At 41.2% G+C, this 60,948-nt stretch overlaps 6 protein-coding genes across 15 annotated transcripts; 4 read left to right on the top strand and 2 right to left on the bottom strand.

Annotated features, from left to right (window-relative positions):
* The first annotated feature begins 3,825 nt into the window (after positions 1-3,825).
* LOC4337535 (protein MEI2-like 3) lies at positions 3,826-11,018 on the top strand. Of its 4 annotated transcripts, none has more exons than NM_001402463.1 (15): positions 3,826-3,937; positions 4,933-5,156; positions 5,264-5,309; positions 5,936-6,253; positions 6,413-6,813; positions 6,909-7,067; positions 7,450-7,566; positions 7,645-7,796; positions 8,209-8,288; positions 8,364-8,756; positions 8,932-9,526; positions 9,631-9,715; positions 9,800-9,868; positions 10,102-10,281; positions 10,428-11,018. In NM_001402463.1, the coding sequence occupies exons 2-15, from the start codon at positions 5,049-5,051 to the stop codon at positions 10,590-10,592; spliced, it is 2,868 nt and encodes a 955-aa protein (NP_001389392.1). In that variant the 5' UTR covers positions 3,826-3,937; positions 4,933-5,048; the 3' UTR covers positions 10,593-11,018. The 4 variants fall into 4 exon arrangements, with proteins under 4 accessions (NP_001389392.1, NP_001389393.1, XP_015640247.1 ...); NM_001402464.1 differs by having other exon boundaries at positions 3,934-4,035; XM_015784761.3 differs by lacking the exon at positions 3,826-3,937 and adding an exon at positions 4,162-4,515 and having other exon boundaries at positions 6,563-6,813; positions 10,428-10,948.
* A 492-nt stretch (positions 11,019-11,510) lies between these two features.
* LOC4337533 (E3 ubiquitin-protein ligase ORTHRUS 2) lies at positions 11,511-16,396 on the bottom strand. Its single transcript, XM_015781973.3, has 9 exons — positions 15,848-16,396; positions 14,229-14,761; positions 14,003-14,128; positions 13,534-13,633; positions 13,345-13,409; positions 13,139-13,241; positions 12,890-13,028; positions 12,568-12,782; positions 11,511-12,486 (listed from the first exon to the last, which is right to left on the bottom strand). Exons 1-9 carry the CDS (start codon positions 16,283-16,285, stop codon positions 11,836-11,838), a joined length of 2,370 nt encoding a protein of 789 aa, XP_015637459.1. The 5' UTR covers positions 16,286-16,396; the 3' UTR covers positions 11,511-11,835.
* A 3,068-nt stretch (positions 16,397-19,464) lies between these two features.
* Positions 19,465-21,740, top strand: LOC4337532 (uncharacterized). 3 transcript variants are annotated; one of them, XM_015784622.3, is made up of 5 exons: positions 19,559-19,758; positions 20,321-20,527; positions 20,614-20,684; positions 20,936-20,991; positions 21,115-21,740. In XM_015784622.3, the coding sequence occupies exons 1-5, from the start codon at positions 19,574-19,576 to the stop codon at positions 21,382-21,384; spliced, it is 789 nt and encodes a 262-aa protein (XP_015640108.2). In that variant the 5' UTR covers positions 19,559-19,573; the 3' UTR covers positions 21,385-21,740. The 3 variants fall into 3 exon arrangements, with proteins under 3 accessions (XP_015640110.2, XP_015640108.2, XP_015640109.1); XM_015784624.3 differs by lacking the exon at positions 20,614-20,684 and having other exon boundaries at positions 19,465-19,758; positions 20,936-20,996; XM_015784623.2 differs by lacking the exon at positions 20,614-20,684 and having other exon boundaries at positions 19,634-19,901; positions 20,936-20,996.
* A 418-nt stretch (positions 21,741-22,158) lies between these two features.
* LOC4337531 (protein NEN4) lies at positions 22,159-35,773 on the bottom strand. Of its 5 annotated transcripts, XR_010741402.1 has the most exons (7): positions 27,647-27,932; positions 26,089-27,417; positions 24,698-25,947; positions 24,537-24,601; positions 24,339-24,433; positions 23,295-23,376; positions 22,949-23,183 (listed from the first exon to the last, which is right to left on the bottom strand). XR_010741402.1 is itself a non-coding variant. In XM_066310561.1 (5 exons), exons 2-5 carry the CDS (start codon positions 26,757-26,759, stop codon positions 24,428-24,430), a joined length of 1,992 nt encoding a protein of 663 aa, XP_066166658.1. In that variant the 5' UTR covers positions 26,760-26,774; positions 35,125-35,773; the 3' UTR covers positions 24,217-24,427. The 5 variants fall into 5 exon arrangements, 4 of the variants coding, with proteins under 4 accessions (XP_066166659.1, XP_066166658.1, XP_066166657.1 ...); XM_066310561.1 differs by lacking the exons at positions 22,949-23,183; positions 23,295-23,376; positions 27,647-27,932 and adding an exon at positions 35,125-35,773 and having other exon boundaries at positions 24,217-24,433; positions 26,089-26,774; XM_066310560.1 differs by lacking the exons at positions 22,949-23,183; positions 23,295-23,376 and having other exon boundaries at positions 24,217-24,433.
* On the top strand, positions 28,606-30,940 carry LOC9270597 (uncharacterized). Its single transcript, XM_015784712.2, has one exon. It carries the CDS (start codon positions 28,987-28,989, stop codon positions 30,070-30,072), a length of 1,086 nt encoding a protein of 361 aa, XP_015640198.1. The 5' UTR covers positions 28,606-28,986; the 3' UTR covers positions 30,073-30,940.
* A 17,150-nt stretch (positions 35,774-52,923) lies between the features above and the next one.
* Positions 52,924-55,381, top strand: LOC4337529 (probable jasmonic acid carboxyl methyltransferase 2). The gene has a single exon (XM_015784026.3). It carries the CDS (start codon positions 53,614-53,616, stop codon positions 54,733-54,735), a length of 1,122 nt encoding a protein of 373 aa, XP_015639512.1. The 5' UTR covers positions 52,924-53,613; the 3' UTR covers positions 54,736-55,381.
* The last annotated feature ends 5,567 nt before the right edge of the window (positions 55,382-60,948 follow it).

Below are 60,948 nucleotides of genomic sequence, written 5' to 3'. Positions count from 1 at the left end.
TTTACCGTATTATAAAAACAACAATTTTTGTGAAAATATGGTAAACCAAACAAACAGTCGGTGGGGCAGAAAAATCATTTGTGTTTCTATTTGCTTTCTTTTTTTTTTACTATTTTCACCTGTTTTTGTTGATAACCATTGTCAGATGGTTCAATTGGAAAAAAGAAAAGGTACTCCTAAATGAAATCAGAACGGTACGTAGCCGGTTGGTCCGGAATTACCAACACCAATTTCACCATTAATAAAAGCCATGTCTTATTGTTATTATTGCTTTAGTCCCGTGTCAAGGTTTATAAGTCATAGTAAATAAAAAAAATCCCAGCCGAATATATTCAAATTAACAACGTGGAGAGGATGCTTAATGGAAAATAGATAAAATAAAATAATTAGTAATAACGGTAGGAGTACTAATCTATGTACTTTGTGGCTTTCCTAGGTAGTCCGGTGTCGTCTTAGGACAAATCTATGTGTGACCTACATTTTATGGCCTTTCACAGTGGACCACGCGGGGCGAGTTGCTTCATGCCTCCACCCCACTTGCGTGATGCCGTGGAGGAGGGAGGGTGTGGGCCCTATTACCTTTGCATAGGCTCTCGTCCCTCAGGTAAGACGCGAGTTCCTTGCCTCGAAAAAACTAGAAAAGCAGCATAGCATCCAAAGCATCGATCCTGGAAAGCTCACCCCACCCCCGCCATGCCTGGTCCCTCACGTACCACACGCAGTCGCTGTTGTCGAGGACACCGCATCAGCACATCCGCTACCAATGCCACCGAATCTGCAGAGGAGGTGAGGAGGAGATCGGGAATGGAGCCGCCAGACCCGAGCGATGGAGGAGGCCTCCTTGACCTCTTTTTTTCTCTCTTTTACTGTCTCGTCAACAAACCGTGTGAAAGGAGAAAGAAGACTGCATGTGTCATGAGGTGGTGTGGCTCTAACATAGTGAGCCGAAGCCACTTCTACGCCGTTAAGCCGTCACATGTATGTATGTATGTATTGTTACGTGCCATACGCAGATCATGTTGTGTTGTATGTATTATTGTTGCTGCTTCTACCATACTATCCCCTCCATCTCAATATGTAGCAATCTAGCATGGGATTAGATCTATTTCTCATTCTAGATTGATACATATTGGAACGGATGGAGTACTACCTAGGAGGAAGGAAAAACAACAAAGCTTCTGTTGGAAGACTGTAGTACGAACAAACATGCACGCGTCGCGTCGCAGGATGTTACTAGTTAGCTACAGCAGCAATTACTATCTTACATTTTCGGATTTTTCCTTTAATGATAGAATTTGGATCCAAAATCTCAAGATACTACTGGTCTCTCTCTCTATATATATATCCATATACACGCTCAAGACAGTAGACAAAATCCATAGCATCTAGTACGTGCCAACCATGAATCAATCAGTAAGTACATGACATCAACATTACTCTATCATGCAAGTCAGCTATAGCTAGCTCGAGAACACAGAGAGAAAGATACTGTATCGTATCAATCATCATAAGAAGTTTTGATTTTGGTCAAACTTAAACTACTTTAAATTTAACTAAGTTTATGTATAAATATAGTAATATTTATAATACCAAATTAATTTTATTAAATCAACAATCGAACATATTTTCATAATAAATTTGTGTTGAGTTGAAAATATTATTATTATGTTCTATAAATTTAATCAAATTTGAAGTAGTCTGATTTTACCAAAGTCAAAACATCTTACAAACTGAAACGGAAGGAGTAGTAGTTATTATTATTATTATTATTATTATTATTATTATTATTATTATTATTATTATAAGGTAATAGTAGTGGTTTAGTTGTTTGCGGAAGCATAAGATACACGTGATGTGGACACGTGATTTTCGAAGAGATTATTTCTTTTGGAGTAATCAATGGCCAATATCCACATGTTTAAGATAAAGATATGTTCGCCATCAATATGCTGCTGCTGCCTCCTATACTCCTCCATCTAACCTTCAATGGATGTGACACGGCCGTTGCACCATCTCAAAATATAACAAAATTTAACTTTCGATGTGGATATTAAAGAGTTAAATATAACAAAATTTTACTTTCGACGCGGATATAAAAGAGGGGATCATATATTTTATGCACAAAAACCTCCCGTACACACTTCATACACACTAACTAGCAAATATCACGAAAAATTCTATAAAAAAGGCATTTACTACTAATAGTATTACACATATATGCAAAGTCTCATATTCAAATTCATTATATTTTAGCCGTAACAAAAAAAGTGAAAAATCTAACAGTTTTACAGGTAAAAATCTGTCAGGATTTTGTCTTTTTTATTACGGCTAAAATATAATGAATTTAAAGATAAGATTTCACATGTAAGTGTAATACTATTGGAAGTATGTGTCCAATTTTTTGTAGAATTTTCTGTGACAATTGCTAGTTGGTGTACATGGGAGGCTAGTATACATAGGATATGTTTTTTTAAAAAAAAACAATGTGAGTAGGATATGTTTCCATTAAAGAGAGGGTTAAATAAAATTATCTTCTCAGGATGGATTATATATAGACCTAAATAGTTAGGGTTTAAATAATACCAAAAGTACTATAGGTAGTTTAGTGTTAAATGTCACTTCATACAAATATTAGGTTGTTATATTTTGAACAAAATTAAAAATGCAGAAGTTGTATTTTGGGATCGAGGAAATACCATATTATATCAACTACCACTAATAAAGTAGGAGTTATATACCATGAAGATAAGTGTATAACGCCAACTTAGAGAGCGTTTGAAAAGAGAGGAAATGAGAAAATCGATAAGATACACTAAACAAGGTGATAAATTAGCGTGTTAAATATTAATTATTTTGAAATTGAAAATAGATTAATATGATTTTTTAAAATAACTTTTCTATAGATTTTTAAAGAGTATTTTCAAATTTATATTAATATCACTATTAGGCAGGACACGGGAGGTGATGACAACCGTCTCGCGTGAACGGGAGAGGTTACGCCTCCTGCATTGCACTTTGCTCTCCCAATTCCTTATTCAATTCCCTCCGCCCTAAAATAAATTTATCTTTACCTTATTTTATTTATTTAATAAGTTCACTTTTAATCATCACTACATCAAAATGTGTGTAAAGGTAAGGAATAATTGTCTTAGAGCAAGTTTTATAGTAGATGTGACTACCACCTCTAATCTTAACCATGTCATCTACTTAATAATTAAGAGGCAACATGTATAATACATTACCTCTAATACACAACCCTAATAATTATTTTGTTGGTTCACTATGACATATCTCACTATCTCTTTATACATCTCATCTTCTCAACCAATCATAATACTCCCCATTTAATTCCATTAACTTTCTTTCAATCTTAAAACTCCTGACATTTTGAGACGACCACGTAGAGCTAGCCGGGTGCATTCGTCACTACACTTTTCTAATTTCTACTCCTCATTTTTCACGCTAACGTTTTCCAAACAACTAATAATGTGTTTTCTTAATATATATATATATATATATATATATATATATATATATATATATATATATATATATAGTAAAGCTTCTTTAAAAACTATTAATCTATTTTCAAGTTTTTTAATATAATAATTATTTAATTAATTATGTGCTAATATATCACTCTATTTTAGATGCACAAGAAGTTTCCAAAAATTCTACAAGAGCATACGGTATGGGGAATCCAGGTCCAACAATTGTTTTCTCCTCTCGCCTCCCTCTAGCTCTTGTGTACGTTGTGTGTTGTCATTGTGTGTCTGTCTTACGGACAGTGGTACTCAAGAGAGCATCTAGTACTCTCGTGTCGTTGTGTTGGTATGTGGTCTTCCTCCTCGTGTCTGTCGCTCTGCTCTCCCCTCTTCCTATTCTATGATATGGCATGGCTCTATTATTGATTGCTCTACGGATGGCATGGATGGAGGTTGGTCTCTTCTTCTTCTTCTTCTTCTTCCTCTTTCCTCTCCCGCGTGCCCGACCCGAACAAGGGAAGAAGAGAAGAGGAGAGTAGTGGCAAACTAGGCTAGTACTCCTGCTGCTCGCCTTGTTGTTTGCGTTATTGTTTGTTTGCGTGCGGCGGCAAGGCAACGCGAAAAAAGATTTGTTTTTTTCTATTAATATTATTTTGGAGGGCCAGGGGCGGTTCTCGTCTCTTGTTTGCTTGCAGTGCGGGGGAAGAAGGAGATGAAGCCCCTGGCCAGGGTTCCCCGCCTCTCTCTCTCTTCTCCAACTAGTTAAGCTAAGCTAATGTCCATTTCCATCTCCATGTCCTTGCTTCTTTTCTTTGGAATCGCTGCCTTACGCTCACCGAGAAGCAACTTGCATTTTCAGCAAGCAACCATTTCTTTCATATAAGCAAACCCCAATCCAATCCAATCCCAACCCCAACCACCTCTGCTCTGCTTCCTTTCCCTCCCTGTTACTACTGCATTTTGCCATTAATCTTCTCTCTCCCTTTCCACCTCCTGCAACCTCTTCATTTCTTTGCTGCTGCTGCTTCAGGTGAGCTGAGTCGTCCTTTCCTCCCCTCATGCCAAAATTTCTAGAGGCTTCAGCTTAATCGTCACATCTTTTTCTTACACAAGTTTTATTATGAGATCACCACCACCTCTTCTTGCCTCACCACCTGCTGGTTTCTCTTTTTTTTTTCGAATAAGAGGGCAGGAGGGCTGCCTCTTTTTCATTAATAAAGAAGGAGCTGGTTTCTCATTTTTACCCTGCCTTTTTTTTTCCTTCTCTTTTGGCTCGATTCAGTTTATCCTCTGCTGGTTTAAGAGAAATATATTTTCTCCTTGTTGGAATGGGCCATCTTTTTGTACATGTGTAGTTGCTCTCCTCTAATCCCTAACCCTTGAGGGGCACACATCTTCTCTCTTTCTTTTGGGTGTCCTGTTGCTAATCTCTCCTGTCCTTGTGCAGGAAGTTGATGAAAGGGGCCAAAAGTTTGAGAGATTGAGGCGGTGAAGAAACCACAAAAACAGGAATCCCAAAGTGACCCAAGGCAGGAAAAAAAAAAGGGCTCTTCCATTGCACCTATGGTGATAGCTTCTGGAGCCATTGACAGGAGGCACCTGTCGCCATTCACCCCAACTTCAGACGACTCCTCATCTTCATTCTTCTCTCAGGACCTTGTCCCTACAGAGGTACTAGTAATAAACAAACCAGAAAACCATCCTGCCTGCCACTGATTTCTTTTTATTCTGCAAGACTGTAGCACCTCAATTATTTTCCCTTCCATGCTTCATTGCAGAGGCAAGTTGGATTTTGGAATTCAGAGTCAATGGTGGATCACAAAGGTGTGGATCATGCTTCATTTGAAAATTATTATCTCATGGTTGTTGCTTCTTACATGATGGAAATTATTCAGATTGGTGCTCTCTTCTGTATTCTTGTTAATAGTAATCTCCTAAATAGATCATACCTGACTTGCCTTACCCAACTTATGCTTGAAAGAACAGTTCGGGAACTCATCTTTCATGTTTATGGGAGATATTGGTGATTGCTTGTTATTGTGGTCACTTCCCGCCCGTTCTTTGCCACCAATTTAACTAACTAACTATAACCTATAAAACCAGAATTTTTAGGCTGTTGTATCATTTTATTAGTTCAGATTATTTACTGCCAGGGATTTCCTGTTTAGACTAGATACTGCACTGGTTGGCTAAAAGTGATCAAGTATCCAATTTTGGTAGGTAAAGATATCCCTGAAACAGTTCAGCAGGGAATGAGTAGGAACTTTACTTGTGGGAGAATGCTTACGGAATTTTGTCCCAAGACAGTTTGGTAGGAACTAGTTGGACAGTTAATTTAGCACAGTTCGATATTAAATGATCAATTTATCATATGATACATGTATTGAAGGTTGTAATATGGTGATAGGTTAAATAGTTCTTCAGGAACTGACTGTGATCATTAATGGCAGGGAGCAAGTCAGTTTTTGCTTCTCCACTTGAAAAGATCCAACCCAATGGAGCAAATCATGCAGGAGATCCGGAAACTCCAGGAGGTCAAGCCTTCAAGGGCCTGGACATCCTTAGCCTCAGCAATTTGATGCGGCAAGAAAATGCTTCAGGTTCACCGTCACTTTCTTGGGGTGAGATCCTCACAAACCCCATATCGAGGCTTGGCTTGTCTACAAGAGAAACAGCTTTTGTTGAACCAACTACTGCTGATCAACATGTGCCTGGTTATGGGAAGGGACTTTCATCCAGCTCCCTCTCTGAAGTATTCAGTGGCAAATGTGAGTTCCCTTTGCCTTCTTTTTTTCCCCTACAAGCCATGTTGATAGTAGAATTTTATCATCTTAGTTGCACTACAACCAAAAGTACTGTTTTTGAAAGAAACCACAATATTGTTCATTGAAGATTAATCTTTTCTAAGAGTTCATGATGTTCTGCAGCGAGAGAAATAGTAAGTGGTGTTCTTTGTCAATCTACTGGGACACATACCTCCATCTACGACAGTGATGAACCTCTAGAGTCCATGGAAGCGATAGAAGCTCAAACTATTGGAGATCTCCTTCCTGATGATGATGATGATTTAATATCAGGTATTGCCGATGGATTTGAATTTACTGGCATGTCGACCAACCAGGATGATGCCGATGAAGATATATTCTGCACTGGAGGAGGAATGGAACTTGAAAACAATGATTCCGTAAAAGGTGACAAAGTTCAGGATGGATCCTTCAAGAGCCAAATTTCTTCAGGACACTCCATCAATAAACAACCTTCCCGAACTCTTGTAGTCAGAAATATTACTGCTAACATCGAGGATTCTGATCTGACGGTTCTGTTTCAGGTATTGAACCTTTTCCTTATTTCATTTCAAATTTTGGTTTTAGTTTAGTAAACAATATCCTTTTGAACCTATATACACACATATATATCTTTCAGCAATACGGGGACATTCGCATGCTCTATACCTCCTTCAAGCACCATGGGTTTGTAACTGTTTCTTATTATGACATAAGAGCAGCCCAAAATGCAATGAGAGCGCTGCATAGCAAGCCTCTGGGGCTGATGAAACTTGATGTGCAATTTTCTTTTCCTAAGGTATGCATAATAATATCAGTAGTTTTGAATTAGGCATGCTACCTAATCTATATATCTTCCTTATCATGCCATTTGTTACTTGGGCAATGTTGTTCTGTTTCATTTTTCATTCTAACTTGCTACAAAATCATGCTATTACTTTTACTGGTGCCCCTTGTTTATTTATTGGTTTTTGTTCCTTTTAGCATGCAATAATCATTTATATTCTATGTTTTGAAAATTAAATGCTGTTGTTACATAGTACTGAGACACGCAGTCGTTCCGGTAATTGCGCTACTTCTAACATGCTATATATTTGCTCTAAATCTGTCTGCATGCCACTTTATGAGTTCAATAGATAAACACTTAATATCTGATGCTGTCATGTCGCGTACTTTGCTAGGAAAATGTTCCAGGCAAGGATATTGATAAGGGAATGTTGGTGGTATCTAACATTGATTCTTCCATCTCCAATGATGATCTTCTCCAAATGCTCAGTGTTTATGGTGATGTAAAGGAGGTAGCTATACTGCCATAATTGAGTAATTGACTACAAAACTGAAATCCACACACTATGGTAATCATTTGTTGTTTATAGATTTCCAGCTCTCCTATAAGCTGCACCAAGAAGTTTGTAGAGTTCTATGATGTTAGAGCAGCAGAAGAAGCACTACATGACCTTAATAAGGGTGGAATTTCAGGCCCAAAGTTCAAGGTTGAACTTAGCCAACATGGAGAGGCAGGATCTTGGTAATTTGCTTGGCTGAATTTTTTTCTACCCGTTTTTGGTATTATCTTTTCATACTCGTGCTAGCTATCGTTGCCTTCCTTCATACTATAGGTTTAGTATGTTAGTTACCTTTGGGAGATGGGATAATATCATAATAAAATATGTTCACTGTTTTCTTAGGTAAAATTATGCAAATACTCCTAGATGCAAGGAATGTATCTCAAGTTCTCATTCACGGTTTTTCTCATAGCTTTGCAGCCACTAACACACCTATTGGTCGTTCTTTCATTTTGTGGAACAGCCAAATATCAACTCTATGTCAATCACTTGAACCTTTTAAATTTTCATTAGGGACAAACCAACTGGGCGTGTAACTTTTTTTTAAGCGTTATTTGATTAGTGTGGTGAAGATTTTATTTATGTACTTAACAGCTTGAGGCAGCAACATTCTAGAGAATGGAAGCAAGACAGTTTGCCTCACCAACCTAAAAACTCTTCACCTGGGACCATTGGTACAATATATTACTTGGATATATTTTGGAAATTGTTGATCATTACTTATTTTGCCCTTTTTCATGCCAAAACAGGAAAGTTGGGCACCAAATGTCAGGACAACAGCACTGTTCATAATTTATTTTCTCCAGTTAACCAACAATTGGAGAGCCCAACCCAGTGCATCTCTACGACTGGTCCTCAAATTTTATCTTCACCTATCAGAATTAAATCTACACTTCAGCACAATAATCAAGCCTCTGTTGGCGATCTTAGTGGACCTCTTGGTCAAGGAAACTTTGGACGTGGAATACAAACCCTCCACCCACGCTCATTGCCAGAGCATCACAACCGCATTTGTAATAACTCTAAGTCCATGACAGTAAGTGGTAGGAATGCTAGCTCTAGACAAGACGGAGTGGATCACAATATCCAAAAAGTGGGCCCTGCTGGTTTTTGCGGTCATTCTTTTGATCAAAATAATGAAGGTAACAGTTCTCAGCTTCAACTGCTCATTGTTGGCTTTACTAACCTATGTTTTTATTATCATAACAACATAATGGTGAACCTTTTTGGAAATATTGGATGATGTAGTTGATGAATTGACCAGCTTAATGATTTTTTTTGTTAGAATTTCATCAGCACAGAAATTGTTTTTTGCAGCATTTGGCTTTACTGAAATTGGAAGTTGCCCCCTTCATGGATATCACTACACCTGGAACCACACAAATGTTTTTCCACAAAGTCCCTCAGCTCCAATACTGTGGTCGAACTTGCAGCACCCAATGCACGTGCATAGTTATCCTGGTGTGCCGCCTCACATGCTGAACACAGGTTCTTATCCCATGGACCAGCATCACTTGGGTTCAGCTCCTGACAATGGAGGCAGTTTTGGAAATGTGCACTCTTTTCATCCAGGATCTCTCGGAAGCATAGGTTTGCATGGTAGCCCTCAGTTATATCCATCAGAATTATCTGCCTTTGCATCCAGCAGAGGAAATTTTAGGGAGGCCTTGTTCTCCCCAGTTGGCGGTGGATTTCAATCCCTTCAGCAAATGTGCAATGCAATCAATGGTCGGAATCCTATGATCCATGTTTCCACTTCATACGATGCTACTAATGATCGGATGAGGAGTCGCAGACATGATGGAAATCCTGCACAGTCTGAAAACAAACGGCAATTTGAGCTTGACATTGATCGCATAGCAAAGGGTGAAGATTCACGCACCACCCTGATGATCAAGAACATACCAAACAAGTAGGTTCTGCACATCTTGCCACCGGTTGCCAGCTGTCTTGCACATTACTCAGGTATCTTTTTTTTCTTCTGTTGACTCAAGTCATACTTGATGTGATCCACAGGTACAACTGTAAGCTGCTTTTGGCTGTCATTGATGAGAACCACCGTGGAACCTACGATTTCATCTATCTCCCAATTGATTTTAAGGTCTACTTTTTTTTTCTTAGTGTAAAAGATTGCAACTGTGAGTACAATTTCAGGACTGACTTTTGCAATGTTCACTTTTCTCAGAACAAATGTAATGTGGGGTATGCTTTTATCAATATGACTGATCCGCAGCACATAATCCCATTCTATAAGGTATACATATCATGCATGCATTACTAGTTAAGCTTCTCCGTTTTTAATGTACCTTCCAAGATCTAAGCATAGCATATGATATAACAGTATTTTTATTATTGTGTTGCATTCTTTTTTGTGGGAGGAAGATTTTTTAAAAAGTATTTCTGCCCTGTAGAGTACTGCCAGTTTTCCCCTGGCATTTTCTAATTGAAAGTATGCATAGGATTAATTGGACTTGACATTTGCTGCAGACATTTAATGGCAAGAAATGGGAGAAATTCAATAGTGAAAAGGTGGCGTCGCTCGCATACGCCCGGATTCAAGGAAGGAGTGCTTTGATTGCTCATTTTCAGAATTCTAGCCTGATGAATGAAGACAAATGGTGTCGACCTATGCTTTTCCACAAAGATGGTCCAAATGCAGGAGATCAGGTGTGAATATCTCTAGTGCTTATTGTATACACTAAATATACCATATGAGTGACCACTTCTGACTGACCCTATTCGCACAAAATGATTGACATGGCGGTTTTATACATATTATTATTTTCTGATAAAGATACATATTATTATTGCAGGAGCCTTTTCCTGTGGGGAACAATGTCCGGTCTAGGGCTGGGAGAAATAGGTCGCTCATCAGCTTGGACACTAAAGATGCAAGTCCATCAAGCTCCCCAGACCAAGAAAGCAATTCTGTCGGCACCGCGAACTCAACTTGCCGTACGACCTTGGAGCAAACCTAATCACTAACTGGAGGGCACAAGAAGCTGTAATGATAAACTAGGGAATTCCCAGTTTTGCTAAGTATTTATTTGACTATCAGGGAGCCAAAGTTTGTGACCTGTGAGTGTAATGATGAATGAAAGGCTCTGCCAGGCAAGGCATCACCTCCACTAAAATTATGAGAGGGATCATCAGTTTTGCCCTGTGTATGGATGGAGCTGTGAACTGGTTGGTATTGTAACGGTACTACTACTTCAGTAGAGCAACAAGTGTGTGCGTGTGAATGTGATTGACTCTCTGAGAGATGAGAACTGGAAGCTGTACAGTTGATGAGTTGAGTAGTCGAGTCTTTGGTTGAGATTGACCACCGAAAGTACATTCATTCTCTTCTCAGATTGACTGCGCCTTGATTCATTCATTTCATGTACTACTAGTACATGTGTCTCTGACTCTTGTGCCCCTTCTTCACCCCTTGCACATCACACAACTGCATGGGGAAATAGTACACGAGCTGTTGGAGTTCATTGCACATCAATCTCAAAACCTGCAAAAAAGAGTGCTGTGCAGACCTAGCTAGGCAAACTTACAAGTCTAAGGGCAAGTTTTATAGTAGTGGTGAATACAACCTCTAATTTAAATATATCATCTACTCATTAATTAAAAGGTAACAAGTGCAATATATCACATATAATACACAACCTCTAATATTAATTCACTCTCACACCATCTTACACTTGTTTTGAAAATTGTGGAGATTACCCAATGCTCATTCTCTCCTAACTTCTCTCATTCACCTCATCCCATCCCTTAATCTTATGTGGCAAATTTAAGAGCTAACATATAGGAGCTCTAAGCAGCAGATTAGATGAGATGGTTTACAAGACATTGCAGCAAGAAACAAGGCAAACAATGATAGTGCTAGGAAAAGGAGTAGCATGAGAATCCAAGGCAAACCATGCCAGTAATTGGAATTGGAAAGTTGTATGAGGAACATCCATCATACATCCATACAGGTAAAGGTAAAGCAACCACTGTATATAAGTATATATTCCTTCAACTAACAACCCAACCCAAGCCATCCCAAAAGCACACCGCGGCAGTTCCAGTTCACCCCTTGTGGATCAAAAGAGCTAGAGCAACAGCACAAGGCAAACGGCCTAAATTACTAAATAGATAGAATATACGAATACGACCCCAAAATGGCTCCAGTCTCCGTCTTCTTCCCCTCTACAGCCAGCCAACCAGCCATTCATCCATCTTCATTCAGGCTTCAGCGCGGGTAGCCCTCCTGGTCCTTGTCGCAGGGCTACCATCAGCTTCACCGCTAGCCTTGGCATTGCTCCTCGTCACCCTGCGAGGGCTGCTCACAACAGGACTACCGCCACCGCCTTTGGCATCAACCTCACTACTCTTCCTGCTGTTGCGCTTCACAGGAGTTCCGCCGCTCAGGGGAGCATCCTCTTCCGCTGCTGTCTCCATAGCATCACCACCTGTTTTCATCCTTTTACCATCATTTGTGGCAACAGCATCCCCCTTGCGCTTCCTTGCCTGCTTCTTCTCAGCCTTCTCAGAAGCCCGCTTCGTCGCCTGTTTCTTTTCAACTGCAATGTCCACCACATCAGCACTGTCCATCTTCTTGTCACCTTGTTCTTTCTCATCTTCTCCTTTGCTCTTCTTAGGCTGCAGGTCCTCTTCCTTGATTACAACCACAGCCTTGACCACTTTGCCATCATCCTTCAAGCTGCCATCATCCTTCAAGCTGCTATCATCCTCTCCCTTCTCTAAAGCTTCGTTGTTTCCATCATCTCCAGATGACTCAGCACCATTGCTAACATCTGAGCTTGTCTTGGTATCTCCTTCTTCAACAGCCTTTCTTTGCAAGGACTCAATCAAATCCATCATCTCTCGATTGATCTGAAAGAAGCAAACAAAGCCAAGCATGAGCAAGAAAATTACATGTAATAGCATGCTTCAACAAACATAAACTTGTTGTACCTGTGGATTCTCTAGGAAGTCACAAATATCAGTTGGACATGAAGGGCACTTCTTCACAATCTTCTGTGCCCTTAGAGTCCGCCCACCCCGGCTTCTCTCCCTCATAGACGATTGACTACCATATGTCCCAACCAAACACAACTTGCAGAAGTTATGAGCACATGGAGTAGTGAGTGGTTCCTTCATCACTTGCTTGCAAATGGAACATCCAAACTCTGCAGGAAACATAAACCAATATAGAGTGAGCAATTTAGTGCTTCGAAGCTACGAACACAAGTTGTAATAGTACATATCTAAATAACAAGCATGCAACAGAAAGAACCTTTCAGCAGCCTTTCAGTCACAGACATCTGGGCACGCCTTGCAACCCTCCGGATTTCCTTGTCAGTTGCAGGATCCCCTGATAGGTTAGGCTTTCTGCTGATTGGTGGAGGCTTCACCCACTTCCAGCCTTCTTTCTCCTGTTATGAACCAATAGAAATCAGAGGTTAGCGGTAGCATAGTATGGTGACATGGAGCCAAAATAAAGCATTATATGATGATATTGCATCACATAGAAACAGGCACATACATCAAAGTCCCATGAAGGAGTTCCTTTCCTCTCTGATATGTCTGTTGCACCTTTCAGCTCATCAACTTTGGGGAGTGGCCTCGGACGGTCACCATAAATATCACTTAAAACCAAATAACATAATGTCAGTATGAACAAAATGTGTTGCTCAAATGAATAATGAACAATATGCATGTCTCAAGTCAAAAGTAAGCATTTCAACGAACCTAGTCCAAGGAGCTGGTTCATTGTCACAACGTACAAAGAGATACCTGCAAACCTTGAATTTACCCTAAGAGACAAGACAGCAAAATATCCATTATGTTTCCAATAAAAAGAATTATCAACTGATGAACTGCAGAGCACAAAACTACAAAGCAACATTCACAAAGCTGTGTACAAGAGAATGGCGTTACCTGAACACTAATCTTCCTCCAACATTTTTCAATCCTGTAAACTCCATCATACCTCACACCAGCTTCAGGAGCATATGAAGAACGCTTCTCTTTGTGGGACCTTTTTTTAAGGGAATGTAATGAGTTAGGGGGGCATGACAAACTATAAATCATTTGAATAGTGAAAAGGATATATATTTGGATCATCAATAACAGACAGACAAACAAAAGAGAACAAATATATACACTAAACAGTAGTACTCCATAGAGCGACAGTAGTAGTCCTACAAAAATTATCTGTTTCAAGAGCCAACAAATATCTACATAACTATAACAGCGGCAGATCAGAATTATCTTTCTACAGCAAGATTTTACCAATTATAATAATAATGGAAAGGCACAGATTACAAAGGTATGACAATTTACTCAGGCATAACATTATCTCCTTAAGATTAAACTGCTAAGTGTAATCATGGCAGAAAGAACATACCGCACAACCCTGACAGGGTAACCCTTGAGGCAACTAATACGAAGAGCAGCATTCAGCTTCTCAAATTTCTGGTCTGAGGACTGCTCCTTGTTTGTACGCTTGTTCCCACTTAGATCTCTTCCACCACTGTACAAGTATAAATTATATTATAGAGTGTATTAGCAATTGCTCATATCAGAGATCACTGAGAAAAACTGAATGATGGCAAATGGTCAAGTTTGCTAACCTTCCAGTATATAGAAACCATTCCCCATGGTCCTCATCATCGACATACCCACCCGAGAGGGCTACCGACTGAGCACCATGTGTGGATTGGCCAGCAATACCAGCCACGTGAGGAAAATGGGCACCCCATTGCCTGCACTCAAGTCTGTCTTCCCATGTATCCCCAACTAGAACACCAATGCTTCTCTTGGGGTCATTCTCTGCAAGAATGGGGCCAAAATGGTCGGGTGGGATAGTAACAAAGATCTGGCCACTTGAAGCATTAGCTTTTCCAGCCCTCTTAGCCCTTTCAGTTGTAAAAGCCTTGTCAGGTCTATCATCATTTCGTATGTAATGATACGCAGCTGCAGAGACAGCTGAGTTGGCATTCTTTGAAACCTTAGCCATACGGATAACAGAAACTAATGCTGAGTTGATTCTTGGCTGCTCTGCCATTTTTGCTGGTATTTGTGCCCGGCATTTACCACATGTCCTTTTTCCGCTGTGGATCCATTTCTGGAAGCACTTCAAGCAAAAGTTATGGCCACATGGTGTCTGCCCAAGACAAAAGTAGAATCTGATGGTTAGAAACGCTACCCAAAAAAAAAAGGGTCCAATGAATTGACAGAATAGCAAGAACTTTTACCTACCTACAATGCATGGATCAAAATAAGAATTATGTGCAGAAACTGGAAGGTTAAACCAATACCCCAAAAGAACAAGACAGCACTTTTAACAATGCAAGGTATTGCATCAATCCAGAAGAACAAGCATGTGATGGCAATAGAAGCTAGCTGTACCACATACAAATGTCTAGTGACTGATTAGGCAGCCGCTTGGGTGATGTAATGAGCTAGGCTGGCAAGGCAGGACGGTGTAAGCCTAATCCTAGAGCCTAGGCAGGTTACGTGGATTGCCTTTTTAGAATACTGTTTGCATTATCAGAATTGTACGGTGGATTTGGTATGAGCTAAAACAAACATATCTAGGCATAGTAAATGTGTGCATGTGGTGAAAATTAGGAGTGACATACCAGTTGGCATTACCAAAGCAAACAATTATCATCTAGAAAGGGCATGCAATCGATGTGTTCAACAAGTTAAACTTGAATTGTAACAAGCATTGCAGTCTCAATTAATAGAAATAAAGAAATGTAAGCATCACTCTACGAGGTGCGTAACATCGATGATCTGGTTCATGATAATCAGTTAAGAGTGGTCTGGTGGGAGGATGTAAGCCTAGCACCTAAGCAGGTTATGTGGGTGCCTTTTTAGAAGACTTGTTCCGTTATTGGAATTCAAATGGTAGCGTAAATAAGAAATATAAGAAATGAGTAGCAAAAGCAAACAATATCATGTAGAAATGGTACATGGTCATTTCAACTAGTTAGAAACCTTAAACGATAACAGGAAATGCAAATTGAACCAACAGAAAAGAATAAATGGCAGCGTCAACTCAAAATAAGATTGACGGATAATCAGGGATGATACAACTCTAATGTAAGTAATGAATATAAATGTGTGAAGAGAGGGGATAGGATAGCCCCCATCATCACCCTAGCGTTAAGATAAATCATCGTACATATAAGCAAAGCAAGTAGTAAGAGGAAGAATGGGGGAAAGGCCCCGCAAGAGTACTGACGGTGACGGGGCGTTCGGGCAGCTTCATGCAGAAGGCGCAGCTGAAGTTCTTGCCGATGACCTCGAGGACGTCGTCCCCCTCGTCATCATCGGCGTCGGCACCGGCGGGCGCGGCGCCGCCGAGAAGCTCCTGGCGGCGGCGTGCCTTTTCCTGGTCGGAGAGGGTGGCGTCGCACTCGATGGCGCGGATGGCGGCGACGAGTTGGCCGGCACTCCCAGGGGCGAGCGGTGCCGGGGCCGGGGGCGGGGCGTCGGTGGAGTCCCCGGAGCAGTCGGGGCAACTCCATTGGGCGGCGTCGGCAAGGGCGGGGGGCTTGGAGAGGCAGGGGGAGTGCCACGGGGTGGCGCAGGTGGAGCAACGGAGGAGATCGACCTCGGGAGGGGAGGCGACGCGGCAGACCATGCAGACGCCATCGCCGTCGCAGGGGAGATCAGGCATGGCGGCGGCGGCGGCTAGGGTTTTTGGGGGCGAGGAAGGGAGGGAATGGAGGAGGTTTTGAAATCTCAAAAATTTTCGATCTCAAAACCCAACCCGACAGCGGAGTGGGGTGGTCTCCTCCTCTTCACTCGTCCTTGCTATTTGTAGCCCCCCAGCCCCAGCCCAGGCGTCTCTATCTATCTGTGGATCGCCGGAGGGAGACGATGATGGACCCCACGCGTCAGCTGCCGTGGCTTGGTGTGAACGCGTCCCCCGCCCCGCACTCACTGCCAACCGGACCCCACACGCCACGCCACGCTACCAAAATGAAATGAAAAGGATCCCTTCTTTTTTTGGATGGGAACTGGGAGAAGCGCGCGCGCCCCCGCACCCGCCCGCTCCCGCGCCCGCCGATGGAAATTGGGAAGGAAGGGGAAATCAAACAAGCAAGAAAGGAAGGAAGGAAAACGCGCGGCAGGTTGAAATGACCAATATGCCCCCCACCTTCCTCTCTAGTCTCTCCATTTGCCAGTTGTCCACACCCCACCACCCACGTCTTTCCCCCTTCAGCGGCGTGACCCACCGTCACAACACTACTCCACCCCCCCTCTCTCTCTCTCCTCTCTGTCACAACTTCCGCAAACAAACATCCATCCATCAACTCCTCACATTTTTTTATAATAATAGATTAAACCGCCCTTTACACCTAAAAAGAATATCCCTCACCCTCACGTTTTCTAAAGTCTTCTTTTAACAAAAGCTAAACCGGACCATATAAACCAATATATAGTTTTCCTTTTTCTGGCCCATGGTTATAAACTTTGCTTTTAAAATATAGAAACAATCAAAATATAGCATAAGAGGCTCTACATCTTTGAACGACACAAGATAAACATGCATACAGCCACTGTCATGGTAGCTAACCAATCTCAACACAGCAAAAAACATATGAACAAACACCCGTCAACATTTTTATTCTTCCCATACAACATTGACCCGATGTTATCGAATAAATCGGAAACCAAGGTCCTAAGTCAACACCGCAAATATAATTATCGACGACCTAATAGAGAAGTCTTCCCAAATTTTCCATATATAGCCTTACGAATGGAATACCCACCACCAAAGGGATAAAAAGCAAAAGACTTTAGAGAAGCCAAAGTCCCATCAACATCTAATCGATCTAACCTCGTACAAGATTTATTGAAAACCTACCGAAGACGAACGAGGAACTTGTTCTCTTCCTCCTTATCTCCGGCGATAACGCACGGAGATGACATGGAGGGGAGGGGACGAGGTGGCGGCGGAGTCACTCCTAACAGTCGAGTTGTGAGTTCCTTCTGTTTGGGTAGGGCGGATGCATTTATATGCAACCAGATGGGGGACATCTTCATCCCTCCTTGTCTCCAATGAGGACGCGAGGAGATGAAAATAGGGGAGGGGCCGATGAGGTAGCGGCGGAGTCACTCCAGACGAGTCGTGAGTTCTTCTGCTGGGGGAGAGGATGTATTCATATACAACCAAATGAGAGGCATGCTCCATTCATCCTTATCTCCAGCGAGAACGCATGGAGATGAAAGGAGGGGAGGGGATGAGGTGGCGGCGGAGTCGCTCTAGACAATCGAGTCATGAGTTCCTTATGCTCGGGGGGGGGAGAGGGTGTATTTATATACAACCAAACGAGGGATAGGCTCCCTTCATCCTTATCTCCAGTGAGAACGCGTGGAGATGAAAGGGAGGGGACGAGGTGGCGGCGGAGTCGCTCCAGACAGTCGAGTCATGAGTTCCTTATGCTTGGGGGGGAGGGGGTGTATTTATATACAACCAAAGGAGGGACAGGCTCCCTTCATCCTTATCTCTAGCAAGAACGCGCGGAGATGAAAAGGGGGAGGGACAATGTGGCGGCGGAATCACTCCAAACAGTCGTAATTCACGATATTAGATCCATGCCTCTAATAACGCCTCGTCCATGCACACTGACTCTTTGGATACCATTTCACTTACCTCTATTGGTCTCTTTATAACAATACGTTTGCGTATTATCCCAAAACTATCCTTTTATAGTATATCTAGCATGCCCCGATTTTACACAAGCTAAGTTGCTTTTAGAAAGACATCTTACTTGAATCACATGCTTTTTTTTCACGTTTTAGACTAATGAAATGGGATTGATGACAGTATCCATGTTGGATATATTCGTAACGGTACCGATACGGAGGGTACTATTGACATCAAGACAAAAGCGCTTGCGTCTTAGGAAGAAAATAATATAGTTTGGAACAAAACGACATGCCATTGTTGTCATGCCAAATCAAACATGTTGTGCTTGTGGTATTTTATCTTCTATAATATTCCCATCCTATGTTCCATTTTTTTTAAAAAACTTCAATTCAATTATATAGAGAAGGTAAGGCTGCAGCAAGACAATAGATATAAAAAATCAATACAAATATTCCAATAACACGTAGGGGTGTAGAGTAAATTTGATAAAACTTATGGTTATAAGATGTGAATATCTGAAATGTATTTGGGTTAGGCTTTGTTTATGAAACCCTAGCCTTAGAGACGGACGTCTACTTTCATCGTCGTCTCATTTCAATGTATCCTTGTTTCTATCATCAATTTTTATAAGGCTGATGGAAACACATCCTATCTCCTTAGTCAGAGGTGTTGCTCACGTTAGACGTCTCTCTTCAAGGAGTGACTATGACGCATCTTATATACCTCGAGGACATTAATTAGTGTCACTCTTATTGATATACTCTTTTGTACAGAGACTAATAGTAGCATGATATATCTCTTGAGCCCGATAATGAGATAGGATAACAAACATGGTTTTGATTGATGTATCTCTTCTAGAGACCAACAATTAGATTAGAATTAAATGATAGAAGTGGTAATCTTTACCGTTGATATTTTAGAGGCAACCAATATAGAATTCGATCACAACGGATATAAGGAATGATAAAACGATGGTGTAAATGGTGCCTTTTTTTTAATCTTAGCAGAACTGTTGTAAAAGTATTTGATAAACTTTCTCCGATCTGATCTAATAAAATGAGCGTAACGTAAGGAGGATGAATCGTGTGGTGGTTAAGCACGTTTGTTTGTGCAAAAGCTGAGAGAGAGAGATGGTTGGATTTGGGGCAAGACAGAACCGGACTGAAGTGGAGATGAGAGACGGTGTCTTACACGGACTCCGAACGGAGGCTGCTTGGCTTGTGGGGGATGAGATGAGATGGGATGGGGGGTCTGACGTGTGGGGCATGGTCCCACGCGTCATACAGACAGGGGGCCCACCCCTAATAAATGCCGGGGCGGGGGTCTCTCCTCTCCTCCCAAGTCCCAACCCAACAAACAAACAGCGACGGAGAAATTATTTTCTATTTTTTTGTTTTTGTTTCCGGTTCGCATCCGCATCGCGGTCGCAGTGGTGGTGTGCCGGCGGCGGTGGAAGAGGAAGAGGAAGACGAAGAAGCAGCAGCCAGCAGCAGGTATGCCCGCGCCAAGACCATCCATCCCCTAGGCCCTAGCTACCCCGTCCATCCCCCTCGCCTGAAACTTCCTTCGCCGATCTATCTCCGTCCATCCTCCGCTCGCCGTCGCCGTCCTTGTGCCTCCGCATCCTCGCCCACCGGTGAGCACTCACCCCACCCCGCCCCACCCCGTCCCTACATCTCCTCTCTTTTGCGCCCCCCTAACCCTATCTTCTCTTCCAGATCTGCAACTTATTTTGCCCTAATAACCTTCTCCACTCTTATGTTCTACCACTAACGACACTAGTTTCTTCCCAAAAAAAAATTGGGGCTTCAGGTCCGCTCTGATGAGATCCGCCGCTATCCTCCTTTGTTTATTTTTTTATTATTATTTCAGTATTTTTTTTACCTAATAACCCAACGCCCTTATACATGCGATTTCCAATTTCTTTATACTACTCCACTACAATAATTTCGATGCTGTTTACTACCGCCCACTAGTATTAGTTTATATTATCGGGTAGTGAATCAAAGATTGAGTTGTGAAATCATCATGCGCCTTCCTCTTCTCTTGTTTCAGGTCTCTGCTACACACTACACTCAAGAGAGCGAGAGGCATGGAACACTACTCGACCAAGTTCAGCAATGGAGGAGGGAGACTAGTAGACCCCATGCCCGACCGAAGGTCAAGATTTTGGCAGATGGATTCCCAACCCACCGAGCTCATCTGTCCCATGCCTCGCCGCCCGTCACCCCGCCCTCCTTTCCTATCCGACTCCATCAACAGGTCCACCCCCAAACCCTAATCAAACCATATTGAGCATGGGTCTCCTTTTTTTAGCTGCAATTTAATTTAGCACATATCTACTCCAGGCTGTACACTTGGATGCAATGCATTCCTTCCAACAAAGGAGCTGAGGCTCACCAAAATTTATGCACATATGGTACCAATAACCATACCACAACACTGCCCATAATTTTAATTCAATTCAATAATTGTCAAAAGATTCTTTCATGCGAAATATTATTCTACTATATGCGCACAATAGTGCCTAGGCTCTAGTAACGACAGCGAGCATGTAGCGACAAATTCAGCAATGGGCATCACACGGTTCACATGTGACGACAAAATATACGTTTCACATAATGACTTAGGGTTATTGCTGACCTGTGCGCGCTTTTTAATTATTTGCAGGACATTACCGGTGTACAGAGCTGACTCTGCTTCTGATGTCCTCGACCTCATCCTCAGTAAGGTGCTTTACCTGTAGCTTCTTGCGGCTGTCTGTAAACTGTCAATTTACGCTAGCTATCTATGCTGCCTCCATACATATTCTGAATTTATAATTCTCCAATTGTCTCGTTTTGTTTCAGAATGACCCTGATGTTGATACTGATTCGAGCACCCAGGTGGGCTTTTTCTGTGGCTCACCTCCTGTGCGCGCTAACAACCCCATTGTCCATGATCCACAGTTTGGTAAAAACATACCTTCCTTTTCTCCTTTAGGGAGTTCTTTCGGCAAAAAGTCTGCTGGAAGAGCTGAAGTAGGTTCTCCATCTTGCGGGGCAAGCAGCCCAAAAGTTAGAATTGAAGGTTTTGCTTGTGGGAACAAGGAGCCCCACTGTGCAGTCACCTTTGCCTGAGCATTCTCATTGACCCTAACGCTATCCTGCCACCAAAACTTGTAAATTTTCCGTGTGCTGAGGAGGGCATAAATTAGTTTATTTTGGGCTTCTTTTTGTCGAGTTGAGTTGGCATTGCCCTTCTGATTGTGGCTTTTGAAACTGCACAATCGCAGAGAGCTTTCGGATGTACATAAATGAGGTCTCCCGTCTGTAGCTATATCATCTTGTGTGTGTACAAAAGGTAGTAACATCCAGGTCCATGGTGTCGGTCAGTCTGTAAATATGTGTCGGTCAGTCTGTAAATACTGTAGTGTACTGGCATGTAAGATGCAATCAATCGATCAATTAATGTGAAAAATCCTCATTAGTCTGCTCGTGCCCAGTTCCATCAATTGTGTGTTTGTGAATGATATGAGCCTGTGTACTGGTGTTGTAAAAAGGGAAGGTCACCTGTGAATCCATCTAGCTTACTGAAATGTTGTACTGTTGCTGAGCTATATGTGCAACGAGATGAATAAGTTGTAAAAAGGGCAAGAGTTTGTTGGTTCATTTCATCCAATTCAATTGGCATGCATACTGAGTGTTGTGTGATCAGGCAGAGTCATGTTGGTGTTGGCATGCATATATATGGTTGCCTTAGGTGTAGGCCAAATTTAAGATTTAGTGTGTGTTGTTGTGCCTGACGATTGGCACCGTGTGTTGATGTAACTGGTATTGTTGAGGCTGGCTAAGCCCTACTGAATTTGTGACTGGGGAGACAAAAGGAAGGCCAAATCAGCTCAGCCAGGAGGCTTCAGAAGGAATGTTTGCAACTTGAAGTTAATGGATGTATTGTTTACAATTAGACAAGACAAGACTTGTACAGAGGGAGGGAGGAAGTGTATATACAGTAGAGAATTACAGACATATATAGAATACAATTGACGAAGAAGAATGAACTAAACCCCAATGGATGGAGCAATGAAAGAGTGAGTGAGTTAGCAGCAAAGCAAAGGGCTATCTGAGGATGGTCCTGGAGTGCCTGAGGATCATGTGGAAGCATGGCTTGGGCGTGGTGGTTGCTGCCTTGGGCCTGATTTTGCCGCCGCTGCCCTGCCGCTGCTTCCTTTTACTAGGCGTCACATTGACAAGAGACGACGACGATGGCTCCTCTTGGTGGTTGCTCCTCTTCCTGGTGATGGATCCGGCGGCGGAGGAGTGCAGCATGCCCGGGGGAAGGGTGGACTCGAGCAGCAGGAGGGTGGCGCAGCGCTTGAGCACCTCCAGGTTCATGCGGGCGTCGTCAAGGCTCCTGTGGCTCTGCTTGCCGATGCCGAAGTAGGAGGCGAGGGTGGCCATCTTGAGGTCGCCGGCGCGGCGCCCAAAGTCGTGGGCCAGCACGTTGAGGGAGTCGACGATGGCCACGGGCTCCGGCGCTGCCCGCCCGATGGCCGCGAACGCCTCGCGGATGCGGTGGCAGTCGAAGCGCTGGATGTTGTGCCCCGCCCACACCCGCCCGTCCAGCACGCCGAAGATGCGCTCCGCCACCTGATCGAAGCTCGGCGCCGACGCCACGTCCACATCCACCATAGCGGCGAACCTCTTGGACACCGCCGACATGTCGCCCGGCCGGATCACCGTGTGGTAGCTGTCCACCTCCACCAGCCTCCGGGGGCACACCACGATGGCCCCGAACTCCAGCACACTACGCTGCCCCTCATCCGCCGACGCCGCCGTCGTCTCCACGTCGAAGAACACCATCTCCGGCCGCCGCATCGTCGTCCTCATATTATTCATATACTCTAGCTATCTATCCGCCTCCTCTCGCCTACCCTACCCTATAAGATCACAGACACAGAGTCGATCGTTAATTTGTTAGTTTCCCGCCCCGCGCTCATCGATGATAAATGTATGGGGACGATTCATCCATATATATTGGCTAGCCTTACCAACAAATTAACAAAGATCGATGATGGATCTTCCAACAGTGCAAGCAAGCAACAAACCCAGCCGCCCTGCCTGCCTGCCTGCCTGAAAGAAAAAGGTAAATCTTAAGCTTATTCTACTATAGCTCATTTCTTCTTCAGCTGCAGCTAAGATATAGCTAGCGTGCATGCCTGCATTTTATGCACAAGATTATTCCATGTTTATTTCACAAGCAACCTAAAAACTAACAAGCCTAAGCGTGCGTCTACGTGCATGCAGATATGTGCAAGGAATCGCCAGCATGCATGCATCAAGCGCAATTGCATTTGGAAGGGAATTAGGAGCAAGATGAATTACGCACGCCTACTGCCTCTGCATAGCTCTCATCTCACCCAAAAAAAAAAAAACTGCATCTGCATACACCACCAATATACTACTACTAGTACTATGTATTAGCCAGCAAACTGCTGGTCAAGTAATTTAACCGGCCTCAAGTAACAAGTGTTTGCTTGTGTGTCTGGGTCACCGTTTCACGCACGCACCCTCCCACTGCAGGCAAAGCCAAACACACACACACATATTCTCTTCGCTCTATGTTATTCTTCTTTCTCCAATTCTCCTCCAAACTGCTTGTACGGTGCTTACCAAACTCTGACGCTAACTAACTATACACACCACCAGAGCTTCCAATCCTTCCTCAAACCAATCCACACAAAACAAAATTAATTTAACCCCTCCAATCCACTCTCATTTCTAGTGGAGTTACCAACAGTCAGGATACTACCTCATCTTAACTGCAGAGTTCTAACCACATACTGCCTACTTAATTAATACCAGCACCTAAATTAAACAGCACATCCAACTACCCCTAATCTCCCATCCATCAACACAATAACGCCCATCAGTTACAACAGCAAGCTTACGCACAGAATTTTGCAACTAATCTTTCCTGAAAAGAATGATCAACTGAATGCTTTCTTCATTTTAGTAGACTCCTCACAGTTCCAACATACACACCACCTTCCTTACCCACAATACTCTTGAGATAAACCAAAAAAAAAGCTAACCCAGATCTCAGCGCTTTAATTCAGCTGGTGAATGTGCGAGATCAACTTCAGCATATATTTGTAGCAAACAATCAACAGGCGTCCAAACTTCACTCCTGCATACGGCAAAATTCCCAAACAATATATAACACTCATTAACACAACTCATATCTCTTGTGTTCGACAAGACTCTATAGAGGCGAATTTCACCACACGTACCTTTGTAGTTACATCAGCATCTTCCAGGCAAGTGAGGCAGCTCAAGAGCCCTGACGATCCTGCACCTGCATGTTCCAGACAACCAGGCAATCAGCATTCTCACCCCTTTCACTGGATGAAATCAACATTACTAGACAATGACAATAACACAAGGCAAACACCTCTGTTTTCTGCATGAAGCCAATCTTGTGAGCACATCAAGGCCTCCAGTGTATCAGGTAAAAGCTTGCTACGCTGTGGACTCAAAACCCTTCCAGCAATGCTAAACGCCGATTCAGAAACTACCCTTGAGACAGGAACCGCTAAAATGTCTCTTGCTAACATCTGCAGAGTTGGAAACCTCTTCCCCATAATCTTCCACCAATCTATTATGTCAAAGTCTACTGCTCTAGGGATAACAGGCTCGTCCAAGTATTTGTCTAGTTCTGACTTGACATCTGCACTGGAGAACTTGAAAGCGATATATAGATCGAAGCTAGATAACTGATCTGGACCCTCTTCCTCCCCCCCACAAGGCTGCATTGCACCGACTTTTGATTGGGGACCCTGATACTGTTTGATCAAATCATAACAGAGCTGCCGGACTCTATTTATCTCATTGTATGCCTCATCACCAAAAATTGAGGGGAAATAAAACTGCAGTAGCTCAAGCTTATATCTGGGGTCTAGGACAGTTGCCACAGCCATGAGATCATGAACTTCAACGCAATATTTCTCAAACAATTCGGCTATTTCATTTCTCATCCTTCCTATCAGTTCATCCTCACACCCAGGCCATCTCCTCATGGCCATCCGAATTCCACAAATCTTGGGGAAGTACATATTAGCAGTAACATACTTAGCCTCTGAAATTAGTTCTGCAATGTCAGAAAACAGTTTCAACTTACTGCAGACCTCTTTTGCTAATTTCCAGTCATCATCATCAGGAGCACAAATATACTGTTCCTCTATTTGCCTTAAGTGATCAAAGACTTGCTTGTAGCTTATGGCAACATTTAACATGGATAAGGTAGAGTACCATCTATTATTACAATCAAGAGTCAACTTCTTGTCGAGATTAACATTCAAACCACGAGCAACATCAGCAAACACTACATCTCTTTCAGTTGTTGCTGTCCAGAAATCAACACTGGCGCGGATCCTATCAACAGCACCTCCCATCACACCCAGGCAACTATTGGCAATTCTACTTAGCACATAGGCGCAGCATCTCATGTTCAGCAAAGACCCACCTAACAAAAGTTGTTCGGTATCCAGCCTTTGCTTTAAGAGCCCCGTAACCGTATCATCTGTAGAACAATCATCAGCCATCACCATTGATACCCTCCTTCCAAGATTCCATTCGTTCAAACAAGAAGACAGAGTTTCAGAAATTGCTTGAGCTGTATGCGGCCATGGCACATGTATAAAGCTGCATGTGGCAATCAAAGCACAATAAGTTTTTACATTAAAATAGTCTGAATAGAACTTTGGACCGAGAAAACTGCAACTATATTTGAAAATATACATACACACATCTATGCGCTCGAAAAATAATGAAAAAGGAACACACCTCAGTAGACGGCACTGGAATGTCCAGGATTGGTCGATAAAATGAGCTCTGACAGCCACATAACCTCTATTTTGATCATCTGATGTCCATATATCTGCTGTTATTGCAATCCGACCTTTAGCCTCCCACAAAATTTCCCTGGTTCTGACCCTCTCCGTCTCATAAATGCTGATAACATCCTTCTTAAGACTACTGTTGGGAACCAGCTGGAACAATGGTTGAAGAGCCCTAACAAACCTTTGGAAACCGTAATGCTCCATAATAGACAAAGGATATTCATGCAAGATAATCATTCTCGCAAGCTCCATCCTGGCAACATCCTGGCTAAAGGTGGAGCTTTCTAAAGAAGCAACAGTGGGTTCCTGATCAATATCCTTTGTACATTTGGAGGGAGTTGGCTTGCTGACTTTATTACTCCTGCGACGAGGACATTTGCTGAGATGATCGTGCAAATGTTTGGTGCCATTCTTAGTGTCCCCTCCGAGCCTCTTATGGCACCATAGGCACTCGGCTTTCCACTTGCTGTCGATTTTCTTCCTCTTGAATTCTTTCCACACACTCGATGTCAGCTTTCTCTTACTAACATATTCTTCTTCAACAGCATGACTGGAATCAGGAGCAGCAGTTGAGTTTTTGGCAGCTCCAAGACCCAGAGGGATGTCATCTTTCATAACCAACTCTGAATTCTGCAAAGTAGAACAGGCAACAGGGGTAGTGAGAAACAAATGGCAGTAGAAAGATGATAATTCTCCCTGGATTTTCTTTTTCACTTGGGCTAATTTCTCATCTCTATCTCTACTATTATAAAAATTCAAGATGTTTTTGCGGTACTTTGGTACGTCATCCGTGTATGAGTCGGTTTTTAAGTTCGTTTGCTTTTGGAAATACATATTCGTATTTGAATAGGTTTTTAAGTTCGTTCGCTTTTGGAAATACAGAAGGAGTCGTATAAGAAATCCTTTTTTTTAAAAAAATCGCATGCTAACTTACACGGTTGGACTCCTAACTACAGCTCATGATTTTTGTAAAATACATATATTCAAGCGAATTTCTACAGTGAATTTCACCTGACTTAAAACATATAATAATAATAAGATTAAAATAGTCTTTTCCCGTTGCAACGCACGGGCATTTTTTCTAGTCATCCCTTAATTGAAAAACTAGATACAACTCATAGCTCACACTCTCAAAACAGGATAAATCTTGTCCCCGTTTGACATGGTTTTGAGCAGCATAGGAGGTGAGGTCCACTTGTCATTGAGGATAAATGGTGGGCCCACACGACAAACGATGATCAAGCAGGTCCCATCTCCAGTTTGGGTAAAACCCCTGTTAAACAGGTTGGAGGTACATGTTTTTACCCGGTTTCAAGAGTTAAGGGACTGATCATATATGTATATTACGCCTAGTCTAAAAGGAAGGAGAAACATAAATTTTCTTATAATCTTATTGAGCAATTGAGCAAAGCTGATGAATTTTCTACTAGCTGTATCGAACTAGAATGAATACAGGGAGGCGCGAGAATTCAGAATGTGTAGGGGCGGAGAGGAGGAGGGACCTTGGACTTGGAGTTGGAGCGAGCAAGATAGTCTTGGATGGACTTCATTGTTGAAACCCTAGCTAGCTACATGCCTCTGCCGCCGCCCATCAAACGGACAGAAAGGGAGCGCCGTAGCTAGGGGGTTGGATCTGGCCGGAGGAGCGTCGGCGTCGGGCGATGGGCGCGGGGCGGCGGCGGCGGCGGCGGCAAGGGAGGCCGGGAGGGAGGGAGAAGCTTCGGTGCGGTGCGGTGCGGATGAACAACTCGATCCGGTCAGTTCAGTGCAGGTGGGGCGGAATGGGTTGGGCTGCCCGGCCCACCATGTAAGCCCATAAACCGCATTCCGGCCCTGTGCTGTGTCCCTTTCTTTTCTCTTTATCTTTATCTTTATCTTTATCCTTACCAATCTAATCTAACCTAACCTATTTAAAAAATACTTAATTTTTCGCCGCGCTTTCCTCCGCAGGTTCACAATTCCGACGAAAACCGGTCGAATTCTATGAAATTTCGACGTTTCGACACGGCTCGGAATTAAGTTTCGATTAGAATTTCAAAGGTTAAATAATAGATTTGGTCAAAATTTATCGAAAACCGATCGAAATTTATAGAAAACCGTGATAACAATGGAGGTCAAAATTTAGTGGTCAACCGGTAATAAACCATGTTCCTCCGTCGCCGGCATCCGCCCTCTCGGTATTCTTCTGTCGTGTGCGCATAGAGACAAATGAGAAGGCCACCATGGAGCAGCTTTGCTGCCCGGGGTATGTGTCTCACACATCCTCGACACTAAGTTCGTGGTCTCTTTGGTTCCACCGAAAATAATAAAATAATATCTCGGGAGTCCAACAGCTAATTACCATATTTTTACCGTGTCTACGAGAAGATACACGTTCTTTGAATGTTTCACAATAAAGAAATTTTACCATATAATAAAAATAGAACCCCATATTTAGAAACACGTGATGCCCCGTTTTGACAGTAATGGATCCCCCCAAATCCACTCACCTCCAACAGTTGGTTCCCCATCTCCATCATCTGTGGGGAGAGAGCCCGAGAAATTTAGGGTTGAGAGGTGAGTGGCGGCGGAAGGAATCCACAAGTTGCAAGGGTGTGGAGGCGGAGGAGTGGCCTCGATTGGGGATCGGAGGTGGTGAATCTCGGTGGAGAGGCACAATCCAAGGCGATAAGCGTCGATTTGCAAGGGTGGTTCGTGGGCGAATGGCGAATCAAGGGCATCCAGGCGGAGGGTGGCGTCGGCGTCCAGCCGTGGTGAGGAAGGTCGCCCTCCCGCAGTGGCGCACCAGGGGGGCTCCTCGCAAGCTGGGAGTGAGCAATCCACCAAGGCTGGAGGTGGAGAGATGAGGGGCCAGATGAACAAAGGGGGGAAGCTGCAGCAATATCGTCCAGTTCAGAAGGAGAAGAATCAAACTGAAGAGAAGATTGCGACATCTGCAGTGACTCCTCAGACTGCAACCCAGCAACCAACTCCACCACCCAATTCTCGCACTGGTATGCAAACTAACCCACAGAGAATTTTCTGCCACAGATGCAAAGGTTTTGGCCACATGGCTAGGGATTGTAGCAATGTTGTCTTCTGTATAAATTGTGCCAAACCCACACATAGGACAGAGGATTGCATCTATGACAAGCAGCCGAGGCCTATGGCAAAGCTAGTAGGGTATGGTGCTCCAGGTTTAGGTTGCATCTTAATTCAAAACACTAAGCCTGACCCACCTAAGGAGCATAATAATCCTCTGGCTATGATCTCTACTGTCTTTGGTGGAGAATTGACAGAAGCTCAACTTGAGCAAGGTTTCACGCAACAATTTAAGTGGAATTGGGTTTGGAAAGCTAAAGCAATGCCTAATGGAAGCTTTCAGATGAGATTTCGTAACAAGATAAAGTTTGATGAGCTTGCAAACTTTGATTATTTCAATGTCAAGGGCACTGATGTGCAAGTTAATGTGAAAGAATGGACCCAGAAATCTGAAGCAGTTGGGAAGTTGCATATTGTCTGGGTCAAAATCACTGGAATTCCTGAGGAAATGAAGGGTTACCAAGCTTTGTATGAAATTGGGTCAAATCTAGGGCCTGTCTTGGAGGTTGATATGGCTACTTTCAGAGCTAGCAATGTGATCAGGGCAAAAGTTGGAATGATGGAGCTGGGTGTTCTGCCTTTGAAACTAGTGTTAACTTCTCCCAAGGGACTTTTGTTCCAAGCTCATTTCAGTCTAGAGGAGGTGGTGGAACTGGGGTGGTTTAGTGATCAGCTAGATGACACTTTTGAGAAAATTGAGATACAAGAAAATACTCTGGAGGGTAGCAGTCAGAGAGAGGGTAAGCAAGTTGTGGTGGTGGATCCCATGACAGAAGATCACCATGTCAGTAAGACGGGTAACGGGCTATTGAAGTTTGTCAGAAGCAAGTCCTGGTGCCAGAATTGATGCTGGGAGAACATAAGATCAAATGTGCACAGATCTTGAGAGACATGGAGTTGGCAATGCAACTGCAGAAAGGAGACTGTATTCTGACTCAGTGCTGTGAAGGAAGGAAAGAGGTTGGGAAAAAGGAAATGTCACAGGAGCAGGTTGATACTCTGCAGCAACCGATGAATCAAAAGTTGGCTGAAGAATTAGAAAGCTCTTAGACAGATGTTCCAGGGGATAAGGAGAATAGAGTCAGTTTTGATATGGGTTTGAATCAAGAAGACAAGGACAAAGTAGATCCGGGGGACAGTGAAGATTACATGGATTCTCAGGAGTCTAAGGGAAGTTTTGCTAAGAGGTTGGGGATTAATCTAACTGAAGAAGCTCTTGGAAGTCAAGATGAAGAGATGAGGAGAAGCAAGAGACTGAAAGACAAGGAAGATAAGAGGTCCCAAGAGATGGCAATGGAAAGGAAAGAAGCACAAAATGCTTTCATCAATAAAAATTCCCTCCTTCATACATGAATCAAATGTCTCTTTAATTGATATTGCTAGTGTTTTAGGGGTCAATCTGGGTTGTGCTGTTGATGATATAGCCTCTAATATTAATCTGATTAGAGACTTAGAGATGGCCAGAATTAACCTCTTTCTGAAAGAGGGAACAAATTCTGAAGGTCAACATTGTCTTGATTCCTTTGAGAATTCAAATCCTGATTTAAATGTTTTTTCTGATGATTTGGATTCTGAAACTAATGATGAGGATTTTAAAGAAATTGAGCATGTGCTTAAACAGATTCAATCTTCAGCTAGAAAAATGAAACAGAGAAAGGGGAACCTTGAGATTTTCAAGGTAACCCCCAAAGTTGTCAGGAAAAGAAAAAAGAAAACTAAAGATTAATGAAGGGCCTCTTTTGGAATATTAGAGGGATGGGAAATCCAGAAAAAATAGGTCATCTTCAAGACCTTGTTAAAGATTTAAAATTAGATTTTGTAGGTATTTTAGAAACCATAAAGCAGAACTTTACTGCTAGTATGTTACAGAGCTTGAGTGGTAAGAGAAATATGAAGTGGACTTGGCTTCCACCTTGTGGTAGATCTGGAGGTATCCTGGTGGGAGTAAATGAGGATAAGTTCTCTATTTGAAGGGAGTCAATGGGTGACTTCCACATCAGACTGCAGTTGCAAAATGTTTGCAACAAGAAAATCTGGGATCTTCTAGTGGTGTATGGAGTAGCTCAAACTGAACATAAAGCTGCCTTTCTTGCTGAGCTGTCTAAGGAATTCCAAGCCTCTAGGAGACCCATAGTGATAGGTGGTGATTTTAATATCCTGAGGAAAGAGAGTGAGAAAAATAAAGCTGGAGGTTATAACAAATGGAGTTTCCTTTTTAATGCAATTCTTGAACAAAACAGCATGAGAGACATCCAAATGGGAGTGAGACAATTCACTTGGTGTAACAATCAGGAAAATCCTACCTTAGAGAAGTTGGACAGAGTTTTCATAAACAATGAGTGGGAAGCTGATTACCCCCTTACTTCTGTTCACTCTTTGGTTAGGGCACTTTCTGACCATAACCCCATACTATTAGATACTGGAAATCCTGACAAAAGAGGAGACATTTTCAGATTTGAACTTAGTTGGTTTTTGAGGGAGGACTTAGATAGCATTGTGCAGGAAGTCTGGAATGATTCTTACTCAGGCAGCACTATTGAAAGGTGGCAGAAGAGATTTGGCTGTCTGAGGAGAAAGCTGAAAGGCTGGAACAAAAACTGGGAGGGTGAATACAAGAGAAGGAAATATGAAATTTTGAGTAAGATTGATGTTATAGACTCTAAAATTGAAACCTGTGGCATGAATTGGAGGGATAGAGAGGAAAGAAGAGAGTTGGAGCTTAATCTGAAATTCACTATTAGGGAAGAAAAAACAAAGTGGTTTCAGAGGAGCAAAGAGAAAGAAACTTTGGAAGGGGATTGCAACACCAAATACTACCATGCAAAAGCAAATGGTAGGAAGAGGAAGAGTAGAAGTTTTTCTTTATCTCAGGATGAAGGCCTTTGAAGGTCAAGCTGAGCTGTTGAGATACATCACTGCTTTCTACAAGGATCTTTTTGGTCATTCAAAACTGAACAACATAAAATTAGATATGGGAGGTGCTACCAAGATAACAGAGGAAGATGCAGCTTTGCTGATTAAACCTTTTTCTCTGGAGGAAGTGAAAAAAGTGGTTTTTTATTTGAAACAAAACAAAGCCCCTGGTCCTGATGGGTTCCCTGGGGACTTTTACAGGAAGTTTTGGGACTTGATTAAAACAGATTTTCTTGAACTTCTTAATGATTTTCATAAGGGTGTTTTGGACATTGAGAGGCTTAATTTTGGTATCATCACTTTGGTCCCAAAATCAAAAGATGCAGCACAAATCCAAAAGTTCAGACCTATATGTCTTCTGAATGTAAGCTTTAAGATCATAACATAAGTGCTGATGAATAGGCTGGACAACGTTATAAATTATATAATCGCAAGAAACCAGACTGCATTTCTCAAAAACAGATTTATTATGGAGGGGATAGTAATACTTCATGAAGTATGGAATACTTCTCACAAAAAGAAACAAAGTGGGATTCTTTTCAAAGTGGATTTTGAAAAAGCTTATGATAAGGTTGATTGGACCTTTGTGTATAGAATGCTAATTGCAAAAGGTTTCCCCACATTATGGTGTGATTGGATTATGAAAGTGGTGAGAGGGGGCAAAGTTGCAGTGAGAGTTAATGATGAGTTGGGTCCTTATTTTAACACACATGAGGGGCTTAGACAAGGGGACCCACTTTCTCCTCTGCTTTTCAACCTGGCAGCAGAAGCTTTGACTGTTTTGATACAAAGAGCTGAAGATAATAAGTTGATTGAAGGTCTGAATGTGAGCAATAACAACAAAGTGACTATCCTTCAATATGCAGATGACACCATCTTTCTGCTGTCAGATGACTTAGAACAAGCCAAACATCTGAAATTCATTCTCTGCTTGTTTGAACAACTATCTGGACTCAAAATAAATTTCAACAAGAGTGAGGTGTTTTGTCTAGGTGAGGCAAGAGAGAAACAGGGCCTCTACAGTCAAATTTTCACTTGTAAAATAGGTGCTTTGCCTATGAGATATTTGGGGGTTCCTATTGATAAAAAAAGATTGCATAATAGTGATTGGAAGGCTGCTGAAAACAAGATGGAACATAAACTGAGATGTTGGCAAGGTAGATTACAATCAATTGGAGGGAGACTGATTCTCATCAACTCAAGTCTCAGTATTGTCCCTTTGTACATGATCTCTTTTTATAGATTATTACCATAGGGTGTTAAGGAAAAAATGGATTTCTTTCGAAGAAGACTTTTGTGGTAGGAAGAACAGGGGAAAAAAGATATCACTTGGTTCAGTGGCCCATACTTTGTTCTCCAAAAGATCATGGAGGTTTAGGCATTCTAGATTTAGATACAATGAACATTGCTCTTCTTTGCAAATGGATATGGAAAATTGAAAATGAATCAGGTTGGTGGCAAGATATACTAAGAGATAAGTATCTCAAAAACAAAAATCTTGCTGGTATCTCTGTCAAAGCTGGTGATTCACACTTCTGGCAAGGGCTCATGGAAGTTAAAAACATCTTCTACAAGTTCTGTTCGAAGAAAGTTGGTGATGGGGAAAATACATGCTTTTGGGAAGACAATTGGATTGGTGGTAGACCATTAAACATTCAATTCCCTTCTCTGTATGACATAACTTTTACAAAGTAAGTTTCTCTTGCTAAGGTCAAAAAAGAGGGCTGGGGGATTTTCAAATTTAGAAGAACTCTACATGGTGACAAAATGGACTGGAACACTTTAAAAAACTCTTGTGGGGAGGTTCACTTGATTGAGGGGTGTCCTGATAAAATCTGGTGGAATTTAACCAAGAATGGAATCTTTACTGTCAAGTCACTATATAGTGCTTTGAAAACTCAACATTATGCTTTCCCTCATAAAAAAGTTTGGAAGTTCAAGATTCCTCTCAAAATCGAAGTCTTTCTTTGGTTATTTCTAAAAAACAAGATTCTCACCAAAGATAACTTATATAAGAGAGGTTGGAAGAAAAAAGACAAATTGTGCCAATTTTGCAGCAATACCGAATCACTTCAACACCTGTTTTTTGAATGTCCTTTAGCTCATTTTTTATGGAATGTGATTGGGTGTGCTCTAAACCTGAAACCAATTCTCAATAAAGAACAACTTTTTGGGAGTTGGTTGTCAAATTTTAACAAACACATGAAATATTTGGTGATGGTTGGAGTAGCTGCTGTCATCTGGGCTTTATGGAGAACACGAAACAGAGCTTGTTTTGAACATGTTTTGCCATATGATCCTATAGAAACTGTGTTCCTGGCTTGCAATTGGACTGAAAACTGGGTTGTCTTGCAGAAGTTGGAAGCAAATCGAAGAAGATTGGTACTGGGAGCCAGACTCATAAAGCAGGTGGCAAGTGAGGTCTTTAGTTCAAGACACAGCTGGAGACCAGGTGCCAGAAGACTGAAGATGTGAAGAAGGAGGAGTTGTTGATGTCCCTGCTTCAAAGACTAAAGTTGATCTAGCAGTACCTTTCTACCGTAGTGATTTGTTTATCAATCTGTCAGCAGTTCTTCTGTTTCTTTTAAAAACTGTTACTTCCGGTAGGAGGTGGTTTCCCTAGGCTATTCTGAATAGCTTCTGTCTCAATCTAGTTCCATCCTTTTTTTTCTTTTGCTGTAATGGCTTCCTGTAGAGACCTTTTATCATTTCTCTTAATGGAAATGGGGGCTTCAAGCCCTAGTTCTAAAAAGAAAAAGCTAGTTGTATAAGAATTATGTCAAAACCAAAAGAAGAAAAAAAGAGAGTGTTATCTCAATCTACCTTGATTAACAAAACTGAATTTCATGATCGTGGATCAAACATAATTGAAGCAAAAAGTGTAAGACGCATTGGAATGATTAACCTAGCTATAAGGCTCAAGGTTCCTATAAACCTCACAAATTAAAAGGCAAAAGAGGATAAGGGAAATACTCCGTATTCAAACCTTGGGATAGGAGGAACAAAGAAATACGTGCCAGAATGCATATTACAAAAGAAACTCCTGCATGCGGTGTGATCAGAATGGAATTGGTGGGGAACCAACTAGTGGCAATCGCAACAGCTCATGAAAGAAAAATAATTCAAGGTAACACCTGAAAAGTTCTCAAAAAAAAAAGTTACACCTGAAAAGGGGCATGATATATATAATTGCATTGAATAAACTTACAATTCAGTACAACGTTATAAGATTTTTCTTTCTTTGACATATATATATATACGCAAAGAGCAAATTAAAGAAATCTTCCCAGTCTTAAGTAAATGAATTTGTATAATAACTGCTATATACTGTACGTTGCTTAACTCGTGGTGCTGCTCGATCAATTTTAATTTAAACCTCAAGAAACAGGGAGGCAAGAAACTGTACCTGTCCATATAGAAGTATTATCGATCCTCCCTAAAGAACGTACTGATCCACCCGTGGCGGTGGACTGCACGCCAGCTAATTGTCCACAACGTACCAGTACCAATACCATAATTAAGCAGCTAGCGGTCGAGGAGGACACGACGAAGCCGCCAGCTTAGCAGCCGGAGGGAGCATCCATCGTGGTGGCCCGGGCGTCCTTCCAGTTCCAGCGAGGATCCTCATCTCGATCGCGCGATCCACAGCCACACGTACACCTACTATATACGCACGCACTCTGCAAAGTACTAGCTAGCTAGGAGTAGATCGATCGATATAGTATGTCGTTCCTTAATTTTCTGCACCCACACCCAGCTGGCCATGCCATATTGCCATGCAACTATTGAAGGAAGCTAGGATCCACCTACACTGCACGCGCACCTTGAGCGAACAACCTCGTATGTGCGTATGTTAATTATTGTCCTCCATATATGCATGGATGCCACTGCCACCCGCACCAGCATCTATCGCACTCACGGACCACAATCGTCTCCTCTCCTAGCTAGCTTGCTACCACAATCATGCATATACCAGTTTGCCTCATTTTTTTTCTGGGGAAATAAATTAGTTGTCCTTGAATTATCATCTTATCTGTCTTGCTTGCTTTCCAACAAATAGATTCATGTTCTTGCGTGGCTTGTCTCTCGTCGGATGACGGTCGGAGCGCACGTGATGCCCGGAGTACAGAGCGAGAATGGAGAGATTTTTGCTCCATCTGATAACCGACCCGTTTTCTGTTTTTTCTGAGAGGACCAACCAGGACCTAGAACCAACCTGATGGACAGTAGAGACGCGACAAACACATTGAACCTGAAACCGATCGCATCCACAAGAAGACGGACGATAGAAACCTTACAGTACAGGTATTTTAAGTAGGTTAAGATTAAAATTAAAATAAGATAAAGATAAAGGAGCAAAGTATACTTTTAGTTAATTAAATTTAGTAGTTGCCATGTCAACGGTTAGCAAAATATGATATTGACTACCAAGAGCTGCCGCCGGATCCACGCTGGAGGGAGGCGGTGGAGCCTGACTGCCAAGGTTGCCCAGCCAGCCGCCGCCACCTTTGCTCGCCCGGCCGCCTACCGCCGACCTAGAGGACGATAAGAGAGGAGAGGAGAGTAGGGGTGAAAATAATAGAGTGGATAGGAGATGTGAATAATGTGAGGAGAGAGAGAGAGGAGAGGAGGTGAAAATTTGAAGTGCCTTAAAGAGAAAAGAGAGAGGAGAGGTCCCTGTCTACTTCATCGCAAGGCATCTCCAGTCTCACCCACGGCTTGGTTAGGTCTTTCCATTCATTCCACAACAATCGCAACCGCAAGGTCCTCATGAACTTATCCAAGTTTAGAACCCCCAGGCCTCCCTGACTGGTCGGCAAGCACGTCTTTGTCCAATTGACCTTGCATTTTCCTCCAATAATATCTCCCGTGCTAGCCCAGAGGAAGCGGCGTCGCTGTTTGTCTAGCTGCTCCAAGGATTCCTTCGTGATTTCCAGGGCGGCCAGGAGGTAGATTGGTTGTGCTGAAAGTACAGATTTGACGAGTGTGGTTCTCCCAGCTGACCCCATGTTTTTTTCCCTCCAGCCTACTACCCTCCCCGAGATTTTGTCGAAAACAGGCTGCAAGTCTGTCTTCCACAACCTCCCAAGTACTAGGGGAAGCCCTAGGTATTTTAGAGGGAAATTTGCCCTCACCGCTGGAACACCATCAAGGACACCTGCCAAGTCAATGCTATCACATCTAATGGCCGCCACTTGGGATTTCTGAAGGTTGGTGACGAAGCAGTCCAGAATGTCCACGAAAGCTTTTACATTGCCTCGGGTGGGATTAATGAAGATGATGGCATCGTCTGCATACATCGAGATCCGTAGTTGAGTCGTTCTACACCGTAGTTTCGAAATTGCGCCCAGCTCTATTGCCTTGGAAAGGATTCGTTGGAGGAAGCTAAATATTTATAGCTTTGACTAGAAAAAATGTCCGTGCCTTGCAATAGGTAAAGATGTTTTCTCGATGATACAACAACTATTAGAAGTTGGGCAATAAATTGAAACATTACGATCGCTATACATTATAATTGAAAAAATTGATGAAAATCCTAACATTAGGATCGCTATACATTATGATTAAAAAAGTTAATGAAAATTCTTTCTTAGATTTGGGCCAGAAGCTCATTCCTTCATTCCTCTTTAGTCCTACGCTAATCCGCTACCTCCCTCTACTCGGCCTGCCTCCTTCTGCCCATCTCGAATAGCTGCCTACCATCTTCAACCTCCCGAAGATAGTCCCATAACCATACGATGCTGGAGCTGATCTTCCCCGTCAAATCCGGCCGAATGTTTCTCGATATCCAAAATTAATTGAGGGCTTTTGATCCACCGATCATTTCTTTCCCTTTTCCAAAAAATAGAGCGTAAAACTCGGAAGACCGGGAAGATCATGGAGATTAAATCCGACGAATTAAAGCCGAATCGAAAGGGAAAATCATGTAGAAAATGATGGAAAATCATGTAGAAAATGATGAGCGAGTAATGAGAAATCGATTTTTGTAATCAACTGGAGGAGGAAACGCACGATTGATACAACCGCGGCGGGAAGGCGCGTGGTGCAACAGATCGGTTGATCGGGAAAAAACAGATAGAAGTAAAAAAAGTTGCAACAGATCGGTTAGGATCGGAAAAAACCAGTGGCAAAAAAAAACCAAGCTGCGTATTTTTTTAGGTTCGGCCCGGGCGGCGGCGGGGAGACGCGAGGTGCATCAATTTGGATCGGGAAAAACCAAGGACATAAAAACAGATAGAAACAAAAAAAAGTGCAACAGATTCAGTTTGGAAAAAAACCAGCTAGCAAAAAGGACCAAAATTAACCCGAGGCGCCTACCAAGTAGATCGGAATTGTTTCACTAAGTAGATAAAAAATGTTTCAATCGTTTAAAAAGCTGAAACGCAACCAAATCACCTCATGAAACATTTTGCTAAAACGTATGAAACAATGGTTTTTGAAGCTCTTTCAACATATATAAAACAATGTTTCAGCAAATAGCGAAAGGACCTTTCACTACAACATTTAATCTATATATATAGTGAAATATCATGAGTATACTTGCTGAAACATTGTTGGTGGAAAAAAAATGAAACGGATTTCCTTAATAAAGCGTTATCGTAATATGTGGGTGATTTGTTGCAACGACGCATGTGGTGGCACTACGCCAGATCCTCACAGCTCTGACGGGATACCTGTGACGGGCAAATGATTTGGTCACTGATGACCATCACCTTTGACGGGTCATACGGGATGCCGTCATCAGTGAGGCATCCGGCCGCGGCCCGTCACGGGTATCCCCTCACCTGTGACGGGCTGAAAGGCAAAGCCGTCACAGGTGAGACAGTGATGGGTTTTCCAACCCGTCACTGGTATCCCCTCACCTGTGACGGGCCGCGGCATTATAAGCCGTCACAGGTGATGGGCCGCCACCTGTGACGGATTTGTTTTCCGGCCCATCACAGGTAGGTCGATACCTTCGACGGGAAACTCAATTGAAGCCCGTCAAAGTTATGACCAACACCTTTGACGGGTTTTTTTACCTAACCTGTTTGAGGTGTGTTGGGTCTATAAATACCCCCTAAACCGTCAACTGCTTTCCATCCCGACAAGTTCACTGTTCACAAATCGTTGGGAGGGCAGGGGGCGAATTTTTGCTAAAATTGAAGGTAAAACCCACATTATTCTCCATTCATTCTCGATCGATCATCATATATTTTTCTTCCTATGTTGTTGATTTCAGATGGATTGTAGTTGGATGTACCATGTTCATCGTTCGTCTACAGAGTATAGAGAGGGGGTCACTGAATTTGTCACATTTGCAGAGAATGACAGAAAAAGTAGGATGAGCATGTACATATTGTGTCCATGTAGGGACTATAAGAATGAAAAGATGAACCTTGATAGTTCAGAAGCGCATTCTCATTTGATAACGAATGGATTCATGAAGAAATATACATGCTGGACCAAGCATGGAGAGCAAGAGGCGCCTGATGCCGCAACTGAAGAAGTGTTGGATCAGGATGTAGAGAACACCGCCGCAGCTCGAGAAGGCATGTTCGTATCTTCTCCGTTAGGTGGAGAGACCATAGATTTGGACACTCAATGTCTATCTACAATGTTGCATGACATTGGAGACACAGAGGACAACGACAGAGATTTTGAGAAGTTTAGTAAGTTGATGGAAGATTGTTAGATGCCCTTGTATGATGGATGCAAGTCGAAGCACAACAAGTTGTCATGCGTGTTGGAACTCATGAAGCTTAAGGCTAGTAATGGCTGGTCCGACAAGAGTTTTACATAACTTCTTGAGTTGTTAAAGGACCTGTTGCCAGAGGGGAATAAATTACCGCATACGACATATGAAGCGAAGCAAGTATTATGTCCGTTGGGCCTGGAGGTCAGAAGAATTCATGCTTGTCCAAACGACTGCATTTTGTATTACAAGCAATACGCAGACTTGGATGTCTACCCTGTCTGTGGGGGCATCTAGATACAAACGAGTAAAGATTGAAGGTGAAGGAAGTAATTCAAAGAGGGGAGGCCCCGTTAAGGTGGTATGGTATCTCCCAATTGCGGAGCGCATGAAGAGAATGTTTGCGAATAAGGAACAAGCTAAGCTAGTGCGCTGGCATGCCGAAGAACGGAAAGTCGATAGTGAGCTGAGGCACCCAGCAGATTCAGTACAGTGGAGGACAATCGATAGGATTTACCAGGAATTCTCAAAGGACCTAAGAAACATGCGTTTCGCCATGTGTACGGACGTCATTAATCCATTTGGTGATTTGAGCAGTCGTCATAGTACATGGCCAGTTCTGCTTGTTAACTATAACCTTCCTCCCTGGTTGGGCTTCAAAAGAAAGTATATTATGCTTGCCATGCTCATTCAATGACTGAGACAACCTGGCAACGATATCGATGTGTTCCTTGAACGAGGTCAATTTACGCTAGAGCTTCACTGATGTGGTTGACTATGTCAATCGGTGTTTATGGGCCCACTAAGACAAGGAGTACATCATGTGCGCACACAACCAGGAGTAAGAGGACAATACCCTTCGTGTATATTGTTTTTGAAGTTAAGGTTCTTATTACTAACGCTACATAACCACCGCGTAAGCAACATTGGATTCTCTTAGCCATTGTACCTAAGTGGAGTAGGGTTACCTACCTTAAATCCAATAAGACGAAATATTATGATTTCATTGAAATCACCAAGGTCTTAAATATGGCTTGGGGCCCATATGTGGAAAAGGGTGGTAGGCACAAGGAGGGCAAGGACGAACTTTATCATAACCCCAAGTTTGCATGCGCACAACATATCGGAGACCAGTGTGGTTTCCACGTGTGCCACAACATGTTAACACTTCTAAGAGAGGTGAAAGATTTTGACCCTGAGGTTGTTGTTAATGGCAAATAAACTCATTTCAATACCAACATTACTATTCTATACGTGCTAACCTCTGATTTATTAAACAGAAAGGTAGAGATGGCTTGAAGATTTCACCCATCAATCCCCTTGCTATCAGAGGTGAAGTGTACGCCTTCATTCTTGCAGAAATAATGAACAAGAAAGGACGTTTTCACGTCAAATAGACTCGTGAACTGGGCTAGATGTGATGTCGTGAACAATACAGTTATATAATTTCTTGTGATGTAAAAAAAGTTGTTTTTTATGATTCTACATTATGAGTGCAATGTAATTTACTTTTATATGTGCAATATTTATGGTAGTTTGCTAAATTGTCATCAAATTTGATCAACTACGATTTACGTTGTACTATTCATTTGTTTTCTCCTTTTTTTTTCTAAATGACAGGTCGTGGAGGTCGAGGATATTATGGCTTTAATCCATTTGGTAAGTATATATGCGGTTCTATGAGCAATGACCGAAATTGTGGCATTCAAGGGTATGAATTTGCTGTGCAAAATTGTGGCATTTGAACTGCATATGTGAATGATGTCAAATCTTGAGATGGACCTGTGATGTTGGGGTCTGTGATGTTTGAGATGGATCTGTGATGTTATATTAGGGGGGTGACTGGAATTTACCTGTGATGTTTCTATGTTTCAGAGGGCATGGCTAGCAAATCCTGAGGCTAGCTAATATTTAGCATTTATTTTTTTCTAGAATTAACACATCAGTGACGGGTCGTAAAAAAAATCCATCAAAAGTAACCTCACCTCTGACGTCTGACGGACTCGCAAACATAGGCCCGTCAGAGGTGACCCACCTGTGACGGGCCTTTACTTTTGGGCCCATCACAGGTGTGCCACCTGTCACAGCTTCTATCTACCGGAGACCATCACCTGTGACGGCCTTTATTTGGAGGTCCGTCAGAGATGTGTCACCTGTGACGGGTCCTAATTGGTCCTAGGCTAGCGGAGACCAATACGTCTGACGGCCTTCTAGTAACTTGTCCGTCAAAGGTAGGTGTCATCTCTGACGGCCAGCCACCCGTCAAAGGTGACTGGACACACCAGTGACCACTGATCACTGACCAAGCCCAAAGCCGTCAAAGGTGAGGGTTTGGGCCCGTCACAGGTGACCTTGTCCAGTGTAGTGTGGGGCGCGTGGTGGGAACAGCGCAGGAGGCATGGGAAGCAGCGGGCGCCCGATTTTTCTGTCGCTGATCGGGCGCCCAATCGCTGGCATTTTCCAAATTAACTGGAAGATTTGCCAAATTTTTTTTTATTATTAGGTAGGTATAGATATAGATTAATTGGATTGGATCATACCATTAAACTTGAGGCAGCAAGTCTCTACTATTATAAAAATTAAAGATGTTTTTGCCAGTATTTTGATACGTCAGTAGGTTTTTAAGTTTGTTCGCTTTTAGAAATACAAATCCGTGTTTGAGTTGTATTTTAAGCTCGTTCGCTTTTGGAAATACAAAAGGAGTCGTATAAAAAATATCATTAAAAAAACCCGCACGCTAACTTGAGATGAAATACAGACTCTTGCAGTTATGATTTTCGAAAAAAAATATCTAAGTGAATTCCCACAGTGAATTTTACCCTAGCTAAACCGTATAACAACAATAAAATTAAAATAATATATACCCATTGCAATGCACGGATATTGTTTTTATAGTAACACATACGTTTTTGGACCTAGTCCGATCGAGGTAGCCAGTACCGTTCTCACGAGTTAATTATTGTCTTCATGGGCCAACCATAGAAAAAACATGGCAACACAGGGGATCTAGTCTCGATCGATCATCGTACGTGTTTCTTAATTCGTACTTATATGAGGAGCAGAATTCAGAGGGCAAGGACGCCACATGCTGATTGTGTGAATGCAATGCAATAGTACATGCATCAACACGAGCAAAATTTGGTATATGTGGTGCACTATTGTTGTGAACAATTAGTTTCATGTGCCTGAAAGCACCAGCATATACTACGACGTACACCTAATTAATTTACTAGCTTGACTTTATATATCCTTGGTATATATAGAGGCTGGATTATTAAAAATCCATTATCTAAAAAAATAATTTACTAGCAGACGTGAAAAGGGAAACTCTTTTCTTTCCTTAACAAGATATATCCCTTATTTTTATATGACATTCTCAGATAATTATAATTTTTCTTAAAAAAAACTAGCATGATAGATCAATATGAGATATGTTACTTCACAAACACATGTAAATTTAAATTCAATCTACACATATAGAAACAAAATAACAAATTTCAGTATGAATAGTACACACTTCACAGTTAATTTTTTTTCTACTTATACAAGTTAAATTTGCATGTATATAGAGTGATATATCACATATTGATCTATATTGTTATTTTTTGTTTTTTTTGATGATTTTATAGGTGATATCTACTACAAATATATATGCTTGGTAGGGGCATGCCCAAGTGTCCATTTTATGATGGGAATACTCCGAATTCTTGATTTAAACATCGCTCATCATACGGCTCTCAAACTTAATTAACGGAGGACACAAAGAAAAATCCATGGAGATAGGTACATAGAGGGAGCTATTTGCTAGAAGTAGACACCACCCGCCCTATGAAGAAAAAGTGACATATTCAATCCTACGTTTTTGTTTTTTTTTTCAACGGATGAAGTACTGTACTGGTCTGTATCGTATCTGCTCACAAAAGTTGGGACAGGGGAATGAAAAAGCCATCGGTGGAATCGGAGAAATTAATTCAATAAGTTAATATGCACATCTATAGAAAATTTAAGAAATGTTATCTATGAACGTTTAATTTCAAGAAATGCCATCGTGCAATTGATATATTTTGTCACCGAAATGCCACTGCCGTTAGGATTCCGTCCTCTCGCGCCGTTAAATACTCTATTCATCATAAGTATTTTAAGTTATTAATTAATTAAGACGACACTTGCGCACACTCACCCCTATGAACGCACACACGCACACCCTACCCCTATGAGCACCTCCAGAAGACTGGGCCGGTATATCTTGAGATTGACGAAGTCACCACAGACGCCTCGCTGTCGATGGGTACGTCACCTACCATTGAAAGAATAATTAGCCGTAAATGCGAGCACCCGTGTCAAATCTAGGATTTGAACCTGGGTAGGCTGGTTCCACCACAAGAAACCTAACCAGTTGAGCTATGCTCACTTCGCATTGTTCAAACTATAATTAAGACCCCAAACTGACGCATGTTATATATATATATATATTATTTATTTATTAAAATAATAAGAACAATAGTCCAGTTTACACCTACAGTGGCGAAGCCACCGGGGGTGCCGGGGTGGGCCTGGCACCCCCCATCCCCATGCGCTGCAAATTAACCCCCCGATGATTAGCCATCTAATCCATACAATTAACTCATTAGCTAGTTGCAAGTTGAGCCTATACATAACTGACCAATAGATTTTAGCTTTATGTGATTACCTGAGTTAATTAATGTAACTAAGCGATGTGGTTGCAAGTCTCCAAAACTAAAACGGATAAATAGAAATGATGTCTTGTCACTCATGTATTCAGTAAATTTGGTGCTATTTAGTTGCCTAATTTTAAAAAATGATTCTTTTATGTTATATTAATGTGCATTCGGACATACACCTTCCATCCTAAAATAAGTTGTTTTAGTTTTTTACATGAATCTAGAAGAATGTGTTGAAATATATCCAAAGTCATATCAACAATCAATTTATTTACATATTAGTGCAAATTAACCACAAAATTCAAATTATTATTATACGAGGGACGACTACGTATATTAGAGCGAACAAGAGGTGAGGTGAGGCCAACATGCCACTCAGCATGAACTGAGCCATCAAGATCCACACCGTTGTCTATCGAAGCGCTGGCGAGTTCTTACATTTCGTGGCTAGCACCCCTATTACTAAATTCTGGCTTCGCCAATGTACACCTATATATATCTTCGATACCCAATTAAAGTTAATTTAGTTAAGTGGAAGCTAATTAATTAAGTATGTACTATGTAATTTAACAGTGAAATAATTAAGTGTGATACCGGCCATCAAAGATAAACAGTAAACTAATTAATGCTCTAGAAAAAATGGTGTGATTATTATTTAGGCCTTGTTTAGTTGGGAAAAATTTTTGGGTTTGGTCACATGGGCGGACACATATTTGAAGTATTAAACGTAGTCTAATAACAAAACAAAAACTACAGATTCCACCAGAAAACTGCGAGACGAATTTATTAAGCTTAATTAATACGTTATTAGCAAATGTTTACTGTAACACCATATTATCAAATCATGGTGCAATTAGGCTTAAAAGATCCGTCTTGTAAATTGCTGGCGCGTACGCGTGTGCTAGGATCCCCATAATCCTTTACTTTGATTTAGGAAGAACAAGGTATACAGGCAGTCATTATTCCTCAAGAGATTTAAAATCCATTCCAGTCACAACAGATTTATATATGTTAATTACAACACAAACACAATAAAAACGTATTTATAATAAGATAGGAGGATCACATCTAGAAGAGAAATTGTGGCCCGGGCCGGCGTCCTTCCACTTCCAGTTCCAGCGAGGATCGGCCACTCGCAGCTCGCGCGATCCACAGCCACACTACGCCTACGCGCGCCGAGCAAGCACCTTGAGCGAACAACCTCGTATGTACCACTGCCACCCGCACCAGCATGCATCGCACTCACGGACCACAATCGTCTCCTCTTCTAGCTAGCTTGCTACCACAATCATGCATATACCAGTTTGCCTCTTTTTTTTTCTGGGGAAATAAATTAATTAGTTGGCCTTGAATTATCATCTTATCTGTCATGCTTGCTTTCCAACAAATAGATTCGGACTTGGCGATGCATCTTCTTGCGTGGCTTGTCTCCCGTCGGATGATGGTCGGAGCGCACGTGATGGCCGGAGTACAGAGTGAGAAGGGAGAGATTTTTGCTCCACTGATAACCGACCCGTTTTCTATTTTTTTCTGAGAGGACCAACCAGGACCTAGAACCAACCTGATGGACGGTAGAGACACGGCAAACACGTTGAACCTGAAACCGATGGCATCCACGAGATGACGGACGATAGAAACCTTGCAGTACTGATATTTTAAGTAGGTTAAGATTAAGATTAAGATAAAGATAAAAGAGCAAAGTATACTTTTAGTTAATTAAATTTATTAGTTGCCATGTCAATGGTTAGCAACACTTGATAATGACTACAAGAGCCGCCACCGGATCCACGCTAGAGGGAGGCGGTGAAGGAGGTGGAGCCTGACTGCCGAGGTTGCCCAGCTAGCCGCTGCCACCGTTGCCCGCTAGAGGAGAGGAGAGTAGGGGTGAAAATAATAGACTGGATAGGAGAGGTGTGAGAAGAGCGGGAGAGAGAGAGAGGAGATGAGGTGAAAAATTCGAAGTGCCTTAGAGGGAAAAGAGATAGGAGAGGAGAAAAAAAAAATCTATAGAGGAGGTATTTTCGCTTGCGGACCACTTAAGAAGTCTGCATGCAAAAATCTATTTTTGCATTCAGTTCTTTAAGATAATTGCATGTGTAAATAGGCTTATTTTTACATGCATCCACTTAATAGGTCTGCATGCGAAAATCGATTTTTGCATGCATACCTCTTAAGGAGCCACATGTGAAAATGGAGGTCGATTTTTGCATGTGAAAATGGAGGTAGATTGGTTGTGTCGAAAGCACAAATTTGACGAGCGTGGTTCTCCCAGCTGACCCAGGTTTTTTCCCCTCCTGCTACCCTCCCTGAGATTTTGTCGAAAACAGGCTGCAAGTTCATCTTCCGCAACCTCCCACGTACTAGGGGAAGCCCTAGGTATTTTAGAGGGAAATTTGCCCTCATCGCTGGAACACCATCAAGGACACCCGTCAAGTCAATGCTATCACATCTGATGGCCGCTACTGAGGATTTCTGAAGGTTGGTTACAAAGCGGTCCAAAATGTCCGCGAAAGCTTTTACATCGCCTTGGGTGGGATTAATGAAGATGACGACATTGTCCGCATACGTCAAGATCCGTAGTCGAGTCGTTCTACCCCGTAGCTTCGAAATTGCGCCTAGCTCTGTTTCCTTGGAAAGGATTCTTTGGAGGAAGCTAAATATTTATAGCTTTGACTAGAAAAAATGTCCGTGCGTTGCAATGAGTAAAGATTACGATATTAGAACTGAGCAATAAATTGAAACATTACGATCGCTATACATTATAATTGAAAAAGTTAATGAAAATCCTATCTTCCTATATAGTTGGTACCCACCAAGGAGAATTTACTGCTATAAAACAAGGCATGCAAGAAGCCACATCATCAATAACTCTAAGCCATCGGATCGCATTAGTACATAGTTATCAGTCGTTGGATCAAGAAGCTACTCATCCATCTAATTAATCATTGATTACTCATCCTGTCACCTCCCTTTAGATCATAATCACGCGTGACATTGTTATCCATTCTGCACATAATACTATGTTTTCTCCTCCCAAGTCTTCCAAGATAATGCAAACTTATCTCCTTTATTTAGTACAACTCAAATTATTGTATAAGATGTGAGTTTTGTTTTGTTACAAACAATTGAATAACATAGAGTAATTATGCATCATTAACCCAAACCAATTTTTGAAACAAGCTTGAGATAAAGCAAAGATGTGCAAACTACCCTAATTATGACGATATCCGAATTGTGCATGATAATAACTTTCGTATATCATAACAATATAAAATGTCGTTTTTTTTAAAAAAATAAAACATGAATTGTATTGTAATAGCAAAGGCTATATATGAAGCCACATTATCATTTATTTTATATATATATACAGATTAACATCTAATTATTCAAAACATTAATTTTATTTGACGATAAAACTAGCAAATCCCGCGGCAAGGCGCGGGGTGCCAACTAGTTCTTTCTTAGTTTTAGGCCAGAAGCTCATTCTTTCATTCCTTTTTAATCATACGCTAGTTCGCTACTCCTTTTTAGTCCTACGCTAGTCCGCTACCTCCCTCTGCTTGACCTTCCTCCTTCTGCCCATCTCGAATAGCCGACTACCGCCTTCAACCTCCCGAAGATAGTCCCGTACCCATACGATGCTGGAGCTGATCTTCTCCGTCAAATCCGGCCGAATGTTTCTTGATATCCAAAATTAGTTGAGAGCTTTTGATCCACCGATCGTTTCTTTCCCTTTTTCAAAAAATTAGAGCGTAAAACCCGGGATAAAAAAGACTAGGAAGATCGTGGAGATTAAATCCGACGAATTAAAGCCGAATCGAAAGGGAAAATCATGTAGAAAATGATAAGCGAGTAATGAGGAATTGATTTTTTAATCAACTGAAAGAAGAAACACGCGATTGATATGGTGGCGAAGGGGAGGCGCGCTGTGGAACAGATCGGTTGATCGGAAAAAAAACGGGGGGGCGCCAGCAGCGAGCACTCCCCCTCTCCCCTTAAGTCTTAACTACTATACTAGTTAATATAGTTAACACTAATGATAGTAACTAGGAAAGATTCTGGAGATATTTTGGAGATTTTTTTACTAACAGATTGAAAATATTTTAAGTTAGATTTGAAAACTTTCGATTTAAGTTTTAAATTTTATAGTCAAATTTTAAAAACTTTTAGCTCAGATTTAAAAACTTTCAACTTGATATTTGAAAACTTTCAACTCGAGAATCGAGATTCAAAAACATTCAAGTCCAGATTTGAAAAATTTGAAAACTTTCAAATCGAAATTTGAAAATTTTCAAATCGAGATTCGAAAACTTCCAAATCGAGATTTGAAAATTTTGAAAACTTTCGACTCGAGATTTGAAAACTTTCAAGTCAAGATTTAAAAACTTTCAAGTTCAGATTTGAAAATTTTCAACTCAAAATTTATAAACTTTCAAACTCAAAACATGCTAAAGATTAAAAAAAGTTAGAAAAAAGTGGGAAAGAAAAGGAAAAAAAGGTTAAAAAAGAAAAAAAAAGTGCGGAGAAGGCGCACGCGCCGGCGCAGGGTCTTCTGGGCCTGAAACGCGTGCCGCCGGCGCGCTCGCTAACTAGCATTCTCGAAAAAACAGATTGACACAAAAAAAATTGCAACAAATCGGTTTGAATCGGAAAAACCAGCGGCAAAAAAAACCAGGCTGCGTTTTTTTATTAGGTTCGGCCCGAGCGGCGGGGAGCCGGGGAGGCGCGCGGTGCATCGGTTTGGATCAGGAAAAACCACGGACATAAAAACCGGACAGAAACAACAACGGATCGGTTCGATTGGAAAAAAAACCAGCGAAAAAAAGGACGGTAAAAAGGACCCAGATTAAGAGGAAGCTTTGCAGAAAGTTTTTATTATTTTTATTTGGTAGGTATAGATATAGATTAATTGTATTGGACCATACCATTAAACCTGAGGCAGCAAGTATATATACGTTTGTGGACTAGTCCGAGCTAGCCGGCCAGTACCGTTCTCACGAGTTAATTATTTTCTTCATGGATACCATAGAAAAAACTTGGTGACACAGGGGATATCGATCGATCATCGTACGTGTTTGTTACTCCTAGTTTCTAAATGTTTAACACCGTTGACTTTTTTAAATATATTTGACCGTTCATTTTATTTAAAAACTTTTATGAAATGTGTAAAACTATATGTATACATGAAAGTATATTTAACAATAAATCAAATGATACGAAAAGAATTAATAATTACTTAAATTTTTTGAATAAGACGAACGGTCAAACATTTTTAAAAAAGTCAACGGCGTCAAATATTTTGAGATGGAGAGAATAATTCGTATCAAATTATATGTGGAGCAGAATTCAGAGGGCAAGGACGCCACATGCTGATTGTGTGAATAATGCAATGCAATAGTACATGCATCAACACGAGCTCAATTTGGTATATGTGGTGCACTATTGTTGTGAACAATTAGTTTCATGTGCCTGAAAGCACCAGCACTTCCGTTCAAAAAAAAGAAAGCACCAGCACATACTACGACGTACGTACACCTAATTAATTTACTAGCTTGACTCTATATATATAATAAAAATTCATTATAAAAAAAATAATCCCTCCAGTTTTTTTATATGACATTGGCTACTTCAAATTTATACTAGCCAACGTTATACATATATGCATGGAAGTAGTAATTTAGAAATGTGAAACTCTTTTCTTTCTTAACAAGATATATCCCTTATTTTTATATGCCATTCAGATAATTATAATTTTTTTTTGAAAAAACTAACATGATAGATCAATATGAGATATGTCGTTATTTCATAACCACATGCAAATTCAAATTCAACCTACACAAATAGGAAAAAACAACAAATTTCAGTACGAATAGTATACACTTCAGAGTTAATTTTTTTTATACTTATACAAGTTGAATTTGCATGTATGTAGAGTGATAAATCACATATTGATCTATGTTGTTGATTTTTTTTCCAAATTTTTTGATGATTTTATAGGTGGTATGCATAAAACGAGAAGATATCCCCTCGAAATGAAAATCCACCTCCCATGTGAATATCTACTACAAATATATATATATATATATATATATATATATATATATATATATATATATATATATATATATATATATATATATATATATATATATGCTTGGTTGGGGCATGCCCAAGTGTCCATTTTATGATGGGAATACTCCGAATTGCTGTTTCTTTCTTGATTTAAACATCGCCCAATCATATCGCTCTCAAACTTAATTAACGGAGGAAACAAAGAGAGGTCCATCGAGATAGGTACATAGAGGAAGCTGTTTGCTAGAAGTAGACACCATCCGTCCTATGAAGAAAATTTGATATATCATAATACAATGAATTTGAATATGTTTTTATCCAGATTCATTGTATTAGGTTTAATCACATTCAATCCTACATTGTTTTTTTACTTGAATTTGAATATGTTTTTATTCCGATTCATTGTATTAGGTTTAATCACATTCAATCCTACATTGTTTTTTTACTTGAATTTGAATATGTTTTTATTCAGATTAATTGTATTAGGTTTAATCACATTCAATCCTACATTGTTTTTTTACTACGGATGAATTACTAGTCTATATCATATCCTCCTCACAAAAGTTGGGACAGGGAAGTAAAAAAGCTGTCAGTGGAATCAGAGAAATTAATTCATTAAATTAATATGCACATCTATATATTTAGAGAAAATCCAAAGAAATGTCATTGGAAGCGTTCAATTTCAAGAAATGCCATCAACAAGTACATACATGTTCCATGAAATGTTATTGTACAAGCGATTTTGTCCTAGAAATGTCACCGCCGTTAGGTTCCCATGCATCCCGCACTATTCATCCTATATCATTTAACGGAGGGTTGCTAATAGAACCCTAACAGCGATGGCATTTTATGGAACTCACACTGGTTGATGGTATTTTTTTGGAATTGGGAGCTTGTCAGTGGTATTTCTTGGATTTTCACATCCATTTAAATTCAATTTCAAGAAGAGCACGTAGTACGTTTCGCTAATTATTGAATTCAAATTTTTGGAATTGATAACTTAAGTATTTTAGGTTATTAATTAATTATAAGACGACACTCCAATACATTTAATTACAACTAGGGTGCTATCCTATATATCTATAAAGTTCATCCCCACTAAATATAGTAGTGCTAATTTTCTCTTCTCTCATAAAGCCACATCACATAAATTGTTTTTAGCCTTTGGATAATTCATCAAGGGTGTAAATTGCATCTCTTCCCTAAAAGGCACACCATACAACTCAACCGTTTATAACCTATGGATAATTGATAAAAATTAAAAAAAATAAACATATGAAAAATAATTGTATATTAAGTAAGAAAGAAAAATTTGGAACTCATATCTACTATGTTCTCACACAATTCTCCTACAGCAACGAGCGAGGTACCCATCTAGTTCATTCTAATTTTTTGAATTGTTAAATATATTGCGCAAAATATAATTAAGACTCCAAATTGACGCAGTCTTATATATATTATTTATTTATTAAAATAATAAGAAAAATAGTCCAGTTTACACATATATATATATATAGTAAATTTGTTTGGTGCTCCATGGTGCCCGGACACCATTGTTGAAATTGAGTATATACCCAATTCAAATGAGTATAAAACTTTTTCAATTACTTAGGTATTAACATTAACTACTTTACTAACTAGTTTAAAGCAAGTTTGAATTGAATTTGAACTTGTTTTTGTTAGATTTTGATTCTAGGTATATAGCATCCATACATATAATTAGTTAGGTATGTAATCATGGATTGTGAAATAAAGTTAAATTTGAGTTGTTTTGTTGATAAGTATAGGTATGAATCAAATTATTATAACTAGGTATATACTCACAATTTAAAATATTTGAAAAATTTGAGTGATTTTGTGCATTAGATACCATGGTGCCATATATATATATATATATATATATATATATATATATATATATATATATATATATATATATATATATATATATATATATATATATATATATATATATATATATATATATATATATATATATATATATATATATATATGTTCGATACCCAATTAAAGTTAATTTAGTTAAGTGGAAGCTAATTAATTAAGTATCTATGTAATTTAACAGTGAAATAATTAATTGTGATACCGCCAATCAAAGATAAACAGTAAATTAATTAATGCTCTAGAAAAAAATCGTGTGATTATTATTTACAAATGAAGCAGTCGTCACATTTGTTGTTTGCAGGTGACGTAACGTGGATGTCTCTATAAGAATTGACTTGTCAAATTTGTAAGAACCACCTGACACCTGTCTAGCAACCTGCATATCGTCGTGGTCGTAGTCTAACTACGCTTGGGCCTAGTGTATACATGTAGGGAGATGGATTTTCATCCTCGGGAGGTGATATCATCTCGTTTTCTTATATGCTATTTATAGGTTATGAAAAATTATTAACATAATTAATATAAAATATATCATTTCACAAAAATACAAGACAAATACATTTTTTTACAAGTTAAAAGGAATAAAATAAATTGAAAATAGTTAACACATATTTATAATTATTTTTCTTACAATATATGTATATTATATCCGTATTAATAGACTATTATTTATATCCGTATTAATAAACTGAAAATAGTTAAATACATTTAGTGGTTAAATGTATTTATTTATTAATTAATTGAAATATTATTGATTAAAAATTAATATTAAAAATTTTGGGGAAAAAATATATTTTAGCGCGAATATTTTTCCAGGTAGCTAGACTAGCATTTTCGTAGGCGGCACATCATGCTCTCGTTCACCTAGGAAAATTGATCTTCCCAATCGGATCGGCCGGCTGCTGATTGTTTTCGCATGTCTTTGCCTACAGGTGGACTGGCCGTCCGCCTAGGAAGACCGTTTTCATCAGTGTAGAAAAATGGTGTCAAATTTTTTGAAAGAAAAATATTGATAAATGCATACGCAGTCCCTATATGGCTATATATATGGTGGTAAACTGGCATGTACACATGCTGTTGTGAGTAGTGATTAGCTAGGCGGCTATTAGCAGCAGCAACCAGTTCTTTTTGCGTATGATAGATGATGCAGAGTGCAGCTGGAGCAATGGAGCTGCTGGTGGCGTCGCAAGAAGCAGGCGGCGTTGTGGTGGTGGGCATGAACAGTGGCGACGCCGGAGAGCTGAGCTACGCCAACAACTCGGACATGCAGCGGACGATCGCTGCGGCGACGAGGAAGGAGCGGCAGGAGATGGCGGCGGCCGTTCGGCGCGGTCGGCGGCAGGCGAGAGCCATAGCCATCGCCGACCTCGGGTGCGCCACAGGGCCGAACGCGCTGCTGATGGCCGGCGACGCCGTTGAGGCCATGCTGGGCGACGCGGAGCGGCAGCAGGAGGCGGCGCCTGCAGAGTTCCACGTCTTCCTCAACGATCTCCCCAGCAACGACTTCAACAGCGTGTTCCGGCAGAAGCAGAAGCTGGTGGTGCCGAGCAATAATGCCAATAGCAGCCGGTGCCTGGTGTCGGCGTGGCCGGGGTCCTTCTACGGGCGCGTGTTCCCGGCGGATAGCCTGGACTACGTGGTGTCGTCGTCGAGCCTCCACTTCCTGTCTAGGGCACCCGCAGATGCGGCGCCCAACGAGGGGAGGATGTACGTGTCGGCGTCGTCGAGCTCGAGCTCCAGCTCCAGGGTGCTGCACGCCTACAGGGCTCAGTTCCAGGCCGACTTCCGCCTCTTCCTCTCCTGCCGCGCCGAGGAGGTCCGCCGCGGAGGCGTCCTCCTCCTCACCTTCGTGGCCAGGCGGGAGGCGGTGCCCTCGCCGCACGACTGCCACCTCTGGGACCTGCTCGCCGAGGCCGCCGCCGACGACAGGAGGCTCGTCGACTCCTTCGACGCGCCCTTCTATGGGCCCTGCCCGGAGGAGCTGAGGGAGGCCATCCGCGAGGAGGGGTCCTTCCAGGTGACGAGGATGGAGCTCTTCGAGGTGAGCCGCTCCCGCTCATGCCAATCCCAAGCAGATCTAGATCAGCTGGCGGCTCAGACAAGCAGCACCATCAGGGCGGTGGTTGAGCCTATGCTTGGACCACACTTCGGGTGGGACGCCATGGACGCCCTCTTCCGGAGGTACACCCACCTGCTCCACAATTACTACCGCCACAACAACGACCAGCTCACCAACGTCTTCCTCGCCTTGCACAAGATTTGACTTCATTCATCCCATCCTTCCTTCCTTCAACCATATATATATACCACATTCCCTACAGTATCAGTATGTATTACTGTATTTCCAAAACGTACCTACAATATATACCACGTGTCAGTTCTACGATATATATATACTACCCGGATAAAATGATAGTATCGTTTCTAAAATCGGGATACCAACTGTTTCATGTACTAGACAATATTTAAATTCAAAACTATTTAAGTGTATTTGTGTTTATGTATCTTCAAAATCAATCTTAAATAAAATTATTAGAACTAGTGAGTGGCTTTCTCTTGACAAATGTCTCTTTTCATGTACTATTCTATTTATTTAGAATGGCTATATATATTTAATATAAATATTAAATTAAACTTAAAAAAATAAAATATTATATATCCCGATACTACGATGCGATTAAACAATCCGATACTACTCACCTTCTACATGTTCAAAGTGTATAGTACAACTTCCATTCTAGCAGTATATTATATACTAGTATATATCTGTTCAAAGTGTATAGTACAACTTCTCTTCTAGATGTGATCCTCCTATCTTATTATAAATATGTTTTTATTGTGTTTGTGTTGTAATTAACATATATAAATCTGTTGTGACTGGAATGGATTTTAAACCTCTTGAGGGATAATGACTGCTTGTATACCTTGTTCTTCCTAAATCAAAGTAAAGGATTATGGGGGATCCTAGCACGCGCGTACGCACCAGCTGGACCCCGTCCCCGCATCCCTCTTTTTTCGCACTTTTTTGACGCGTTTTCTTCTCTTTTTTTCGCTTCTTCCTTTTTTTAATCTTTCGCATACCTCTTTATAAATGTAGAATTGAAAATTTTTAATTTTGACTTGAAAGTTTTTAAATTTTAGTTGAAAGTTTTCAAATTTGAGTTGAAAGTTTTTCAAATTTGAAATAAAAAGTTGAAAGTTTTTCAAATTTGACTTCAAAAAATTCAAAATTTTGAGTTGAAAGTTTTCAAATCACTAGTTGAAAGTTTTCAAATCTGAGTAGAAAGTTTTCAAATCTCGAGTTGAAAGTTTTCAAAACTCGAGTTGAAAGTTTTCAAATTTTATCTTGCAAATTTAAATTTCAAGTTGAAAATTTTCAAAGTTTGAGTTGAAAGATTTCAAAATTTGACTTGAAAGTTTAAATCTTAAGTTGAAAGTTTTCAAATCTGACTTGAATTTTTTCAATCTATTAGTAAAAAAATCTTCAAAAAAAGGACAATCTTATCTTAATTAGTGTCATTATCTAAAACTAACTTAGTTAGTTAGGCTTAACTACTCCCGTCTCTCGTGAAAACGCTCGCGACTTGCTGATCTCGCGCGTGCGCGCGAATTAGCCATCTCGACGTTTGTTACTCCTACTTGGTTCCTATACTGATTTGTATTTCGAAAAGGTTTTTTTTTGGAAGGACAAAACCTAGATATTACTGCGGAGAGAATTAAGCAGTTTGTATTAGAGGAGAAAATCGTTGTGGCTGATTTGGCCACGTCTTGCGATGCCCACAAAAATAGGAACAAATTGTGGTTCACATGGATGGTCCGCTAGTAGTATTTCTGCTTGCTTTTTGCTCATGGAAATTATTAAAGGACTAAGCAACTGGACATTTAAGGGGTGGTAACTAGCAAGCATGAAGCATGGGCTAACTCGAAGGGGCGCAGCTAATTCGCGCATAAGCGCCTCTATGTTAACTCGCGCGCACTACCACGTGGCACATACAGCGAATCCTCCCATCGCGCGATTAGCATAACGGTGATTATAGATCTAATTACGGTGCTACAGTAATTTCTCAATAAAAATAATTCATTTAAAAAATTCGAGTTGAAAGTTTTCAAATATTGACTTTAAATTTTTCAAAATACAATTTGAAAGTTTTCAAATCTGAGTTGAGAGTATTTCAATTTTGAGTTGAAAGTTTTGAATTTTGAGATGAAAATTTTGACTTTTGAGTAAAAGATCTTAAAATTTGAGTTGAAAGTTTTGAATTTTGATATCAAAGTTTTTATTTTTGAGATGAAAATTTTGAATTTTGATTTGGAAGTTTTCAAATTTTGAGTTGAATGTTTCAACAGTGAGTTGAAAGCTTTAAATTTTGAGATGAAATTTTTGAATTTTGAGTTGGAAGTTTTCAAATTTTTAGTTTAATGTTTTTCAACCGCAAGTTCAAAGTTTTTAATTTTGAGATGAAAATTTTGAATTTTGAGTTGGAAGTTTTCAAAATTTAAGTTGAATATTTTTCAACCGAAGTTGAAAGTTTTTAATTTTTGAGTTAAATGTTTTTAAATTTCAGGTTAACAATTTTATTTTTTTTGGGTATGACTTCTTTTTCTAGAGAGTTTTAAATTTTATGTATAGATTTTTCAAATTTGTAGTTGAAAAGGAAATAACCTTTATGTGAAAAAGAAAAAAGAATGATTCAGATCGTGATTATCAAAATCTAATTACGCTAGACATGATCTTATCTGATATCATGCGTACGTGCGCGTGTTTCTACCTTCCCGGTGTTGCGTGGTAGGCCGGGCCGAAACAGCTGTGTGAGGTCGTAGGCCACAAAACGCGCGTGACTTAGCTTGCTAACGCGTTTGCACGACACAGCGACATCTATTGCGGCAAAAAATCAAGTTCGAAATCAAACAACACTTTGAGAAAAAAAAGAGAAACTAACATTTATTTAAAAAAAATCATAATTATTTGGGTGGTATTTCAATAAATTAACGAGGATCAGAATAGTTCCCCTTCCTATCAGTTGTTGTTTTTCCTTTTACCTTTTGTCAAAGTGTATACTTTATCCGTTATAAATATTACTTATATTTAAAAAAACATATATAGGAATAATGAAATATTACTATGAAATCCGTCATTAAATAACAGGTTCGTATAATTAAAGGAGGCTCTATCCCCGATATGGAATAAGTTCATCTGAGGTCCCTTAACTTGTTAACGAATCTGATTTTCGTCCTTCAACCAATAAACCAGATACAACGGGTCCCTCAACTGTCAAAACCAGTGCAGATTAGGTCTCTCGGCGGTTTTGGCTGACATGACGTTTATGTGGATAATTTGACTCAGTCTTCATCTGACGTGGCATTAACGTGGCGCTTACGCGCCAATTTGATATTGAAAAATAATAAACCCCGTGGGACCCACATGTCAGTTTCACACATAAATTAATTAAAAATGATGGGGCCCACGTGGGCCCCACATGTCATTCCCACTCCTCTTCTTCTTCCTCCTCTCTCCCCATCCCCTCTCCTCGCATGACGGAGAGTCAGCTACTGGGGTGAATCGGCACCACCACCACCACGCGGCTGCGAGAAAGCGGCGGCGGCGGCGGCGCTGGTATTCCCGTGCGGCGGCGTCGGCGACGAGCCCAACGTGTCGCGGCGAGGCCCACCAAGCGTCGCACCACGGGAATACCAGCCGACGCGCCCCTCGCGCCCGCGCCCCCGGGACGGCAGCCTCCGAGCGCGCGCCACCTCGATATATACCCCACTACCCATGCCGCCACCGTTTCACCGCTCTCTCTCTCTCTCTCTCTCTCTCTCTCTCTCTCTCTCTCTCTCTCTCTCTCTCTCTCTCTCTCTCTCTCTCTCTCTCTCCACCTTGGTTAACCTGAGCCGCCGGGTGCTTCTGCATCGCTTGCCGTACTCAATCATTCCTGCGATGGCATCTCGAGGCGCCGTGTTGCTCGCCTTGGTCGCGGCGGTGGCCCTGATGTCCGCGTCGGTGGCGTCGGCGCAGGTGGACGGAGGCGTGCCGCCGGCGCCGGCACGGATCACGAGCGCGGCCGCGGGGGGCGCGGCGTCGGCGGCGCTGGCCGTGGCGTGCTATGAATAAAGATGGATCATGTGTCTCGTCTCATTCGTCACTAATTTCTGTGTTTCAGATCTTAGCTATTAACGTCGACACAATTCCCTTTTTGTGTTTCAAATCAGGCTCTCGATTTCGAACACAATTCGATTTCACGTCAGTGATGCACTGATGCCTCGTAACGCGGCGGATGAGTTCCCATTCCGTCTGTCCCGAAGGCGCTGCGAGCGCCGAGCGGTGGGTCCTGGGACGCTGCGGCGCTGCCGTTCGGGTCGTACCTCACGCCGGCGACGACGAGAACGACAGCGGCGGGTTGTACCGCACACCGGGTCCGGCTACTCGTCGGGATCGCCGCCGACGCCGCCGCACCGGAATACCAGCGCCGCCTCCGCCTCCGCCGCCGCCGCCTTCTCGCCGTCGTGTGGTGGTGGTGGTGCCGATTCCCCCGGGCCGATGACTCTCCGTCGGGCCTGCAAAGAGGAAAGGGGAGATGGGGAGAGAGGAGGAAAAACAAGAGTGGGAATGACATATGGGGTCCACGTGGGCCCCATCATTTTTTATTAATTTGGGTGTGAAACTGACATGTGGGTCGCATGGAGTTTATTAGGGCGTTCCCAACCCAATAACTAGGATAGTGTCCATAGCATTAAATAAGTTGCCACCTATGACAAAAAATTGATGTGGCAAGTGAATAAATGAGAAAAGAAAAGAAAACCATGTCTTGCATGAGACATGGTTTCTATACAACATCCAAGACATCATGTGAGATAAGTAGCATTAAATTGAAGTATGGAATAGTGGTGTTTACATTGGAAGAGTAGTGTCTAGTACTAGTTTCTTGATGATATGGAGTTTATGGAAACCATGTCTAGTGTTATGGGTTGGGACTGCCCTTATTTTTCCGGATCGACTTGCCACGTAAGCGCCATGTCAGATAAAGACCGCGTCCAATTAACCACGTAAGTGCCACGTTAGACAAAACCGCCGAGGAACCTAATCTGTACTGGTTTTGATAGCTGAGGGACCTATTGTATCTGGTTTTTTCGGTTGAAGGACGAAAATCGGATTCGTTGATAAGTTAAGGGACCTCCGATGAACTTATTCCCCCACATTGTGGTGGGATACAAAATAAACATTTTCCATGAATTTTGACCGTGTTAATATCTATTGGGCCAAACGGAGACCCCAAGCCTTAGCCCATTTCTACGTCCGCCGCCCGTATGTGGACGCATCACGTCTGATCTACTCTCTGTTGTTCCATTTTAAATATAGGGTCCGTTTAGATTGGTACCAAAATAAACCTTTGATAAATTGGTAACATTGTCAAAATTTTAATAGGATTATCTTAATAATGTTGTCAAAATTCTATACATATTGCCAATATTTGGTAACAAACTAAACGTAGCCATATAATTATCAATTTTACCAAATAATGGTATGATTGAAAATGTCATCAATCTGAACAGGCCCATAGTTGTATGTTTATGTGTCTAATATTTCATCATTCGTCTTATTTGAAGAATTTATATAAAAATAGAAAAAGTCACGCATAAAACACTATTCAGGTTTTATATGCTAATAACAATAAAAATATTCATCATATAAAAATAAATGATATGGACGATCAAGTATTAGATATAAAAAGTTATAAGCACCGCACAAAATGAGATGAAGAGATGAGGTAGCACGAGGCATCTTCTTGACATCCGTCAATCCTCTTTTTCCTCCGACAGGTTGAGGTGGAAGCCTGCCTGCCTACCATCGACATTGGCCATGCATGGCTGCTGCGGCAAGCTCAAGTCTATGTAAAAACATTTTAGCACAAAATAAATATATTTAAAAAATACATCACGCACGTGGCCTACGGGGGGCAGAGTTAGGCGCTTGGAATATTGGGAGTTCATCTAATTGTAAATTTAATGAAACTAATTACTTTTTTTATTGCAGATATTGTTACGTTCTGTAAACTTGGTAAAGTTTAAAAAGTTGGACTTAAAAATATAAAACACCGTACAATATGAAGCTAACTAGGAGTAGTAATTAGCCATAACTCAATTTATGCCTCCTTTTAGAAGTTTAAAGGATTTGTGGAGGGATTGCAATATTTCTATATGAAAATTTTCTATGTAGTCTTTTGAAACATATTCTCAATTCATATGACATTTCATAGGAAGGGCTCAACGAGGGTAGATTTTTTAGGAAAAAAAACGAGAGTTTTGACCTGTTGAAAAAAATTCTCTAAATCTATCTCTGGATGGTTATTTATGTATTTTTGTTGTATTTTTAATTATCTATTTTGCGTATACATTAGATATAAAAACTTTGTGATTTTCCTATTTTTAATTAATTGTCGCGTGCGAAGGGACCTTAGTGGTAGGATGATGATACATA

The sequence above is a fragment of the Oryza sativa genome, chromosome 5 (genome assembly GCF_034140825.1).
Source record: "Oryza sativa Japonica Group chromosome 5, ASM3414082v1".
Classification (NCBI taxonomy): domain Eukaryota; kingdom Viridiplantae; phylum Streptophyta; class Magnoliopsida; order Poales; family Poaceae; genus Oryza; species Oryza sativa.
This window is presented reverse-complemented; position numbering and strand designations above follow the sequence as displayed.

Excerpts from the sequence above, each read along its gene's own strand:
- LOC4337532 (XM_015784622.3), top strand. The coding sequence starts at position 19,574 with ATGCCGGGGCGGGGGTCTCTCCTCTCCTCCCAAGTCCCAACCCAACAA. Across the intron at positions 19,759-20,320 it reads GAAGCAGCAGCCAGCAGCAG|GTCTCTGCTACACACTACAC; the intron begins GTATGCCCGCGC and ends CTCTTGTTTCAG. Across the intron at positions 20,685-20,935 it reads CCAAAATTTATGCACATATG|GACATTACCGGTGTACAGAG; the intron begins GTACCAATAACC and ends AATTATTTGCAG.
- LOC4337535 (NM_001402463.1), top strand. The coding sequence starts at position 5,049 with ATGGTGATAGCTTCTGGAGCCATTGACAGGAGGCACCTGTCGCCATTC. Across the intron at positions 5,310-5,935 it reads GTCAATGGTGGATCACAAAG|GGAGCAAGTCAGTTTTTGCT; the intron begins GTGTGGATCATG and ends CATTAATGGCAG. Across the intron at positions 9,716-9,799 it reads ATCTCCCAATTGATTTTAAG|AACAAATGTAATGTGGGGTA; the intron begins GTCTACTTTTTT and ends CACTTTTCTCAG.
- LOC9270597 (XM_015784712.2), top strand. The coding sequence starts at position 28,987 with ATGAGGGGCCAGATGAACAAAGGGGGGAAGCTGCAGCAATATCGTCCA.
- LOC4337529 (XM_015784026.3), top strand. The coding sequence starts at position 53,614 with ATGATGCAGAGTGCAGCTGGAGCAATGGAGCTGCTGGTGGCGTCGCAA.
- LOC4337531 (XM_066310560.1), bottom strand. The coding sequence starts at position 26,978 with ATGTATTTCCAAAAGCAAACGAACTTAAAAACCGACTCATACACGGAT. Across the intron at positions 25,948-26,088 it reads TTCCAGTGCCGTCTACTGAG|CTTTATACATGTGCCATGGC; the intron begins GTGTGTTCCTTT and ends TGCCACATGCAG. Across the intron at positions 24,602-24,697 it reads GCTTCATGCAGAAAACAGAG|GTGCAGGATCGTCAGGGCTC; the intron begins GTGTTTGCCTTG and ends TGGAACATGCAG.
- LOC4337533 (XM_015781973.3), bottom strand. The coding sequence starts at position 16,285 with ATGCCTGATCTCCCCTGCGACGGCGATGGCGTCTGCATGGTCTGCCGC. Across the intron at positions 13,634-14,002 it reads TACCCTGTCAGGGTTGTGCG|GTCCCACAAAGAGAAGCGTT; the intron begins GTATGTTCTTTC and ends CCTTAAAAAAAG. Across the intron at positions 13,029-13,138 it reads CTCCTTCATGGGACTTTGAT|GAGAAAGAAGGCTGGAAGTG; the intron begins GTATGTGCCTGT and ends GGTTCATAACAG.